This window comes from Notothenia rossii (assembly GCF_949606895.1).
Source record: "Notothenia rossii genome assembly, chromosome: 7".
In the NCBI taxonomy this organism is placed as follows: domain Eukaryota; kingdom Metazoa; phylum Chordata; class Actinopteri; order Perciformes; family Nototheniidae; genus Notothenia; species Notothenia rossii.
Window position 1 is genome coordinate 44,381,235 of NC_136905.1, and position 72,089 is coordinate 44,453,323.

The 72,089-nt window shown below is 40.6% G+C and overlaps 2 protein-coding genes and 4 long non-coding RNA genes across 10 annotated transcripts in view; 3 read left to right on the forward strand and 3 right to left on the reverse strand.

The window, feature by feature from the left end:
- Window positions 1-868: 868 nt before the first annotated feature.
- Window positions 869-9,685, reverse strand: LOC307046691. The gene is made up of 3 exons (XR_013810178.1): window positions 6,609-9,685; window positions 3,186-3,585; window positions 869-1,250 (listed from the first exon to the last, which is right to left on the reverse strand). It is a non-coding gene; the product is annotated as an uncharacterized lncRNA (long non-coding RNA).
- LOC307046690 lies at window positions 3,608-5,055 on the forward strand. The gene is made up of 2 exons (XR_013810177.1): window positions 3,608-4,696; window positions 4,917-5,055. It is a non-coding gene; the product is annotated as an uncharacterized lncRNA (long non-coding RNA).
- Window positions 9,686-18,897: 9,212 nt separating the features above from the next.
- Window positions 18,898-27,291, reverse strand: LOC307013040. Its single transcript, XR_013800830.1, has 3 exons — window positions 27,231-27,291; window positions 26,115-26,207; window positions 18,898-19,759 (listed from the first exon to the last, which is right to left on the reverse strand). It is a non-coding gene; the product is annotated as an uncharacterized lncRNA (long non-coding RNA).
- A 2,179-nt stretch (window positions 27,292-29,470) lies between these two features.
- Window positions 29,471-34,213, forward strand: LOC307046053. Its single transcript, XR_013810060.1, has 3 exons — window positions 29,471-31,497; window positions 32,458-32,537; window positions 33,089-34,213. It is a non-coding gene; the product is annotated as an uncharacterized lncRNA (long non-coding RNA).
- A 10,657-nt stretch (window positions 34,214-44,870) lies between these two features.
- LOC307046391 (zinc finger BED domain-containing protein 5-like) lies at window positions 44,871-46,448 on the forward strand (the record flags this gene model as incomplete). The annotated part of the gene is made up of 1 exon (XM_079692785.1): window positions 44,871-46,448. One exon carries the CDS (start codon window positions 44,871-44,873, stop codon window positions 46,446-46,448), a length of 1,578 nt encoding a protein of 525 aa, XP_079548911.1.
- A 6,968-nt stretch (window positions 46,449-53,416) lies between these two features.
- Window positions 53,417-72,089, reverse strand: part of cep192 (centrosomal protein 192) — a 56,445-nt gene continuing 37,772 nt past the window's right edge. For 2 of the 5 annotated variants that reach the window (XM_079694030.1, XM_079694027.1), the window contains 14 exons: window positions 71,418-71,527; window positions 64,062-64,197; window positions 61,233-61,323; window positions 60,996-61,089; window positions 60,684-60,807; window positions 60,327-60,432; window positions 60,000-60,228; window positions 59,689-59,765; window positions 59,328-59,423; window positions 58,890-59,009; window positions 57,729-57,832; window positions 57,466-57,592; window positions 55,923-55,981; window positions 53,418-54,819 (listed from right to left, as the gene is read on the reverse strand). In XM_079694030.1, the coding sequence (XP_079550156.1) occupies window positions 54,687-54,819; window positions 55,923-55,981; window positions 57,466-57,592; window positions 57,729-57,832; window positions 58,890-59,009; window positions 59,328-59,423; window positions 59,689-59,765; window positions 60,000-60,228; window positions 60,327-60,432; window positions 60,684-60,807; window positions 60,996-61,089; window positions 61,233-61,323; window positions 64,062-64,197; window positions 71,418-71,527 (1,606 nt within the window). In that variant the 3' untranslated portion in view covers window positions 53,418-54,686. Of the gene's footprint in view, window positions 54,820-55,922; window positions 55,982-57,465; window positions 57,593-57,728; window positions 57,833-58,889; window positions 59,010-59,327; window positions 59,424-59,688; window positions 59,766-59,999; window positions 60,229-60,326; window positions 60,433-60,683; window positions 60,808-60,995; window positions 61,090-61,232; window positions 61,324-64,061; window positions 64,198-68,690; window positions 69,936-71,417; window positions 71,528-72,089 lie in introns of those variants that run through there. The other 3 variants (XM_079694028.1, XM_079694029.1, XM_079694031.1) reach the window with 3 other exon arrangements.

Below are 72,089 nucleotides of genomic sequence, written 5' to 3' on the forward strand. Positions count from 1 at the left end.
TCTTTACCTCACCTGTAACTGCTGAGACCCTGAGGAACATGCACACTGGACTGACCTGCCCTGGCAACCTGATTTTCACTGTACGTAATAGTATATGGTTATGGTATATTATTTATATACATCAAAGGCACAATGCACCCCCCAGAGACACACATGTATCGAGTGTGATATTTTGCATTGGTCATGTGAAATCCTCTTTCCATACTAGAAAACTGTAGGAGCGGCAACTTGTTTTGAAATTGAATTTTTCATATCCGATAAAGTTGATCTGTTTTTCTTTATTCTTCTCTCTTCCCAGCTCCATCCATCACCATTCTCTGTTCCTGCAGGTCCTGCTTGCTAATCAATATTCATATTTTTTTACACAATTACAAATAAAGTCAATGTATTGTATGACACGAAGTTGTGCTTCATTCTGAGTCAATAATAAATTCATTCTGCCTTCAACTGCAAAATTATTGTGGACTGCACCGACATCCATGTAGCTGCCCCCCAGTAAGATGAACCAAGCAAAGCTGACACACTCAACATACAGCTGTGCTCTTAAGTTTACATGAAGAATTTGTGAAATATTGGTAATAACAGGTTTAAATGATTATTAGTAATTAATTATATAATTGTCTCATTGTAGATGAGCAGATAGGGAGCCAGACGAGAAAAGCAGAATATGCAGCTGCCATTTTCCACATGGAAAAGAGAAAGGGCCAAGTGTATTTGAGTGGACAAAAGAGAAATCCCAAATACGAAAAATAAAATTATACAATTTACAGATATGTATACAAATATATATATATATATCTATATATATCCTATATACACCATGTATAATGATGGTGTATGATATAGAAGGAAGTGTGGTAGTTAACAAGTAAATATAGAGTTACATACAGATCCATGTTACAGCAAAAGATGGAATAACTAAGAAGCAAGCAGTATAATAATAATTACACGCAACAATTAAATAACTGCTCAGCATCTCCACCACAATCCCAATCTGCTGTGTCCTGTTTTCCTCCCCTCTGCATAACACCCCATCACACATACGAAACACAACGCAGAGTCCGAGGGCGTTAAGAGTATGTTTATTTAAATGTCCTCCTCTCTACTGGCCAACACAGGGAGCATATGCTGGGTGTAGAATTGTTCCAGGAGGAGGAGATTTCCATGCCATGCAGGGTCTTTGGGGATGGGGATGATGATCGCCTCCTTCGTGGTCCACAGTAGCAGAGACTCCGGTCTGTGATGTGCAGCTGTTATATAATACACAATACATTTTTGAAAAACATTTGATCAACAAAAAAGGATTTGGTCAGGATCTAGAGTCAGTGTGTAGTTTATTCATTAATCAATGCTCTCTACATTAGGAAAACACATACAAGTGTACCAGAGGGAGTCACACACAGCTGTACCTAGATAACCAAACAAATTGACAACAGGGATGCAAACTCATCAGGTATGAAAAAGGTGACAAGGATCCGAGCCCCCCGACCCCACAGAATATCGGCTTTAAAATTAGGAATAACAGAGGATTTTAGCAGTCAGAACAACTAAATCAGCAGTGTTAATAATAACAGAAACGCCATAGAGTCACATCTAATAGAAATATATAAAAAGCATTTATTTTAATTGTGTAGCAGTCAGTTTATAATTTTGGCAGCACTGTTGAGCATTTTGAAAATGTACTTTCATGCCTGTGCAAGGCTTAGTCTTTCTATCTTTATAGCCACTGGTGTAAAGTAACTAAGTTCATAAACTCAACAAGTACTATAATTGGGCACAATTTTGAGATATTTGTACTTTACTTAAGTACTTCAATGTTTTGCTACTTTGTACTTCTACTCCACTACAGTTCAGAGGTAAATGGTGTACTTTTACTCCACTACATGTATTTAATCCCTTTAGTTACTTTACAGATGTGGATGAATGATGTGAAATATAATCAAGTGTTAAATCAGACTTTAGTTCCACCTGGAGTAAATCGTCAAGCTACCCTGCAGTATACAAAGTCATTCAAACTAGCTGCACCTTTACCAGCTTTGATAACACTTTAATGATCAATCATTATAAAACATATCATATTATTCTGAAATGGACCAATCTGCAAAATGACTACTTTTACTGTCGCTACTTTCACTATATTTTGATCATCATACTTTTCTACTTTTACTTGAGGAACATTTGGAATGCAGGACTTTTACTGTAACAGAGTATTCCTACACTCTGGTACTTCTACTTTTACTCAAGTAGTCTACACGATATGAGTAGGCTACTTCTACTTTTACTCAAGTACAAGAACTGAGTACTTCTACTTTTAATCAAGTACAAGATATATACTTATACCACCTCGGTTTATAGCCTATGAAAAAAACGATTAGAAAGCGAAGGCTAAAGCTAACGTTAGCAGATAGTGACAATGTATGCTAGTTAGCTAGCTCAACGATAATATTGCGACGGGAAAAAAAACCTTTTCAGTGCACATCACGCTCTGCCGCTCCGACAGGGAGCTCTGCTCTGAACACCTGAACGGCCCGTTCTAACAGCTGTTCACCAGCGTACCAGTCTGTGCCACAGTGACTCCGGACGCACAGTTAATATTAACGAACGTAGGTAATGTAGCTGCTGAAGCTAGACCATCATCGCCGAGCAGCAGAGGCTTATTATACATCATGAGCAGAGCTGACAGGCAGGAAGACTCGAGCACACAGCTCACGCTTCATTATAATATATAAAAAAAGCTCCCGGCCGCACATTAATCCGGGTCCCAGACCCCCTCCCATACCCCAAAATATTTGTATTGCAGATCTACATGAATCACACCAACGACCTATTTTGGATTCAAAACTGAGAATTTCGTCGAAAAGTGACAAGTTTGCATCCCTGGACAAGATAACCAAAATCCTTGAATCTACACACAGCAAATAAACTCAAATGACACAACGAGATGTAAAAAGGAGATCACACATATAGTCGATATAAAACTGGCCGCTTCAATCTGAAGAGCAACTAAAACAAAACACGGGAGTGTATCTTGTTCTTGTGAACACTAATGTTATCCACAGCATACACAGACACCACGAAGTTCTTAAGGAGAAAACTAGTTGCTAAAACAAAACACGTTAGTGTACCTTGTTAGCTAATGTTAGCTAGCTGACATTAACCTGAAACATTGCACTCATATTACTCACTGAAACCTTGTAAAGCCGGTCCCGCATGCTGGCTCTTACAGAACCGCTCCCTTTCGTGTATGTACAGCTCTCAACATGCCCAGACTTGTAGTGATGTTCACCTCATTTTATACTTTTTCGCCTCATTCTGAAAGAAAAAGGTGAAATTTGCTAACGTGACAGCCATCTTTGTGATGGTGACGCGTATTGTGCGAGACTAGACACCTGTAGTTCACTGAGCGGTTTCACTTTTTTTGACTTGCAAAATGTTCTTTTAATTTGACAAACATCATATGTGTCATTCGTGGCACAATTCAAACGGGATCGAAAGATGACTTTTCTCTCTGCATTGACGTCAATGTATAATTTTCCGCTTCCGGGGTCCCATGGGTCGGAAGTAGATGGGCGGGACTTCGCCTCTCTATAGAGAGGCGAAGTCCCTCCCCTTCCGGGAGCCTCCATGGGACCCCGGAAGCGGAAAATTATACATTGAAGTCAATGGAGAGAGAAAAGTTATCTTTTGATTCCGTTTGAATTGTGCCACGAATGACACATATGATGTTTGTCAATCTTAAACAATCATTTCCATGCAAAAAAAGTCACAGTTTGTCGTAAAAATGCTGAAATATAAGACTATGAATAATACGCAACTAGAAAGACTACAAATCCCAAATGCATTCTGGGTCGCGTAAGTGATGTCATAGGCGATAATGCTCCAAGACTGGTTGTGACTCTCAAAGCAAAGAGGAAGAAGAAGACTGATTTATTCCCTCCAATAAATATAAGAGATTGCTCCAATAAATTCACTTTTACAAGAGGCCTGTGTGCTTTGTACGAGGTTGTAATCACAAAAGAGATCATACCACTTGCTCGTTCTATCGCTTCCCGTCTGATGAAAGGACCAGGAGTCGTCGGACCAAACATATCAGGTAATATACATGTTTTGCATGGAACATAGTCAAGTTAGCTACCTAGCTAGTAGCGAGCATGTTAGTTAGCATTATATTACATTACTTAGCCTTGTCATTTGTATTAGCCTTAACATGAAGTAAACCAAAATGTTAAACAGTAAGAGTAGTCATGATGGTAAGTATTTTGTGAAACATTTGAAGAGTAGCCTATCGCCCCTTCCACCAGGTGCTAAGGGGGCGGGAGGTAGGCTAACGCCACATTAGTATCAGCGATCTTTTCTACTTAATGCTATCTGCACAAATGGTTAACATTGACCATTAAAAGATCAGGCAGTTCAGGGAGAGTCGAAGGAAGGAAGGCAGGCAGCTTTGCATGACATTCTTCTGGACGTGTTTCATTGTGATGATAGTGAGAGTGAGTCAATCTGTTTGTTGGAAAGACAGTAGTTGAGTGATTACTGAGAGAAAATTATTAAAAGAGATAATTATTCAGTGTTGTTACTTTAAAAAGTGTTGTTACTGAACTTTTTCTCTTTTATTTTCTTTACCTCACCTGTAACTGCTGAGACCCTGAGGAACATGCACACTGGACTGACCTGCTCTAGCAACCTGATTTCCACTGTACGTAATAGTATTTGGTTATGGTATATTATTTATATACATCAAAGGCACAATGCACCCCTCAGAGACACACATGTATTGAGTGGGATATTTTGCATTGGTCATGTGAAATCATCTTTACATACTAGAAAACTGTAGGAGCGGCAACTTGTTTTGAAATTGAATTTTTAATATCCGATAATAAAGTTGATCTGTTTTCTTTATTCTTCTCTCTCCCCAGCTCCATCCATCACCATTCTCTGTTCCTGCTTGCTAATCAATATTCATATTTTTTTACACAATTACAAATAAAGTCAATGTATTGTATGACATGAAGTTGTGCTTCATTCTGAGTCAATAATAAATTCATTCTGCCTTCAGCTGCAAAATTATTGTGGACTGCACCGACATCCATGTAGCTGCCCCCCCCCCCCCAGTAAGATGAACCAAGCAAAGTTGACATACTCAACATACAGCTGTACTCTTAAGTTTACATGAAGAATTTGTGAAATATTGGTAATAACAGGTTTAAATGATTATTAGTAATTAATTATATAATTTTCTCATCGTAGATGAGCAGACAGGGAGCAGATGAGAAAAGCAGAATATGCAGCTGCCATTTTCCACATGGAAAAGAGAACGGGCCAAGTGTATTTGAGTGGACAAAAGAGCAATCCCAAATACGAAAAATAAAATTATACAATTTACAGATATGTATACAAATAAATATATATCCTATATACACCATCATGTATAATGATGGTGTATGATGTATAAGGAAGTGTGGTAGATAACAAGTAAATATAGAGTTACATACAGATCCATGTTACAGCAAGAGATGGAATAACTAAGAAGCACACAGTATAATAATAATTACACGCAACAATTAAATAACTGCTCAGCATCTCCACCACAATCCGAATCTGCTGTGTCCTGTTTTCCTTCCCTCTGCATAACACCCCATCACACATACGAAACACAACGCAGAGTCCGAGGGTGTTAAGAGTATGTTTATTTAAATGTCCTCCTCTCTACTGGCCAACACAGGGAGCATATGCTGGGTGTAGAATTGTTCCAGGAGGAGGAGATTTCCATGCCATGCAGGGTCTTTGGGGATGGGGATGATGATCCCCTCCTTCGTGGTCCACAGTAGCAGAGACTCCGGTCTGTGATGTGCAGCTGTTATATAATATACAATACATTTTTTTGAAAAACATTTGATCAAAAAATAAGGATTTGGTCAGGATCTAGAGTCAGTGTGTAGTTTATTAATTAATCAATCAATGCTCTCTACATTAGGAAAACACATACCAGGGTACCAGAGGGAGTCACACACAGCTGTGCCTAGATAACCAAACAAATTGACAACAGGGATGCAAACTCATCAGGTATGAAAAAGGTGACAAGGATCCGAGCCCCCTGACCCCACAGAATATCGGCTTTAAAATGAGGAATAACAGAGGATTTTAGCAGTCAGAACAACTAAAGCAGCAGTGTTAATATTAACAGAAACGCCATAGAGTCACATCTAATAGAAATATATAAAAAGCATTTATTTTAATTGTGTAGCAGTCAGTTTATAATTTTGGCAGCACTGTTGATCATTTTGAAAATGTATTTTCATGCCTCTGTGCAAGGCTTAGTCTTTCTATCTTTATAGCCACTGGTGTAAAGTAACTAAGTTCATAAACTCAACAAGTACTATACTTGGGCACAATTTTGAGATACTTGTAATTACTTAAGTATTTCAATGTTTTGCTACTTTGTACTTCTACTCCACTACAGTTCAGAGGTAAATGGTGTACTTTTACTCCACTAAATGTATGTAATACCTTTAGTTACTTTACAGATGTGGATGAATGATGTGAAATATAATCAAGTGTTAAATCAGACTTTAGTTCCACCTGGAGTAAATCCACAAGCTACCCTGCACGTATACAAAGTCATTCAAACTAGCTGCACCTTTAACAGCTTTGATAACACTTTAATGATCAATCATTATAAAACATATCATATTATTCTGAAATGGACCAATCTGCAAAATGACTACTTTTACTGTCGCTACTTTCACTATATTTTGATAATAATACTTTTCTACTTTTACTTGAGGAACATTTGGAATGCAGGACTTTTACTGTAACAGAGTATTCCTACACTCTGGTACTTCTACTTTTACTCAAGTACAAGAACTGAGTACTTCTACTTTTAATCAATTACAAGATATATACTTATACCACCTCTGTTTATAGCCTATGAAAAAAACGATTAGAAAACGAAGGCTAAAGCTAACGTTAGCAGATAGTGACAATGTATGCTAGTTGGCTAGCTCAACGATAATATTGCGACGGGAAAAAAAAACTTTTCAGTGCACATCACGCTCTGCCGCTCCGACAGGGAGCTCTACTGTGAACACCTGAACGGCCCGTTCTAACAGCTGTTCACCAGCGGTCCAGTCTGTGCCACAGTGACTCCGGACGCACAGTTAATATTAACGAACGCACCGTAGGTAATGTAGCTGCTGAAGCTAGACCATCATCGCCGAGCAGCAGAGGCTTATTATACATCATGAGCAGAGCCGACAGGCAGGAAGACTCGAGCACACAGCTCGCGTTTCATTATAATATATATTAAAAAAAGCTCGCGGCCGCACATTAATCCGGGTCCCAGACCCCCTCCCATACCCCAAAAATATTTTTATTGCAGATCTACAGGAATCACAAAAACGACCTATTTTGGATTCAAAACGGAGCATTTCGCCGAAAGGTGACAAGTTTGCATCCCTGGACAAGATAACCAAAATCCTTGAATCTACACACAGCAAATAAACTCAAATGACACAACGAGATGTAAAAAGGAGATCACACATATCGTCGATATAGAACTGGCCGCTTCAATCTGAAGAGCAACTAAAACAAAACACGGGAGTGTATCTTGTTCTTGTGAACACTAATGTTATCCACAGACACCACAAAGTTCTTAAGGAGAAAACTAGTTGCTAAAACAAAACACGTTAGTGTACCTTGTTAGCTAGCTGACATTAACCTTAAACATTGCACTCATATTACTCACTGAAACCTTGTAAAGCCGGTCCCGCATGCTGGCTCTTACAGAACCGCTCCCTTTCGTGTATGTACAGCTCTCAACATGCCCAGACTTGTAGTGATTTTCACCTCGTTTTATACTTTTTCGCCTCATTCTGAAAGAAACAGGTGAAATTTACTGACGTGACAGCCATCTTTGTGATGGTGACGCGTATTGTGCGAGACCAGAGACCTGTAGTTCACTGAGCGGTTTCACACAAAAAAAATTGTAACTTCACAGTTTTACGACACATTTTTATTTTTTTGACTTGCAAAATGTTCTTTTAATTTGACAAACATCATATGTGTCATTCGTGGCACAATTCAAACGGGATCGAAAGATGATTTTTCTCTCTCCATTGACGTCAATGTATAATTTTCCGCTTCCGGGGTCCCATGGGTCGGAAGTAGATGGGCGGGACTTCGCCTCTCTATAGAGCTCCTGCGGATGATGTCACATATGCTGGTCACGTGACGAGAAACGAAGGGGGCAGCCATTTTGGCAGTAATCGCGTCAGTAAATTCATTGGCAGGCACTGGCAGACTGTCGAGGATGGTGGATAACTGCTGTGCACCAGGTTGCACAAATAGGCGTGGGAAGAAGAAAGGTGTATCTTATTATCGCATTCCAAAAGACGCGGAGAGGAGGGAAAAGTGGATCGCAGCGATTAAAAGAGCCAGGAGCCGTCTGAACAAGACTGAAAGATGGGAACCCCCGGCCGTTTGCTTTCGCTTATGCAGTGATCACTTCATATCAGGTGGGTGAAGGAATACAGTACAATGCTACAAAAAGTTTCTGGTCAGTTTAATTTTTACCGAAGTAGAATCTAGCACCCAGTTATTATAGCTAACGGACTCTGTGATGTCCCTTTTTAACTCAACAAGTGTGGCTCTGGTGCAGCCTAGCCAGTTAGCTTGTAGCAAGCTAGTGGTAAACAAACCCGTGTTGAAAATATTCCTCGGGACTCGGGGAGAGCAGCTCTCCCCGAGTCCCGCTGTGCAGTTGCAGTGGGCTCCCAGCACAACACCGTCGTTCCTGACCACCACCCATGGCTTTAGTTGACTTTCATTAAGCCTTTGGGAGTGATTAACCTATATATGAAATTCAAAAATAGATAAATAAAGGTTAAAAACGCCAGCCACTTTGGTTGAGTACGTTCAAAAATACAAACTAGTTTCAGACGCACTGCAGTAGCTATCCAAGCTAATAAACAAACATGCTAACGTGACACTGCCGTAGCTAGACAAGCTAATAAACAAACAATGCTAACGTGACACTGCCTATCAAACTGGAATAATTTAATACTTACCCTTGCAGTGATGATGCCGAAGTTTTTGGATGTAAGACTCCACAGTTGAATGTTGTTTACGAAGCCGGACTGACACCATTTGTAAGCCTCCAAGCTTTTGTAAGCTCTGAGGGAGTCTCCTGAGTACACTGATGGAAAGCTTACAAGATAGCTGTGGATGTCCGCGTAGCGCAAGTCGGGTACATCGTCTTCAGAGCAGGAGGTTATGCTCTTGAAAAGCACACCGGGTGCATTATATGGGTTGCTTATATTTAATCTTTCTAATTTTGTACTATAAAGCCGAATTTCACTTGAATTAAAATGAGATGTATACTCGCACGGTAGGAAAACGCTGGCGCCGGTCGTCATGTTTACTGCCAAAATGGTGGCTGATAACCAAAAGTCACGTGACCGCAGGAGCTCTATAGAGGAGGAGCGAACAGCCAGCAAGCGGGAAAGACAAATGTGTGTGGAGTCTCTGCTGCTCGGCCGACACTGCTAGAGGGAGCTTCCCTCTCCCTCTCTCTGAACCATCTTCTGCTTGTAACATTACCGCGCCATTTTAATTAAAGTACCCATTTGAACCTTCTCAAAGACTCCATTGGTCTCCTTACTTTTAAAGCTTCTCTCCTGGACGCGAGAATAACAAACAAAGCTATCAATTGGTGACCCTTTAAGACGTGATCTCGTTACACGGGGAGAGACTACCACCCAGCTGTTCGCCGGAGACGCTGGCATCCGTTCGACACACAAAGAGCTCAAATCCACACGGTAAGGAGAAGCCTGTTATATCAAATTCTTCAATAGATTATGTAGGAAATATTAGATTTGTGTGTTTGATGGCCAGCGGATCCTGAAAATAGCTGTGCATTTAATGTTAAAACAACCTAAATTTATAAACATAAGCATCCTATAACTCGTGTGTTACAGCCGCTGCCTTCCTGGGGCTGTTAAGGCTGTTAAACCTGTTTGTGTGTGTGTGTGTACTCATGAGCGGCGCAGTTCCTCCGACGTCCCGCCCTCGCTGCATCCGAAGAGGTGATTGGATGAGACTTAATCCAATCCCCGCCCCTTCCGGCACATCTCCCGGGGAAGGAGTACAAAGGCTGGGAACAGAGATCATTCTGGAGGCTCTGTGTTGGGAGACAGACGCCTCTAGCCTTGTGATACCTTACTCGTGGTGTTCATGCAATTAGCTCCCTTGCAACTAGTAGACTGCGTAGCAGAGTGCTAGGTAGTGTGTTGTGTTTCGTATTTGTGTAACTGTGCTTACAATTGTTAGCTTAGAGCCAGGTGACTAGCACCTGTTGATCAGCTGCTAGTATTTGTGTAACATGTTAGCTTAGACCCAGGTGATTAACACCTGTTGACCAGCTGCAGCTGTGTGTGTGCAGCCTTCCTCATTTCCATTTGTACCACGTGAGGTTTTGTTTCTTTGTAGCTCTCTTTTGGAGTCCTTTTTTGTTGATGGTTAGATCATCCGTTGGTTCATTCTAGGCTGTTTGCCTGTCTTTGTTAACACCTACTGTAATAAAGCCACTTATAATTATACCAATTCCACTCTGGTCGTGTTATTTCCCTTTGGTTCCCCTAGCCCAATAGGGAATGTAACACGTGGGGGCACGTCCGGGATATTTTTAACAGAATTCCTGGGGTTATAGGTGGGTTTGTTATAGCAACAAAACATTTTTTGTAATACGTGGGGACAGTACACCCGAGAATGGCGTCCTTCGCCTTAGAGTCGTTCTTAGTTTGGCCGTCCTATGAGGAGCTGGATCGGTGTAAGAAGGACGATTTGATAGAGCTAGCGCGGCACTTCAGTCTTGTGGTAAGTCGGCAAATGTTAAAAGAAGAGTTGAAGGCATTGGTAGGGGATGAGATGGTGAGAAGGGAATTACTAGTACTGGCTGTACCTGCTGAACTCCCAGTGTCCAATATTCTAACTGCAGACCCATTAAGTCAGAGGCAGGCGGCGGAGTTTGTCGTTAACCAGGAAAAGAGTGATGACAGCGAGGGGGGCGAGTCGTGTGACGCACCGCTCATGCCGCCTCGTAAATGTCCAGCCTCTCCTGTTGGTAGTACAGATTCCCGGGAAGGGAAAAACTTAAAGTCCGCCTCGCCCGACTTCAGTTGGAAGCTAAAGACAGGCAACTTCAGTTGGAAGCTAAAGACAGGGAGCAAGACAGGCACTTTCAGTTAGAAATAAAAAAATCGAAGCAGATAAGGAAGTCCGGATACGGCAGATGGAGCTAGACTCCGAACTGCGCATATCTGGTGTTGTTGGCAATCCTAGAGAAAGCTTTCCACTTCCTTCTCATCCACCTGCCTTCAATGTAGGGAAAAATGTAGCATTAGTGCCGGTTTTCCGCGAGACTGAAGTGGATGCATATTTTGGTGCATTTGAACGCATTGCAGCGGCACTACAGTGGCCGGCTGAAGCCTGGGCGCTGTTAGTACAGTGTAAGCTTCACGGGAGAGCTCAAGAGGCAGTTTCTGCTCTTTCGTTAGACGACAGTCTAAGTTACGACCTGGTGAAGCGTGCCATACTTAGGGTGTACGAGTTAGTTCCCGAAGCCTACCGGCAGAAGTTCAGGAACCATAGAAAGGGTTCTAATTAGGCTTGGGCGGTATCATTTTTTTCATACCGTCATACCTTGCTGACATCATACCGTGGTATACGGTATATGACGGTATGACTTGGGTCGACTTGAGTGAGGTGGCGTTCGGCGGCAGATAGATGTTTCGAACGGTATATTATATGTTCGGTGTAAAATGCAGCCCGAGCCGGTAGACGATCGCAAAGTGCCGCGACATGCGCGCAAGTGCAAAACAAGGGCTGCATACATGACACATTGTGCAAATGGCACATTTTGAGATCGGATACAGGACGCGTTTGTAGATGTCCGACGTTGTTTCCATTGTGAGCTAAGTTAACAATATATCATCATACATAAACATTTTCCGGGAGTAAATACTTGACTTATTGAATAAAGTTTGCTATATTCACTAACTAGTTTGGCAATATTATTCCGTGCATGTGTTAAAAACCTTATTTCCATTTGATTCATTGGATTACTCGCGTGAAAGCACGTAAATGCTTTCGTTTTTAAAACCGTCCGACCTCCACTACAAAACCATCAACCAGTTGCATAGGATTAAAAAATGTCAACACTCACTCACCCCGTCTTAAACATTCCCAAAGAAGTGCCTCTGTCTCTCGTTGTGCTGGATGAAGTCACTGGCGACGAGTAAACCCAAAATAGTCCCAAACAGGCGCAGAGGCATTTTTCTTTTTTACTAGTTGTCCGAGTTCGGGGCCGGCAAATGCTGACGCCATCTTGCTCAGCTCAGCTCTGTGCTGAGCTCTGAGAGCGGGAAAGACGGACTGCCCTCTGCTGGCGCGTGCTGTGCATTACAACCAATGTCGTCCCTGTCAAAACTCCGTGTCAGTGTAATAGAATGAAACACATCTGTGATTTGGCGCACAGTCTGTGACGTCACGGTATTGAAAATCATACCGACGGGATTTCGAAATACCCTGGTATACCGTAATACCGTCATACCGCCCAAGCCTAGTTCTAATCAAACCCATGTCGAGTTTGCCAGGGAGAAGGGGATGTTATTTATCAAGTGGATTGACTCGTGTAACGCTGCAGAGTACTCTGCTTTGAAATAATTCATTCTCATGGAAGAATTTAAAAGGGGGTTGCCTGACCGCATTGTGGGATACCTAAACGAACAGAAAGTACAGTCTCTCTCCGCAGCTGCTGTACTAGCTGACGAATATGTGTTGATGCATAAACCTGTGTTTTCCCCTGTCGCTACTGAGCGATCACACAGTGTGTCTGCGGCATCATCTGAGCCGTGGAATGTGTATAGGGTAACAAGAGAGGAGAGAGAGTGCTTTTACTGTCATCAACCTGGACATGCTATCGCCAACTGTGCAGCGCTGAAGCGTAAAGAACAGCGGAAGAAAAAATCCCCGCCAAACAGTATTGGCCTGATCACCCATACCAGGGGTCGGCAACCCGCGGCCCATGGGCCGCATGCGGCCCTTTAAGCCCTCTGCTCTGGCTCCCTTGAGTTTAGACAAAAATAAGAAGGAAATAAAATAAAAGTATTTGTAGGACTATTTATATTTTGTTGCATGGTTGAAAATGTTTCGTATCTTGTATTTTGAGGTGATGCTGTGACACATAAATAAAAAACAAAACGGTTTTAATTAGGTCAATTAAAAATATGCGTCACATCCTGCTACAGTCCCGCGCGAGCGCCTTTTCTTGGAGGCGCTCGCGCGGGGACCCCCGGCTCGCTGAGCGAACTATGGATAAATCAAAGAAAAGTACCGGAGGAACACAGGATTTAATTCTGTGTGGACAGAGTTATATGCTTTCACAGCAAACAATGCTGGTTTACCGGTATGTTTGATATGTAGAGAGAAGTTGTCAACGGTGCTGCAGCCTTTACGTATCGAGGAACAACAAGGGAGAGGAAGACAGCTGACAATCTTCAGTCATAATTTAATGGGGTATGTAATTTATTTCAGAAAACACTTTTTGTTATATTCCATGGAATGCTCTTAACGTCCCGATAGCAATGAATATATTAAATGCTTTGACAATAAATACATACAAAAATTAATTTCTGGAAGCCGTAGCGCTGTAAAAAGCACGACCAATCATTTTAGCCGACCCCGCTAAAATAACTGGATGGCCTACCTGCCTGTCAGCCTTCCATCTGTGCACAAACTTATCTCGTGGCCTCATTGATGATGCGCGTTCGTGTGTGTTGGAGGAGGGAATCTGTAAGAAAGTCTGAAGGAAGAGGCCTATTTTTTCCGGTTGTGTATTTTCAAATTCTAGCGCACACGAGCTGGTTTCTTCATTCTTACCTACCCTACCTTTAACTCGTTTTAGGGTGCAGCTATATGTTTTATTTATTTCAAAGTGGGCCCATTTTAATAATATTTGTTTTCCCTTCAAATGTGCAGAGGACTCCCCAAGTGCTGTGTTTAATTTATTTTAAAGTAGGCCTGTGTATTATTTGTAATTCTCCTTATAGGAGTTCTTTGTTTCTTATTAGAGATTAACAGTTTTATAAAATGTAATAAATAGCCTTATAAATGCAAAAAACTGTAGTTTTTGTCTGATATAACAATAAATACAACTTAGCTATCAAGCTATGAAATATGTTTTGCGGTTCCAGACAAAATATGTTTGGGGAAAAAGGAGCAAAATGGCTCTTTTGGTCAAAAAGGTTGCAGACCCCTGACCCATACCCACGCACAGGCGAGTAAAAGTGTTCCTGATGTTCCATTGTCTGACCCTGTATTTGTGCCAGTGCGTTCACCTAAAGCTGTGTTTGAGGGGAAGCCAGAAATTGTGGCTTCTCCTCGTGAGGATGTCGTGAGACCAGCGCAACACGCCGGCTCAGACAAGCCTCTTGATTTTTCGACTCTCCCGGTAACCCGAGACTGTCAGCTCGTTTACCGGATATTACTGTTGGTGTTAGCTCTGCAACACTTTAAAATTCATGTTGGACCCGGCCTTTGGCCGGTTGTGGTGTTCGCCTGTTATGACCCCTCCATATTCTGCTCTAGCGTGTCCCAGCACAGTCAGCGTCTCTTGCAATGAGCTCTGATTGTGCGGGATTACAACGATAGACACCCATCATTGAAGGGATCAGAGAATGGGTTGGCTTATGCTTTGTCCAGGTTGAGTTAGTGTAGTGATGTGTTCTGTGTTCGTTATGGTATAATGTGTTATGGTTCACAAAAACCCTGTGGGGTGTTGTCTTAAGGGAGGGGGTGTTACAGCCGCTGCCTTCCTGGGGCTGTTAAGGCTGTTAAACCTGTTTGTGTGTGTGTGTGTGTGTGTGTGTGTGTGTGTGTGTGTGTGTGTGTGTGTGTGTGTGTGTGTGTGTGTACACTAGGGATGTGCATCTCCATCACTGAGGCCGATGCGATGCGCACCTCGATACGTTGCCACGATACGATACATTAACGATACCTTTGAAACACCAGGCGATGCGATAGGATACGATTCACCCCTGTTGCGATACAGTTCGATACGATTTGATTCAACATTATGCGATTCGGGGCGATACGATGCGATTCAACACGATGCAAAAATAATGATACTTCAATATGGTACGACAGAGGATTTTTGTTTTATTCCTTATATGCAGCAAATCATACATTAACAAAAAAGTGCTTTACATATTTGGTACTGCACATCCCATCATGCCGTTTATTTTTTTACCTTTAAAAGCTCTCCAGAGTACAATTGTATAACACCTCACCGTTAAACAATGTAAGGATGCATTGCTCATGATTAACAATGTGCAAATAACAGCTACCATAGAGCAATGCCCATACAGCTGCCAGCCTGATGTGCTTAACACTCAGAGGCTAACTCACCAGTGAGCAGAAAGCAGTGGTTTCTATCTGAACAATAAAGAAAACAAATAACCTTTCACAAATAGGTATTTCATAACTGCTTACAGTAAGGAAGACATTTAAATTATTATTGGCCCGCACAGGCTGCTTTAAGCTAAACACCTCTCTCTGACAGAACACCTCACTGAGTGATTTAACTCATGTGTCTCACTTTCAGGTTTCTCTTTTCAGCCGCAGACCCCATGTCGCCTCTTTATGTGCGTCGCTAAGTTCCTCGTACTACTTGTGTACTTTAAAGCGGCTCGGCATCGTTAACAATTTGCGAGTGATTTTTCAAGTTGACCATCTGTAGTAATAGTGCCGCGCACATATGCCATCAGGACGTTACTGATGGGGTGCGGCTGCGGAGTGATACTGTGTGTATGCAAGTCCGCATCTAGGACGGATCTATGTATCATAGCTGTAGACCTGTTAAGTAATAAAGATACCTCATACAAAGGTCTACGGATACCTTATTACTCTCCATGACCTGCGGTCAACTATATAGCATAAATGACTATGGTGCACCGGCATAAACGTTCAAGATGCGAGTGCACCGGTTGAAAGAGTGCACATCGGCTACAGTTTGGGTTGAACCGGGTTGAACTCGCGATGCATCGATTGCGTAGCGTCTTTGCATCGGTAAAAAAAACGATTCATTCATATAAAATCCCCTCATCTTGTCAACGCTCAGCAGAGACGATCTTTGATATTTGCTTCGCCACTACGGAGGCCGAGAGTCTCAGTTATCAACACACACGGAAGTTGAGGAGAAAGAGAAACACAGCGCACCGAACAATACCTACAAATCAAACGTTTGGCAACACTTCGGATTGTTCAAGAAAGACGGTGTAAAAGTCCTTTATGCTATATAGTTGACCGCAGGTCATGGAGAGTAATAAGGTATCCGTAGACCTTTGTATGAGGTATCTTTATTACTTAACAGGTCTACAGCCATGATACATAGATCCGTCCTAGATGCGGACTTGCATACACACAGTATCACTCCGCAGCCGCACCCCATCATTAACGTCCTGATGGCATATGTGCGCGGCACTATTACTACAGATGGTCAACTTGAAAAATCACTCGCAAATTGTTAACGATGCCGAGCCGCTTTAAAGTACACAAGTAGTACGAGGAACTTAGCGACGCACATAAAGAGGCGACATGGGGTCTGCGGCTGAAAAGAGAAACCTGAAAGTGAGACACATGAGTTAAATCACTCAGTGAGGTGTTCTGTCAGAGAGAGGTGTTTAGCTTACAGCAGCCTGTGCGGGCCAATAATAATTTAAATGTCTTCCTTACTGTAAGCAGTTATGAAATACCTGTTTGTGAAAGGTTATTTGTTTTCTTTATTGTTCAGATAGAAACCACTGCTTTCTGCTCACTGGTGAGTTAGCCTCTGAGTGTTAAGCACATCAGGCTGGCAGCTGTATGGGCATTGCTCTATGGTAGCTGTTATTTGCACATTGTTAATCATGAGCAATGCATCCTTACATTGTTTAACGGTGAGGTGTTATACAATTGTACTCTGGAGAGCTTATAAAGGTAAAAAAATAAACGGCATGATGGGATGTGCAGTACCAAATATGTAAAGCACTTTTTTGTTAATGTATGATTTGCTGCATATAAGGAATAAAACAAAAATCCTCTGTCGTACCATATTGAAGTATCATTATTTTTGCATCGTGTTGAATCGCATCGTATCGCCCCGAATCGCATAATGTTGAATCAAATCGTATCGAACTGTATCGCAACAGGGGTGAATCGTATCCTATCGCATCGCCTGGTGTTTCAAAGGTATCGTTAATGTATCGTATCGTGGCGACGTATCGAGGTGCGCATTGCATCGGCCTCAGTGATGGAGATGCACATCCCTAGTGTGCAGCCTTCCTCATTTCCATTTGTACCACGTGAGGTTTTGTTTCTTTGTAACTCTCTTTTGGAGTCCTTTTTTGTTGATGGTTAGATCATCCGTTGGTTCATTCTAGGCTGTTTGCCTGTCTTTGTTAACACCTACTGTAATAAAGCCACTTATAATTATACCAATTCCACTCTGGTCGTGTTATTTCCCTTTGGTTCCCCTAGCCCAATAGGGAACGTAACATCGTGGCATTGCTTTGTCGCAAGCAGAGTGAGTTCACATTTTATTTTATTCTTCTGTTAACCCTGCATGCAATTAATTTGTGTGTGTGTTGTATTTTAAATATTAATGTGTGTAGTCATTTTACTTCATGTAGGTGTCTTGTTGCATTTTCATGTAGGTGTCTCTTGTAGTTTAGTAGTTTTGCCTATAAACGGTTTGAAGCTGTTAAGATCTATGAGACAAATGAAGACCAACAAGGCATAGTGAGTCAACACAGGGTTGAGTAAGTGGAGTGAGTGCTAGTCTAACAACAGTTTGGAACTCTTTTAAAAAAGTCCTTTTCGGGGAATAGGCTTGATTAAGGTGTAAGGCTTTATCAGTGGTTATACTGTTCTGTTTTCAACCAAGATATTGCGGATGGATTACGGTAATCGGAGTTACAGATAGCAAAACAACATGCTCTGAAGATGCCGTATGCGGCCCGCGGGCCGTAGTCTGGGGAACCCTGCTATAGAAGATTCGAACACCAATTTATTGAAGCTACCACAAGTTATGACATTTGCATAATTTCATACACTTGAGTATGCACTGTAGATTTAGATTTTCACCAGATTTCTATTTTCATATTTCAAAGTGAAGTTATTGTGTGATTTTGGAATTAAAAGTTTCATATTCTGAAAGCCAAGACTTTGTTTAGTTAAAATCCAACAAAACACCCGAACCCCGAAAAACTATTTTTTTACGCAAATCAACGTTTATTTTGAAATGAGCCGTTGCGACTTCCGACTGATTTCGATAGAGCGGGTCACATATGGCAAATGTGTGGTTGTGGGGAACCAGGTCAATTAAAGTACTTATTTAACTATTAAATACATTGAGTTTGAGTAAAATACTTGGTTACTGATTAATTTAGGTTATAATATATTAAATAAATTGCAAAGCAAAACATGCTGTAATTTATTTATTTTGTACTTTTTAAAGGTTTTCAACCTGAAAGAATCCTAATCACTCAAAAAAATAACTCATTGGATGAACTCAATTCAATTGTGGGCAGGATTTCCATCCAATGAATATTCGTAGCCCCAACTGAAACTAAAAACATCCATTTAATAAAATTGAATTGAGTTAGTCCAACTCATTTTTATCAAATAATAAATTAAATGAATTTACATTTGTCCAACTCAAACTAATATAATTAATTGGTAAATAAATAATGTAAAAATAAAATTATTTTTCACTTTCTCCCCCATTAAGACACTCATGAGACAAAACCTAGTTGAGAGATTTTTATTGAAAATTCTCAGATAACAATTACACCTTAAGGTGGATAGCCAATCCTCACTTTACTTGTGTAAACAGTGTCAAAGTTCTCTGTCAGAGTTATTTGTCTGTCTGCATTTCTTTTTTTATAAAACATATCAATAAACAGACTGAGCAGGAGATAAAAGCAACTCAGAAAAATAATAATAATGCCAATTATGGATGAGGAAGGTGACAGTAATCCTCAATTCAACATCAATATTTATATACACATCTCAATATTAGCTCTACTTGAAAACACAGAGCAAGATGTAAAAATAATTTTTTTAAAGAACATTTTTAAAGTGGTGCAAATAGCACTGGTGAACAATGAACACCCAGCTATTCTAGATCTCCAAGTGCCACAAACAACAAAGACACTATAAAAAGGTGGATGCTTTGCACTGCTCTCCAAACAGGGAATATCATTGGGTGGTTTTGATATATAAAAGAGCGCACTGCACAAACCCTACAGTATATTTGGTAATTTAATAAGTGTATTGTAGCCATTTGCTTTGAACCTACAATTACAAAAAAGCTAAATATTTGTTAAGGAAACTTGACAATACACTTGTTCACCTCTTATGCAAACAGCTTGATTTTCAGCTGCTGTATTTTTGCATTCAGCTTGTGCCCATCCAAGTTCATTACGACCTTCTGTAGAAACTCAAAGGTGTACTTCAGGTTGTCCGGGTAGCTGAGATCAAGGGCATAAATGATCCCCAAGAGCATGATGAGTCCCACAATGACGCTGCCTACGTTTTCCATGACTTTAATGTCTTCGATAACAATTCCCACGTCCTCTGGCCCCCCATCCCCGTTTCTTCGGATCGTGTAAATCCCCATGACTGTGTTGGAAATGTCCCTCTCTGCATCGTCAGCGGCGGAGGCCTGAAAACAACACAAACACGTATGTTAAGTAAAAAGCTGAACCCCACAAACAGAAAACTGTGTATGAAATATAAATAAGCATTCTTAAACCATCAACTGCAGTTTAGAGAAGCAGATTTGCTTCTGTTTGGCTCGCCTAATTGACCAATACTGCTTTAAACTGAGATAAGGACCTCCAACCTTATCAACATACAGAGCCTGAAATACAGAAATAAATAGTTGTACAGATGGAGCACTGAATTTCGGACTCCAGCTTACAGCTTCCTGCCTACCACCAGCCAAAGACCAGTATAGAGGAATGTTAAGCCCTCCCATTATTTTCCAAGAGGGCGTTGCCAGATTTTCAATTTCAGGTTTTAACCAGGAGATGGCGCTTCATTCACAAATACAGAAAGACAAGTTTCATGGACTTTCAGTTGTGTTTTGAAGAGCATTTTAACACATCAATATTTTAGATCAACTAAAGTATATCTAATCTTGTAATTCAATAATATATAGTCTTTATATATTAAATAATCATAATTATAATGTAAATGTTTACATTACACTTCTTTATTTGTTATGCTCATACTTTAACCTTTACAATCGTTTGCTTTAATATGCAGTATATTTTTGTGTTTGCTTCCTCCTGCTCCCTTTCGGACACATACTGTATGATTTATTATTATTATTAATATGAAGATATTATTAAGATAAGATAAGATGTTACTTTATTGATTGAACATTTTAGTTTAGAATGTGCTGTCCCACGGTAATTCAGAAGGCTCACAGGTCACATTCCGACCATTATTTAAAACAATAGGTGCTTTCACACCTTCTACAGTTTGATTTGTATAGAGGGAGCTCTGTCAGTTTTCGAAATTTTCCATTTGCTTTCGGGGAGCCCTATTTTTCAGAGCACATCCTGCTTCTAAATATGTCACACGCACGCTCTGTCGACTGGCGCAGCAGCGCGGATGCGATCAATTGCTATAAAAACACTCTTCTACTAATACAGACGGTGTCCCTATGCCGGCGGATGTGGCCGTTGTTGAAGCCTCTTCAGGCTCCGCATCGGCAGGCCTCTCCCTCGGTGTGGAGCTGTCAAACTCGAACCTAACGCCGCTTACAGCCGGCCAACTAAAAGTTGTTTTCCGTTCACGTTGTCATTTTTAGACTCCTTCGCTTCTTTGCTTGTGAATCCAAAAGCTGTGACGCTTGTCTGTTTTCATTTTGCCATATTTTTTTATTACACAGCCAGAGTTAAAAAAATATCAATATGAACATTTCAAATACCGCGCCGGCATCACCGCCATAATCATAGCAACGTAAGTAAGAATGGAGCGCCGCCACATACAGATGGCAACACCCAGATATATTCACAAATATAAAACAAATATTCAGAAACTGTAATGAACAATAACTATTATTTATTTCAAGAACTGTTATTTACAGAAACTCAACATTTCTAATCTGTGTGACGCAAATATGCACAACTGTTTTGGGCTCCCCCTATTTATCTCAAAGTCAGCCTTCAGGGGAGCTCCCTCCCTCTTCGGGGGAGCCAAGCTCCTCCTAGCTCCCCCCATTTCGAACAGTGTCAGTGGCTGAATGGCCAGCGATTAGGTGCGGCGCATTTGTCATAGGTGATCAGAGCTAACTGCCTGCCGTCAGATTTCATTTAAAAAACAGATCTGATTTTAAGACTATTTCTGCGCTCATAAAGAATGATAAGAATAAGAATAATGCGTATTGAACTGGTTTCATTAATTAGTGAGTTTATTTAATACTAGAACCGCCAATCGGGTCAATTTGTGTGATGTGTTGTTGTGTGTGTGCAATGTAACTTCTTTTCAATAAAATATTAAAGTCTCCCAGTCCCTGACTTTTCCTGAAAGTGTGTTATGTACCACCCTATGTTGTTAAAAATGGCATTCTAATAGCGGGATTTGACGGGTTTAGGTAGGCCTATACAAAAACCTCTGGCGGTTCTAGTGTTAAGGTAATTAGGTACAGTAGAAGCCCTTTTTTTTATCAGTAACGAATTTAGCAGTTGAACATAAAAGTCAACTAACTGAGGGTCACTTGCAATGACAGTGTTGTGTCTAACTGTAAGCTTGTCACTCAGAGTAACCTACCGTTAATTTAGCTGCTGGAGAAGAAAGATCAAGGGGGGAGGGGGGGAGAGAGCTGTGGTTGATGGGCCATTAGTTGTGTAAATACACAGCTGAGAGCTGCCGTTTCATTCAGACTGTTTAAAAAACTGTAACAACGGACTATTTTTCTTAGCGGATGCATGTCAACTTAAATCAATACATACAACTATTTTTTAAATCAATACATACAACTATTTTTTAAATCAATAAAAACAAATTCTAAATCCATAAAAGCATTTCAATTAATATTGGGAGTCATGTCGTTACTTTGTTGAGAATGTGGCCGTGTAATAAGCGGGATGATTTGCAGCGACTTGTTCCTTATGGGGAAAATAACACCTGTCATGTGTGTGTAGTAGAGGTGTGTGTGGTTAAAACACTTTCATGAAGTGAAGGAATTTCCTTCAATAAAACAGCTGTGGGCAGCAGTGAGTGTCACGGACATGAATTCATAGATCAAGGCAGACTGGTGCACACACTCTCCTGTCCTGCCAGGCGACACGCCCGTTCTAAGCCGTGTCCCTCACTCCTCACATCCCAAGCATCCCCACAAGTGTATTATGTTGTTACATCGTTTCAGATGTTATGTTTCAGTTGTGCTCTGTCTATGTTCAGTGATGCAAACTTGTCACCTTTCGGCGAAATTCGCCGTTTTGAATCCAAAATAAGTTGTTTGTGTAATTCATGTAGATCTGCAATACAAATATTTTTGGGGTATGGGGGGGGCTGGGATCCGGAGTAATCTGCGGCCGTGAGCTGTTATGTGCCATCATGACACGCATGGTGTTCTTTTTTTATATATTATAATGAAGTACGAGCTGTGTGCACGAGTCTTCCTGCCTGTCGGCTCTGCTCATGGATGTATAATAAGGCTCTGCTGCTCCGAGATGATGGTCTAGCTTCAGCAGCTACATTACCTACGGGTGCGTTCGTTAATATTAACTGTGCGTCCGGAGTCACTGTGGCACAGACTGGACCGCTGGTGAACAGCTGTTAGAACGGGCCGTTCAGGTGTTCAGAGCAGAGCTCCCTGTCGGAGCGGCAGAGCGTGATGTGAACTGAAAAGTTTTTCTGTGGCAATATTATTTAAGGAATCGTTGAGCTAGCTAGCTAGCATACATTGTCACTATCTGCTAACGTTAGCTTTAGCCTTCTATTTCTAATAGTTTTTTTCATAGGCTATAAACAGAGGTGGTATAAGTATATATATTGTACTTGAGTAAAAGTAGAAGTACTCAGATCTTGTACTTGAGTAAAAGTAATAGTCCCAGAGTGTAGGAATACTCTGTTACAGTAAAAGTCCTGCATTCAAAATGTTCCTCAAGTAAAAGTAGAAAAGTATTATCATCAAAATATAGTGAAAGTAGCGACAGTAAAAGTAGTCATTGTGCAGATTGGTCCATTTCAGAACAATAGATATGATATGTTTTATAATGATTGATCATGAAAGTGTTCTCAAAGCTGCTAAAGGTGCAGCTAGTTTGAATGACTTTGTATACTGCAGGGTAGCTTGTGGATTTACTCCAGGTGGAACTAAAGTCTGATTTAACACTTGATTATATTTCACTTAATTAATACAGATCTGTGAAGTAACTAAAGGTATTAAATACATGTAGTGGAGTCAAAGTACACCATGTACCTCTGAACTGTAGTGGAGTAGAAGAACAAAGTAGCAAAACATTGAAATACTTAAATAAAGTACAAGTATCTCAAAATTGTGCCCAAGTATAGTACTTGTTGAGTTTATGAACTTAGTTACTTTACACCATGTGGCTATAAAGATAGAAAGACTTAAGCCTTGCACAGAGGCCTGAAAATACATTTTCAAAATGCTCAACAGTGCTGCCAAAATTATAAACTGACTGCTACACAATTTAAAATAAATGCTTTTATATATTTCTATTAGATGTGACTCTTTGGCGTTACTGTTATTATTAACACTGCTGCTTTAGTTGTTCTGACTGCTAAAATCCTCTGTTATTCCGTGGGGTGGGGGAGCCGGGGGCTCGGATCCTTGTCACCTTTTTCATACCTGATGAGTTTGCATCCCTGTATGTAAAAAAACATAATTCACCTTAATTCATGTAATAAAAACATCTCAGGTCAATAACACTCAAAGCTAAATGTGCAATACCATGTTCAGCTATGTTACTATTTATAATGTTATTGTTGTTACATCAGAAGATGTACATATTGAAATGATTTCTTAACTTACAGTAGGCTATTTTTTACAATGTGTGTTGGAAGGATTTATTAAATTACAATGAATATTGTCATTGTTGAAGGCTTTTAGAGAAGGGTGAACTATAAGCCTGAATGACATAAAATGTTATACCTAAAAACATAAAAGCCACAATAAATGAATCACAATTATTCTAGTTATTTTTACCTCCCGTATTGCTTTCAACCCACCAGCTTTTATGGTGTTGTTACGTCACTAACTGTAAGCTTGTCACATACAGTCTATGGTCACTCAGAGTAACCTACTGTTAATTTAGCTGCTGGAGAAGAAAGATCAAGGGGGGAGGGGGGGAGAGAGCTGTGGTTGATGGGCCATTAGTTGTGTAAATACACAGCTGAGAGCTGCCGTTTCATTCAGACTGTTTAAAAAACTGTAACAACGGACTATTTTTCTTAGCGGATGCATGTGAATTTAAATCAATACATACAACTATTTTTTAAATCAATAAAAACATTTTCTAAATCCATAAAAGCATTTCAATTAATATTGGGAGTCATGTCGTTACTTTGTTGAGAATGTGGCCATGTAATAAGCGGGATAATTTGCAGCGACTTGTTCTTTATGGGGAAAATAACACCCTTCATCCAGATGAGGATCCCTCCGCTACACTTTGGGATCCTGATCGACCGACGAAACTCCATTAAAATATACATATTTTTGGTGAATTACTGAGTTTAGGCACGTTAATAACGTTTTAATGAAGTTGAATACAGTATATTCATATGTGTCAGTGATTTCATGTCAATTCGGCGAACATAAACATAAATGATCGTGGTGAAGATGATGATTAAATTAGGATTAAAAATCGAGAGCCGGGCTGCATTTCCTCCCGTTCGTTTTTTTCGAATAACAAAATTATTTTGTTAAATAACAACATGTTGATGTTTTGTAAATGATTACATGTCTCTTATTTAGCACAGAGTATGATATCCGTGACATATGGATCTTAACAAAGTTCCGCTGTACATCCAGCGTACTGTATCTGACTTTATTTCACATGAGCTCCAGTGTGGAACCCCACTGCACCTCCTGGTGGATCAATGATCCATTGCAGCTGGCTTCATTATAAATACATTTATCTATCACGGGGGCGGTCTCAAGTCAAGCTGGAGGTTTTCCCTTGAGCGAGGGCAGATCACGTACCAATCACGGCCCTCGCGTTTCAAACTGTCCGAAATGAATCGCTCCATCTGTACAAAAATGTAGAAATAAATTAAATCTAATAAAGATAGTTATCCATGTATGTCCTGTTTGCTTATCAACTTTTACTTATTTATTCATACATTTACCTATTTATTTCTATATTTATTATTTTATTCATGTATTTATTTTAGGATCTATTTATTATTTTATTTATTTACTCCTGTAATAATTTAAACATGTATTTCTGTATTTATTAATCCATTCACCTACTTATTTCTATATGTATTTCAATATTTATTTATTCGAGAATTTATTTATTTCAGCATGTATTTATTCATTTCTGTATTAATTGATAAGTTTATTTATTGCCATATTTATTTATCTATGCATTTACCTACTTATTTCTACATTTATTTATTCTTAAATGTATTTATTTCAGCATTTATTTATTATTTATCCCTAAATTAATGTATACATTTATTTATTCATTAATATCCATATTTATTTATTTATTTCCTTATTTATTCCTGTATTTATTTTTTCATTTATTTATTGATAATAATAATAATAATTTTTATTTTTATAGCGCCTTTCAAGAGACCCAAGGACCTTTACAATGGGAAACAAAACAACAAAATAATAATAGTCACAGGGATACACAGGTTAGATACCTAAGTAATACACACAAGCGAGAAGTTGACATTATAGACATCTAGCCTTGGGTATGAATGGTGGTGTGCCATAGGATGTTCTCATTATAAATACATGCCATGGTATTAATAAATTAGGGTAACACTGTTCAACGCTACATGGGAAAAATATTGTATAAACTTACCAGATACTCCTTGAAGAACGAGTCTGGATCTTCAGTTAGGTATATTACAAGGCTTCTCAGGATGCACTCCCTCCTGGTGTTGATGTTGTCACACTAAAGCAGGGTCGACAAATCAGGACAGAATTTAGTTAATGTGGGTGAGCGGTTTTCTGAAGACCAGAAAGGTCAAATCAGTCGAAATGTCCCTAAGCAGGACATGGTATCTGACGGAAAAAAAATTGTGTGCGACCGTTATTAACATTTTCACAGAACAGAAGACATACTTACTGGAGCCCGCTGCACTGTAGGCCAACGCTGTAAATACTTCTGTATAAATTAGCTCCTGTCCCTTTAGCTTTATATTACAAGTTGACGGGAGTTCTGCATTAGCTTTAGCATTAGCCATTGTGTTGAGTGTGGAGACGACATAAGGGGACTGCGGGAGAATAACCCAAATCTAACAAATTCAAAGTGATGACTCTTTTTCTAAAGGTTTACCTCAAGTACGAGCAAAAAGTATGCAGCATTAAAACTACTCTGAGAAGTCAAATGGAATCAAATAAGTAACTTAGGCCTACGTTTCTGCACAATTGTGGGTGCCTGCTTGTGAGTGAGGTTACCCATAAAAGACTCAGCACATATATTATCTCATTATTTAGATTAAATATTTGACAGTAAAAAAAAGACCAGTGCCTAAACTCAACTGAACTCCTACAGTCCTCCTCTGCCTGCCTGCACTAAGGCCAGAAGAGATGGACAGACCTGAGCATTATGATAGAAAATGGCGGCGCTTACCTCATGCACTTTAATTACTCTTTGCATTTTTTGGGTTGGATATAAACTCAATTTTGGTGTACTGTGTTCAATGAAAATAACATTAAATCTAATATAACACAATCCACTGATCTCCATTATCCAGCAGGTATTCAATGCTACCCACATGTAGCAAGCTAGCTTCTAGCTACCAGTTATCTGGCTAGCCATAGCTAGCTTGCCGTTTACAACTAAAAACGGAGCAAAATATAACACGGTGGTTTCAAATATTCTTGTCGATATTACTGTATGAAAAGGCATTACTTGGAAACATGGTACGTTCTAAACTACTAGAGACTACTAAAAAACTACTAAAATACTTACCAAAGAATAGACTTTCCCCAGTCAGTTTCCACAGTCAGTGTCAGAGAAAAGGAGGCAAAAGACAGAACGGATGTGCGCATGCGCAAAGGGGATGTGCAAAGGGGCGGTCCCCAGATGAAAACAATTCATTTTGAGTTGATCTGTCCTAAATACATTTAATAAGTTAATTGATTAAACTAATTTGTGTTACACTAATGAACTATACTTAGGTTTATTTCTTAATTAAAAATATTTAATAAAGCGAACATTTGTATATTGTGTCAAGTCTAAGAAGGGCTTGAATCGTTTTTATGAGTGTGTCCTTGAAAAGTTGAAATAAAGAAAAGGAAAAAGGATTCCAGTTTTCCATGCGTCCTCTGTTGCCCCTCAAGCCTCTCAAATGTGGGCAAACACTCAAATAAATGCCAAAAACCCAGAGAACTTGACAATACTTATCAGAATAAAATGATGTTAAATAACACTGCTACCTAGTTAATAACTCACTCAGTGGAGGCTCGTCCATTGAGGAAAGGGAGGACCATCCTCCCTAACATTTCAGAGAAAAATAAACTTTGAAGAGAACAATAGGGGACTTCCGGCGACGAGGAATGGAGTAGATGCGTGTTTCTCCAGCTCCCACTACTTTTAACATACAACTCACTTTTAAACCTCTTACCTGTAAACAACGCAGGGATTTTTGTTTAATTGTTTTATTTATTTTACGCATAACTATCTACTTTCCGTTGAAACGGCTAAATGGCTTCGAAAACAAGCAAAAAGGAGAAGAGATACAGGGCAGCTGCTACTGCCGTAGCTAGCATGTCGTTCTTCGTTAAGCTACTGGAGGATCACAGAGATGCCCTTTCCAAGGAATTTAAGTCGGCTATGACTTCTCTGGAAGCGAAATTAGACTTTGTCCAGGAGACAGTCACAGACCACGGTAACCGCCTGACCTGACCTGAACGCGAAACAGCTCAGCGGCAAAATGGAAGAGTTGGAGGCTAAGTGCGCAGCAAATGAGGGAAGCTACAACAAGCTAAAGGCTAATAACATATAACATAAGGATAACTGGCCTACCGGAGTCGATTGAGGGTGCACGTCCCACAGACTTTTTTTCGAGACTGCTGATGGAGCTTCTGGGTGACCAAGTCCTCACGGCTGGATCGAGCACACAGAGCCCTGACTGCCGAGCCAAGTCCCGGGTCAAGACCAAGAGCGGCAATAGCCCGCATCCATCATTTCAGGACAAAAGAGCTGATCATTTAGGAGGCCCAGAAGCGGCGGGGAAAACTGTTTTTCCAGGGAAAGCCCGTGGCTATCTTTGAAGACTACTGCCCAGAGATCGTGGAGCAACGCGCGGTGTACCGGGAGGTGATGTCCGCACTTTATCAACGCGGCTTGAGACCGTCACTCCTATATCCAGCGAGTTTACGGATCACAACCAAGGACTGGGGCATTTCACATCGGTGGAGGACGCTGCATCTTTCCTGGAAACACTGCAGGGTAACACGTCGGAGTCTTCGACTAGAGAGGAGTAATGATGGCCAACTTTAATAGCCAACACACTCCAACAACACACTCTCACTCCATAATCGTCCAGGAGAGACGTTTGGTCAGGGTCCCGTGGCGTGCAGTTGTGACGCTCCTAGGCTCCTTCAGCTTCATAAAGGGACGCAAATAGCTTTCAACTGATTGCAATGTATTCCCATCTGCGGCGGGATTTGGCGCTCATGGAAGCACGGCATTCGTTTGTGTCGGCTGCCCTTAAAGGCAATGTGAGCGTCCATTCCCATTGGATAACGGAGAATTGTACACCCGGAAGTAATTATTCCCCTTACTGTCGATTGATTTTACAGTAATATCTGCACTACTCATCGACTAAAAAACACCAGATTATCCTTGTTAATTACACAACATTGATTGGTTTAAATTGTGTACAATGCTTTTGTATTTTTCCCCTTCGATTCGGAGAAACAAATATTTTTTCGGAGTAAAGGATGGCAGAAGACACTACACTACCCAGAATCCCCAGCTATCGTTTAGGACTACACCATGTGCTCTGTTTGACAAACCCCGTTTTTGTTCACCATTCATTCCAATGGCTGGCGTCTATGTCACGTGATCTTCAAATTTGTCCCTGTAGAAAAAAAAAACATGGCCAAACTTCGTTTCATTCTCGGTGGAAAATGCCTATTTTAAAGTTAGTTTGGCCATTAAAATGCGTTTTGATGTCAATTGGTGCGAGAAATATGAGTTGTTATTTCAGATTATGTGTGCAGTGGATGTACATGATCTTTAATTTGCTAGTTATTACGAAGATTACTTCAGGAAATTGCGTCCATAGAACGTTTTCATTGTTAACGCTGCTATCGATATTATTTCTGTTATGTTGTGTAACTGTTTAATGGTGTTACCTTTATTGTGTTAACTGTGTTCGTTATTCTCCCGTCCAGGAGAGAAGCTTTAAAATAGGAGACTAAATGGAGTCTCTGTGAAAGTTCAATTGGGTACTTTAATTAAAAAAGGCGCGGTAGTGTTACAGACAGAATATTGTTCAGTCAGACAAACAGCTGTGATCCGCTCCTCGATAGGGAAGAGAAGAGACTGGATCTCTCCTCCGGTGCTGTTTATATATCGTCTGCTGGCTCCTCCCCGCCAGCCGGCTCGCCTCGTCTCCAATGTCCGTTATTGCATTTAAACAGAGGATAGGTTCTTTTCACATTCAATATATGCTCAACACGCCGTTTCTCCTCATATTCTCTTTCATCACTTTTCATTTAACACATTCTAAACGCTGTAATCAATACTCTAAACAATACTTCTCGGCTCGTTTGGTTTCCGGTCATTCCGGATGTTGTCACATGCTACTCTCGTCTGTAAATAATGTATGTCAAATAAACTGTACCTTCATTTAATATTCAGCATGGTAGTATCTCGACATCTATAGTTGTAGTGTTAAGTCAGTAGGCTTCGGTTTGCACCACTCTCTCATTTCGCTACTAAATTCACCTCTTCAGGAAATCGTATATTAGCCACATGCTAAATGCTAACCGGAGATGAAGGATTTTCAGAATAAAAGCTTAACTGCTTGTGCACAAGAATTTCTGGTTTTTCAGTATAAAAGAGCATTAAAACTGATGGCATGTTTAAACTACATTTCCCCATTAAAACATTGATTTTAATTTCTAACACTCCCACAGTTGATTTCTTCACACCAAGCTCCTAACCTATTGGAGATTTAGTCTTCCCAGCCTGGTGCAGGTCTACAATTTTGTTTCTGGTGTCCTTTGACAGCTCTTTGGTCTTAGCCATAGTGGAGTTTGGAGTGTGACTGTTTGAGGTTGTGGACAGGTGTCTTTTATACTGATAATGAGTTAAAACAGGTGCCATTAATACAGTTAACAAGTGGAGGACAGAGGAGGCTCTTAAAGAAGAAGTTACAGGTCTGTGAGAGCCAGAAATCTTGTTTGTTTGTAGGTGACCAAATACTTATTTTCCACCATAATTTGCAAATAAATTCTTTAAAAATCAACAATGGGATTTTCTTGATTTTTTTTTCTCATTTTGTCTCTCATAGTTGAGGATGAAAATTACAGGCCTCTCTCATCTTTTTAACTGGGAGAACTTGCACAATTGGTGGCTGACTAAATACTTTTTTCCCCCACTGTATATAACAATGTACAGAAATAAGTGTGGCAGGCTCCTACCTGTTAATGCAGCCGCTAACGTGCTAAGGCTTCGGGTCTGGTGGTTTACAGTCTGTGATGGTGTGTTCAGACAAAGCGGCAAACTCTGGGCCACTTCCGGGATGCGAATCAGGAAGTGCCTCAAACTGCAGTTCATCTAGTGGCCAGTAGGAGCAGTCTGCAGAAGGGAGCAATTTCCATAGACCCCAATGTTAAAATGCCCAACTTTACAGCAGAAATAAACATGTTTTCATCGTGGTTTCAAAACATTTTATTCTCAGTATAGTTAGATTCCCCCTTCCTATCTATGGATCCTGGAGTGCATTTTTTCTCAACTCATCTGTTTAATTAATATTCAGTCTTAAAGTTATGCATAACTTAGGGCGTGGTCGCATTGAGTGACAGCTCTGTCAAGTGACTGCTATTGCTAGCTTCTTGTCGCTCTGCTTGCTGCCCCGTGAAGCTACAGGGACTCAGCCTGCTCAGTTCATCCAGGGAACACAACTTGAAGCCGGCCGTGGTTGTTTGTTCTTCATGCTTATATCGGATTATTGTGACTCGCTCTGCGGTTAAAACAGACGGTGCATTAATGCGGTTTTGCGGTAAGTGAAATTAGAGTACTTTATTTATGTGTTAATGATTTTAATCAGCTACGTAATGAATGTTAAGGCTTGGGTTAGCGTGTAAGCGAGTGGTAGCTACATCGGTGCTACGATGCTAATTGTAGCCTCAAAGTTAAAATCATAGACTGTATATATAAAGGTTAAAACGAAATAGACAAGTGTTAAGTGTTAACTGGGATAATACTGTACAACAAATGGCTTCTGTTTGAGGTTGATAAAATAAGGTCATCCTTGTAACTTTGGGAGGTATTTTATTATGTAGGTAGGAACTGTATGCATCGCAAAGGTTAATTTAAAAATGTGGCTATGCTCAAGTATGTAGACAAGCTAATGTAAAAGTAGTGTATGTGAAATCAACCTCACAATAAGATGTGTATATTACGAATAATAATGTCATATTTCAAGATGATTAGTTAGATATTACAATATGGTTGGTTGAGCTGGAGTTCATTATTGAGCTTATACGTTAACGTCACAGTCATCTGAAGAACGAACCCAAACCTTGTTTTTTTAATTAATTGCATTACCAAATGGGTATCAAATAAACAGTAAGCATTGGTAACACAACTTCCAAAGTTACAGTAACATAAAAAGGACTCTGACTCAGACAATACACAATCCAACATGTTCAACAGAAGGTAATCAGTTATATCAGTCATCAGTCATCAGATCAAGGGGCGTTGGTGAACTCCAGTTCGAATCCCGCCTCGGCTGCCACTGCTTCAGGCCGTTGTGTCCTTGGGCAAGACACTTTACCCGCATTTGCTCCTGTGGGTAATGTCCACAGTAATGACTCTTACATGTCTAATATGTGTAATGTGTATTTGTAAAGCGCTTTGAGCACCTGTAAAAGCGCTCTAATAAAAAATGTAATCCATTATTATTATTATTATATTGTTTGTGCACATGCTACTTTACATATATATATGTTTGTTTAAGGTGTCCAGGTGATGCAGACAGGCTGAACCAGAGAGTGAGAGACAGAACTGGACTCCTCACAGCAGTGAACTTCAGCACAGGTACAAAGACTCTATTTTTCATACTGTACAAAGAATCAAGAAAGATATTGGTTTAAATGAATGAAGTATTGGCTTTAATACACTGATTTACATTCCATTCAACAATACTAAATACTAGATCAACTACACATCAGTTAAGTTGAGGGGTTTTTCCATGCAAAAGGTTACATTTAGATATTTAGCAATATGACTTTGTCAGCTTTCTAATTTAATGTATTGAAGGCAAAGATATTTAACACATAGTGAGAACTGTTACTATTTATCTCTCAATATTGTCTGAAAAAACATGGTAAAAGTTATTCTTTCAGTGAGACAAGAGAGCAAGCTTCTACAGTTGCACTACGTTTTGATAACAGTTAAACCTTATTTTGATAATATATTTCAATGTGCATTCATAATCTGATTGTCTTTGTAGCTCTGTTTGAATAAAAATAAAAACATTACAATTACAAAATAATTATATCTACAGCCCCTAAAAACACAAACACACTGCTTTCATAAATAACACACTTGTTCTGCAATAATATGTTTTATGTTTCCTGTAATTTTAGTTTGGAAAGGACATGCCTGAAAGACACGACATTTTCTCCTTCTCTGAGGGTCAAGAAGAACATCAAAGAGGAAAATTAAAAGCTGATGCTATGAGATATTAAGACCAGTACACTAAGAAACTACTTTTATTGTGAAAACACAGTCAGCTGATCGAATGAACCTATTTCCACATCTACACTCCATCAGCTGATTATTTCTATTTGCCTCACTTTAAGAGCTTACAAATAAATGGGGCCAATTTTCAATCAGATGTGAATGTGTAATTTAACATTTTCAGTAAGAATAATGGACAAAAGGAGTGCAAATACAAATACAATTTATTGAAATGTGACCCAAAAGTTAATCAAATGTTTTAAATAAAAAGCACATATGGACTGAAGGTGTAAACTTATTAAATGTATAAGTAAACACATTTAGTCAAATAAAGTGACAGACTAGGCCTGTGCAGTTGGTATCAGCTTTGCCCAGCATGGGCTCCTCCATCAGGCCTGGTCCTCCTCGCTGAGGAAAGACCCTCAGTCCTCTCCAAACCAACAGACAGGACGTCCATCATAAGGAGGTTTCTCCCTGAAGTCTCTGCAGCTCTCTGGACACCACGCTGTCTCAATCTGTCCACACCGAATATGAGAGGGGGAAAATGAAAATAATAGATGCTTTAGACAATAAGAAACATAAAGTTGACTGTTGAATTGCTCAATTTTTTTAGATTGTCAATACCATTACTGTATAACTAATATATCAGGTTAAGAGGCACATTAAAATAAAGATTGGTCTTTAAATACATGTTGTTTTTTGAATTGTTTGTCTAAAGTCAAGGATCTAGAACTGGTACTTAGTTTTAATGATAGTCTGGTTATTATGCTGTTTGGAGGAGGCCTCACAGGTAAGAGCACTAACTAGCTCCCATCACATGTACCTTAGATTGACTTAAATGTATTAAACGTATAGTTAAGTGATATAAAAAATATAAATAACTAATGTCATGCAAACATATTAATATTTTCTTGATCCCAGTTTTGAATTTAGCACAATTGCATACAAACATTAAGGGATTTTAAGATTCTGAAGTATTATGCTAAAAACTCATTAACTTAGATTATTATTTATAGTTTTGCTGAATAGTTTCATGTCCGCTTACCTTAGAAACGTAAAATGCCACGGCAGTGTGCAGATGGGTAGCATGTTAGCTTAGCTTGGGAGCTTCAGCTAGCTCTGGAACTTTCAGCTCGGTGGCAGCAGGTCCCGCCTCGGCTCCGCCTCTTTGCCCTTATTTGGAGCAGGCTGGACTAGGCGGGAGTTGAACTCTGACGTCACTGTCGAGCCGTTAGTGGCCGACTCCGCCTACTCAGGGCTTCTCGGCAACTCTGCAGGATCGTATGGGTGACGTCACGGACCCTACGTCCATTTATATATACGGAAGTATTTATCACTGATACCTAGGCACTCGAGTGAGGCAGTCGCAATTTCTCCAGGCTCGCACCACCTGTAAGCATCTGGCATCTGTTAGCATCTAGCTCTCCTGCTTAAAAACATTTAGCCATCCCTGCTTATACAAGTAGTAGTTTTAGTTGTCTGCGATCTGCGGAGGCCTACTCCCACCTGTAGAATACGGCTGTACTGAGGTGTTTTTCCCCCGGAGACGTCGCAAAGAGACGGAGGGGCTCCACCTGTTGCTGCCTGCGATCTACGGAGGCCTGCTCGTCGCGAAGAGACGGAGCGGCTCCACCTGTTGCTGCCTGCGATCTGCGATCTAGGGAGGCTTGCTCCCACCTGTAGAGTACGGCTGTACTGGTGAGGTTTTTACCCCGGAGTCGTCGCGGAGAGACGGAGTGGATCCACGCTTCGGGCTTGGCCTGCTTCCACCGGGCGTGTGCTGCTGTGCGGAGGAGGATTTTACCATGGCTGGGGCCTGCTTTCCACCTGTCCTGGTTCTGCTGTTGCAGAGGCCCGCTTTCACCCCGGGGATACCACGGAGGGACCGGAGCGCTTCCACGCTGCTGCTTTGGCCTGTCCTTTGCTGCTGTGCTGATTTGCTCCAGGAACATCGCGGATAATGTGTGCTGGTCTGGGAAAATGGGCTAAATAAATCTATTTTGGCCTCTGTTAAATATGTTCTTTATTCTCGCGTCCAGGAGAGAAGCTTTAAAATGAGACTAAATGGAGTCTCTGAAAAGATTCAAATGGGATACTTTAATTAAAAAAGGCGCGGTAGTGTTACAGACAGAATATTGTTCCGGCAGAAAACAGCTGTGATCTGGCTCTCCTGAGCAAGAAGAGAAGAGACCGGATCTCTCCTCCGGTGCTGTTATATATCCTCTGCTGGCTCCTCCCCGCCAGCCGGCTCACCTCGTCTCCAATGTCCGTTATTGCATTTAAACAGAGGATAGGTTCTTTTCACATTCAATATATGCTTAACACGCCGTTTCTCCTCATATTCTCTTTCATCACTTTTCATTTAACACATTCTAAACGCTGTAATCAATACTCTAAACAATACTTCTCGGCTCGTTTGGTTTCCGGTCATTCCGGAAGTTGTCACATGCTACTCTCGTCTGTAAACAATAATGTATTCAAATAAACTGTACTTTCATTTAATATTCAACATGGTAGTACCTCGACATCTATAGTTGTAGTGTTAAATCAGTAGGTTTCGGTTTGCACCACTCTATATCATTTCGCTACTCAATTCACCTCTTTAGGAAATCGTATATTAGCCACATGCTAAATGCTAACCGTAGATGAAGGATTTTCAGAATAAAAGCTTAACTGCTTGTGCACAAGAATTTCTGGTTTTTCAGTATAAAAGAGCGTTTAAACTGACGGTATGTTTAAGCTACATTATACCATCAAAACATTGATTTTAATTTCTAACAGTCCCTCCTTGCACACCTAAAAGGTGTGTATAATACTGAAATCAATGAGTTCTTCATCTGAACTTCGCATAGTACATATCTCATATTACAAACATACAATCTAAATGGAATGGTTCAATAGGCTTAACTTTACAAAAATACAAAATAAATTATTTGCCTGGTTCAAACTTAAAAGTTGTCCCTTGTGTATAACTTCTAGTGTTTGCATTCAATATCATTCTTCAAAATAGCAGCAATGGCTTGGTATCAGAACATTTCTTCCTCCCTCCTTTCACAGAAACCGTTCTCATACCACGCTCAGTGTTAAGGCACTTGTTTTTACAAAGTGAAAAGAAACAAACCATTTTAGAATAGCAATGATTTATACAACATGAAATCTACCATATTAGAATAGTATAAAATAATAAAGTCAAATAAAATGGACTATCTTAGAATAGTGTAAAATTAATTGGAATAATACAAATATTAAAAAATATACTATCTTGGAATAGTATGAAGTAAATTGAAATGGATTCACTCCATTTTAATTTTGCTCACTTCTTCACATGATTTCATCATTTAAAGAATCACATCAGCTGGACATTCATTGATCAATCTCATCTCCGAACATCCATATCATTTAAGCTAACTCATCATTGTCATCCACATCTGTATACGGGGTGGGTCGTCTTGTTCTGCTAGCATTTGTAACTGTCTCCTCCTGAGAAATTTACCCTCCCTCCTTTCATACCATTTAAGGTATGAAAGTAATATGTTCTCTAGAGGGGGCCGTTGTACGTTTTACTCTGGGGTACGGCATTCTAGACAGTCATTTCTGGGAGAAGATTTTGGTCAGTTACAACAGTTGTAGAGTTTCATCACTTAAAAGTTCCTACTCAGTACCTTTGGGTGGTCTGTTCTAATGCAGTGATAAAGTCCCTGAAATGGTGTGAAAACCGGTGGAATATCAATAACTCATTATACTAATTTATTTTCAATTCTGTTCTACTTAAATAGCTATGCTAACCCCTTTTACAGTGTGTGGAACCTTGGGTGCCCGAGCATGTGATAATTACTCCCTCCTTTAACAAGGATTTTAAAAACAGAAGTCATTTCATTAATGGTTTGTAGTTTAATTCAGGAATTTACATTAATGGCAGATATGTTTCTCCTTTAAATAACATCTCTAAATGTCAGGTCATCTGGTGAATGGATGACCATTAGGAGCTGGTGGCGCTTGTCTTTTAAAACTCATACTCTGGTGCCGTGCGCTCCCTCTGAAGCTGCAAGTAAGAGTTAAAACATCTGCAGGGTGGGTTGAGCGACCCCTTCTCCCTAAACGATGTTTGTTGTAACAAATATGCACCATCACAATGAGTGCTCCAAGGCCCTGCATGTATTGCTCCCAACTACATTAGTTTTTAAAAAAAATTAAACTTTGCTTTCGCTCTTTGCCCAGTGTCATTTTAAAACTCTACATCTTGGACGAAAAACAAATGTTATTTCCACCTTAATCTTCCCTCTTGAGGTAATAACCATGCTACAATGGAGAAATCAATACTCTAGATTGGAATACCATCTTTGGCTTGGTACTAGCTCTACCTTTAACATTTTCCATACAAATAAAGATTTGTCTGCTTTTATAGAGTGGTTACTAAAACCATCCCTTTAAACTGTAGGTCTATACTGTAACAAATTAAATCTTACCCAAATTCACACATGAATAAAAAACTCTTAAAGAATAATTTGTTCATATGATGAAAAGATTGAATAATATGTTCTACCCTCAGTGTGTTTGTAGGGTTATTTAATAGTTTCCTCTTTATAAATTCACCAATTGATTAATTCATGGCTAATAAATCTTTTTCTTTACGTATTTCTCGTTGGTGAATAAGTGTGTTTATGTGTAAACTCACAAACTCCCGTTTTCCCTCTCTCCCCCTTTGGTTGTCAAGCCACGACCCCCTCACGTTCTGCCGGACCATGCCAACTCCTCCTTTCTTTCCTCTCCTCCGTCCACCTTCTCCTCAGTCCATCTGCTCTTGGATCCTTCCGCTGTAACTCTTTTCAGTGTCCCATCTGCTTTGCTTTTCATCTCCTCCTTTACAGTCTCTACTGGTTGCTTGGAGGGCGTATTCCACTCTCATGTCCCACACTCTGCTCTTGTGCCCAAATCTTGTGGCTCAGCTTGGAACTTCATGTCCTGTGGGGGACCGATGAGTGTGCCTTTTTATATCACCTGGTTTTGGTTCTGGATGCCTCAGGTGGAGATAGTTCTGGATGCAGCGTTGGAGTTGTTGGTTCAGCTCTGGTTCTCTGTCTGTTCTATGGAGGAGGAGGAGTCTTCCGTGGTGAGGTCTTTTGTCTGCTTGGACGATGGGGTCGTAGCGTTCTGACAGGTGGAGAGAGAGAGAGAGAGATCTCGGGACGCATTATCTATAGTTAATTCTAACACACTTGAGGTAAAATAAATCCAACCTTTTCCACTCTATTTTCCTAACCATACTATCCATCTTAGTTGTTAAATGTCATCTAAACACAATTCATGTCTACTAATAATTTTACCATATCCCTAAACATTGCCTTCACCCACTGTAACATGTTTATTCCAATTAACTCTTTCAGGAAACCATTTTCTTCTATAAATTTAAATACCTACATGTTTCAAGCACCACATATTTCACACAGTATAAAAGAACGTCTCCATATTTTCTCCATCACTTTAAATCTCACTGTTATTTAGAACCGTAGTAACTTTTGTGACTGGACATATCTGCAATGTCGCCACTATCTGCTGGGGAATCTTGTTCATAGAGTTTGTACGTACAAAGCTGTACTTGTGGGTTAGTAGCCTGTGTCTAACAATCATTTTCAATAATTGTGCTCAGGTCACCGATCGGTTGTTCATAGCTTAACAGGGGGTGTTTCTGGTACGGACTAAAACATGGATCCAGTGTATTTAGAGATTCCCCTAATCTGTAAATCCCCATCACTTACATATCCCAATCACTTAAACCCATCTCATCATTTGATACAAGAACTGCATATAAGGGGGTGAATCATCTTGATTATAACCACCTCTTGTTTGGGACCGAGTATTTCTAACTCCTCCTCTTGTTGCTCAGCTGATCTTTTGGCTCTGGGGATAAGTGAAAGTCTCTGAAACCCAGCTGGAGTCTTGTTAGTGATGTGGGCATTCTATGAGTGAACTAATGGATCCATGTCTTACATAATATTGTACTCCCCTTCCAACCAGAAAGGTGCCAAGTGTAATGAGCACAATCAACAATGCTATTCTGACTCTTATCCCTAGGGGACCCCACAATTGGTTTGGCTTTGTTCTTGTCATCATCTCTATTTTATCCCTGGTTGTGTCCGTTACAGAATTTAAATAATGAGTACAAAAATAACATAACAAATTGGACTCTTTTTACAGATGTAAAACAAAAAATAGGTTTTCACATTAATGTACAATCTATAAAAATCTATAGACAATTTGTCTTTTGAGCTGTTTCTATCTTTATCTTATTTCTATTTATTGTTTTGTTCCAGCTCTGCCAAATCAGTCCTAACTCCCAATAATGTTCTGGAAGTTGCCAGTGAAGGGTGACAATGTGTGAGGTGGTGTCAATTTGCTCCTTTTTCTTTACCTTTAAACCGGAGCGCGTTTGAAGTTCGTTACAACTTTTCACGCTTCCGTCCACCGGGGATCAGCCCACTGTCTTTTGTGAACTTTCACCCTCACCCAATCACCTGGCCGAACAGGAGTCTCTTCTGGTGTCTCGTCTGGTATCTCTGTAGTTTTCCTAGCCTGCTGTGTAGACAAAACTTGCATAATATTACTCAGAGTTCTGACATATTCATCCACTTCTATTTGTCTAATATCTAAAACTGGACCACTCCCTCCTTGGAGAAGGCCCGAGCTTCGGCATACCTCTTGTTGTTATGAGACCTATTGTTGACTACATGTTATGAGACCTATTGTTGACTACATGTTATTATTTATTAACTACAACGTCACTGAAATCAACATATCTGTATAATCATGACACTCCCTCCTTTGAGCATAAAATGCTCAATTAATATTGCAATGATTACCCTATTCTGAACAGGACATGTAAAACCCATAACGTTGCATTAAATAAATATAACTTCTCCGTGTACCCACAAGGGGTACAAAAATATCGTATGATTTATGGTTTTCTGATGGTATAAATGCATATTCACTAAAAAAAAAAATCAGCAATTAGCACTTCTAATAGTTTACTTGTTTCAATAATGGCTTTTGTAATGGTATTATGCATCATCGTTGCTGCGAAAAACAATACCCCTGGTGTCGCTAATGCGTCTCAATAATTCTAGGATTAGTGGATTGGTTGACACTGCTGAACTAACATATGATAAAATAATATTTCTCCGAACTGGAGGGAAAATATGAACTATTCTCTCAGAGAGTGACCTGCATGAAGGGCTGGTGCCCCTCACTCAAATGAGATATTGCCTTACGCACAACACTATAAATCAGTAAAGTTACTCAAGAATAAATAAATAAAGACTGATTCTTGAAACTGTTGTAAAAACCCTACAACTTCTTCATCCAAGCTCTCAATCAGTGTTATGTTATTTAATCTGCAGCTCACGCCTTAAAACAGATACTTCAGACCGATTATAAAATTGTGTTTATGAGAAAAATGTAATCTGACTCCATAAATCAAATAATTGTTTGATTAAAAACTGCACTTCTGGCTAACAATAAATGAAGTTCCCCTTTAAACACAGCCCCGGTCTTCTGACGGGGTCCATCTATGTACTGGCTGGAAAATGTTGGGCCAGTCTCCGTCGCTCCGTCACTGTTCTCCCGCTAACAGTCACTCTCTAGTTCAGCTGGGTTCTTGTTGACTTCTTCACTGGTTTGAGACAAGCGACCCTATCGGACACCTCCCTTTGTAGCCAGACTTCACCACCACAGAATCGAGTTTCTGTTTTCAGGTCTGGACAGCTTCACGTCAGGTGTATCGCCGACCCTTGCATATTTTGGGTGGAAGCCCGTCTTCTTGACCTTACTAGTTGTGTGGACACAATAGTTTTCTGTGTGGGGGAACAACATCACTCGTAATGTATTTTCCTTCTCATAATTACAAAAATAGTCTGCTAAATGTTCTACTCTGCTACTTCTAATCTGTGGATGCTCTGTGTAAATGCAATATTCTACTCACCATCTTTTAAATAACATTCAACCTCTCCCTCCTGTGGTGACATATGTGGCTCTATGTAGCTGGATTTCCAAATACTCTAGTGCTGAAGATGCATAACCTGATGGTCTGGTCCTCTAAGCTTCCTCATTGTTGTGGTTGATACCAGGCTGTCTGCGGCATTTGGTTCATGTTTGGAAATTCTGTACGTCTTTGACATCTCTGGGTTGCTTGGTATTTCATATCATGGTAAATGAGATGTTGTCTCCATTCTTCAATGGGTATAGCATCTAATGCCACCACATCTCCCAGGCTTGCCTGCACTGATTGGGGAAGGGCGTTAATGACCGCGTTCTTCCACAGCATTACGACAGACGGTGAAACGTCATGTCGTTCTCCAGTGGAGTCCTCCCACACTCCTTCACATCTCTTCAGGAAGGCATACATGTCTTCCCCCGGTTCTTTTCTCAGGCTGTTGAGGGCATGTAAACTCCGTGTTGTTGGGTAGATGTGACGAATAGCAGCCCAATAATTCGACCTGATGTAGTTGAATGGAGTGTCATCTGGGTCATTTGTGCAATTGGCCTCGGAATCTATTGCTCTCACTTCAAGTCGTCTTTCAATCCGTCCGAGCAGGGCCCTCATGTCTCCCAAGCACAGGTGGTCCTGGGCTGTGTATCTCTTCAGATCATTCACCCACTTCTGACCTCCTTTCATGAGTGGAGGTAGCTTTGACACTAATGCTTCCATGTCCCTGTGAGTCCATGATTTGTATCGAAATCCTCCTCTTCCAGCCGCTATCAATGGCATGGAGGTATATGCACCGGTTCTTCGTTCTTCTTGTTCTCTCCGTTGTCTATCTGCAACAATGTCATTATGGGCTTCAACTGACTTTCGTCTCTCTTCAATAATGTCATTATGGGCTTCAACTGCCTTTCGTCTCTCTTCCATTCCTCTGTTGAGTTACTTTTTCATTATTCTGCCGAGTTCTTCCACATGTAAGCTGTTTGTCAATCCTTGGCTGGCATCTTCCAGATGGAATACCAGACTTGCAACCATAGCTTTTCTTTTTTCAGCTCTGTTCATAGCAATGTTTACAGGTCCATACCAAGAGGGTTGTCCGGCTTTGATCCATGCGTTTTCCTGTTGTAGATATTCAGCATTCTCATGTTCAACTACAGCTTTTCTATGGGCTTCCGTTGGTCCAGGTTGATCATCTGCTGGAATCAATCCTCTCGTTTGCCACTGTTCCAACAGTTTCTCCATTTGGTTCCATGTCCTCTGTCTTTTACTTGAAACTGTTAAAGCATCGGATCTGATTTTTACCCTTTCCTTGATATCTGCAGTTGAGCCTGGCCCTGCGTCTAGTCTCAACTTAGTTTGTTTTGGTGACATGTTCTCTAATTATTTATGAACTTATCAAAGATGAAGCACTAATCTTCTGACTAGCACCTTCGTTGCTGTTCGTCCGAACTTTAACTTTTTTTTTCTTGCTCAAGGTTTTATTATTTTTATAGATTTTTTTTTTTTTTAAGTTTAAGGTAAAATATTAATAAAGTTAATTAATATATAAAAAATATGCAAAATTAAAATATGAAATGTTAAAATAAAGTTGTACCGTGTATGGTTTTGACTTTGAAATATGAATTTGGTTCAAATTCACAATGTTATGGTGTTTCCGCTATTTGGGTAATAATTATGTACTACCACCAGAGTGCGCTATTTTAAATTCCAGCTTAATCCACTAGGGAATAGCTGTTTCAAAACTGACTCGTTTTTAACAAGGAGAAACTTAGTTTCCTCAAAAATATCTTTAAAATAGGAATTTACACTATGGTTAAACAACACAGCACATAACCGCCAAAACACATTTGCAAAGAAGAATATTCACAAAACCGCCAATACACATACCAGCAGAAGTACTTCCAATAGTTCTAACTCTAACAAGAAGTATGATGTTCTTTAGAAGATGGAATGCCTAGCCTCAGTGTGTTAAAGCAAACAGAGTACTTCAATTAGCATTTCATGAAATGGTGACTGCCGTGTGGCTCACCGTGAACATGAGGTCAAGACAAGATGGCAACTGGTTTTCCAACCTTTGACCTGAAGAACAAAGGGATTTGAGAAAACACCTGGAGTTGAAATTGGTGAGGTGATATTTTGTCTAGTAAATTCAACACACAACACTGTAGTTTAAAATAACATTTCTATTTAGTTTACAATGATAAATGGGCCTCATACCCTTACGTCATGGCCCTCTACCCATGTACGTAAATGTTTTGACTTTAAGAGCCAGTATGGTCATCTCTTCTGTTTAAACACGCTATTTATGGGACAAATAGGACGCTAAGCAAACACAATCAGAAGAATATCGTCTATCTAACGCACGAATGTCGCACTTCCTGCCGTAATCCGCAACGCAATGTCTTGAAAAACAGAAATAGAGTAACCACTGAAAGCTTCAAACTCCTCAGGCCTTTTCCTTGAAAAAGGACTTTTTTAAAAACAGCCTCACACTGTTGTTACACAAAACACTCACTCCAATAACCTTAGCTTCAAACTTTGGCTGTGTCTTTGCCTCAAGCAGTCCCGACTGCTTAATGGCCTAAAACCATTCACGTAAAACGTAAAACGCAACAAAAGACACATATAGTGATTGGCCTCTAGCCGACATGTAATAACAGACAAACGAATAGCATGCAGGGTTAAATAGAAAAAAAGAAATTGAACTCACCCTGCCTGTAACAAAGCAACGCCACGTGGTGTGATACCAATATTTATCAATTTAGGCTTGTTTTAACTTAAATTGCACAGCTATTTTCAGGATCCGCTGGCCGCCGTCAAACACACAGAACTAACATTGTCCTACATTAACTATTGAAGAATTCGATATAACAGGTTTCTCCTTACCTAGTTGATTTGAGCTCTCTGTGTGTTGAACGGATGCCAGCGGGTCCAGCAAGCAGCCTGCTGTAGTCTCTCCCGGTTTTGCGAGATCCTGGCTAGCTCGCCAATTGTTAAATATGTTCTTTATTCTCGCGTCCAGGAGAGAAGCTTTAAAATGAGACTAAATGGAGTCTCTGAAAAGATTCAAATGGGATACTTTAATTAAAAAAGGCACGGTAGTATTACAGACAGAATATTGTTCCGGCAGAAAACAGCTGTGATCTGGCTCTCATGAGCAAGAAGAGAAGAGACCGGATCTCTCCTCCGGCGCTGTTATATATCCTCTGCTGGCTCCTCCCCGCCAGCCGGCTCACCTCGTCTCCAATGTCCGTTATTGCATTTAAACAGAGGATAGGTTCTTTTCACATTCAATATATGCTTAACACGCCGTTTCTCCTCATATTCTCTTTCATCACTTTTCATTTAACACATTCTAAACGCTGTAATCAATACTCTAAACCAGTGGTTCCCAAACGGTGTGCCGCGGCACACTGGTGTGCCGTGAGGCAAGTCCAGGTGTGCCGTGGGATTTTGTGACAAACATACGTTATTATTGCAATATCCAACTACACAAAAATAATTATTTTTTTATTTACTATATCAGTACTTTGTATGCACACATTTCATAATACAGAGGCAAACTCTATACCTAAAAACGATTATTTAAAAAATAATCCTCACAGAACCCCGTATTCCGCTGTTAACGCAATTGCGCAGGTGGGATTTATAAGACTGTGACACATCAAAGGCTGAAGGACAATATTAAAACTGAGAAACAAGCAAGCGGGAAAATGGAGCGCTTTCTTGTGCGGAGCAAACCAGCAACCACCAGTGTAGAGACTGCCGACAACCCACCACCGAAAGAGAAGAGGAAAAAAACTGTCAGCAGACAGTACCATGACAGTTATCTGTCTTATGGCTTCATTTGGACCGGGGATGTGAACAATCCTCAGCCCGAGTGCGTCGTCTGTCGGGAGAAGTTAGCTAATGCTAACATGGTTCCAAGCAAGCTGAAGAGGCACTTGGAAACCAAACATCCCGCCCATGTTCACAGTAACTTGGACTACTTCAGAAGAGCGCGGGATCTGAACCAGAGGCAGCAAGGACGTTTGTTGGATTCTGTGAAAGTGTCTGATAAGGCAATGGAGGCGAGTTACATGCTAGCGGAGCTCATTGCAAAGCAGAAGAAGCCTCACACAATAGCGGAGACACTCATCCTCCCTGCTTGCAAAATACTTGCAAGTGTCATGCTGGGTCCAGATGCCGCAAATGAGCTATCGAAAGTGCCGTCGTCTGATAATACGATCAAAAGAAGAATCGACGACATGTCCGAAGACATTGAGGAACATTTGGCAGAGAAACTGCAGGCGAGCGGCAGATTTTCCCTCCAAATAGATGAATCTACGGACATCAGTGGGGCTGCCCAACTTCTGGCAAACGTCAGATATGTTGATGCTGACTCCATCAAAGAGACATTTTTATTCTGCAAAGAAATGGAAAGCCACACCACGGGAGAGGAAATATTCAGGGTAACTAATGACTATTTTAAAGAGAACAGTCTGACCTGGAATATGTGCGTCGGTCTTTGCACAGATGGTGCGGCGAGCATGACGGGGAGAGTGAAAGGATTCATTGCTAAGGTGAGGGCACAAAACCCACATATCGTGACAAACCACTGCATTCTGCACCGAGAGGCATTGGTTGCCAAAACCATGCCCCCGGAGTTGACTGAGGTGCTGAATCAGGCCGTGCAGATGGTGAATTACATAAAATCAAGGCCCCTGAAATCTCGCCTCTTCTCCCAGCTGTGCGCCGAGATGGGAGCCGACCACCAAAGCCTGATCCTGCACACAGAGGTACGTTGGCTGTCACGGGGGAAAGTCCTATCCCGTCTTTATGAGCTTCGGGAACAGCTTTTGGAGTTTTCAGGTGAAAACGCTGTCCCACATAAAGACAAGCTCGCGGATGAGAGGTGGTGCGCCAGGCTGGCTTACCTCGCAGACATATTTGGGCATCTGAACGAGTTAAACGCCAAGCTTCAGGGAAGGAATGAAAACATTTTATCGTCCACAGATAAGATTCGGGGGTTTATGGGCAAACTTCTCCTGTGGCAGGAGGCTTTGGAGCAGGGCTCCATGGACATGTTCCCGCTGACATCAGCTGCGCCGCAGGCAGCTAAGGAGCGCGCTGTGTATGCGGAACACCTTCAGACCTTAAAAGAGAGGTTTGAGCAGTATTTTCCACGTGTGGCTGACATCGAGGACTATGACTGGATCCAAGACCCATTCCACCAGGAATCCTCCACAGAGAAGCTCTCCATGAAAGAGAGAGAGAGGAGTGCGCAGAGCTCCGTGTGGACCGCACACTGAAACTCAAATTCAGTTAGCTCCCACTGGATCAGTTTTGGTTGGCTTCTGCATCGGAGTACCCAAGCATCTCCCACCACGCGATTGAGCAACTACTTCATTTTCCCACTACCTACCTGTGTGAGCTGGCGTTCTCTACTCTGACTTATATGAAGAACAACAGCAGGTCACGGCTGTCTGTTGAACAGGACTTGCGAGTTGCCCTCTCTTCAGTGCCACCGAGGATTAAAAAAATCTGCGCGCCCCGACAGGCACATGTATCCCATTAATCTGTAAATAGGCACATTTTAAAATAGCACATGTTTCAATGCTGATTGGTGAAATGTTATATTCATAATTTGTAGTTCAGGACCATGTTTCCTTGCATTGACAGTTCTCTGTGCTGAGTTTCTGCTGAGTTTCCGTTGCCTCATTTTTAATTTTGTGACCTGTCTGGTTTAAATGAGTGTGTTGCTGCTTTGATGAAGCCTAATTTGCTAAAGTTTAATAAATTATATTATATATATATATATAATATATATATATATATTTATATTTATAAATTAATTAAAAATTTTTTTCGTTAATAAATATTTCATGAGTAATATAGTTGTCTTTGTCACATTTTATTTGCCATTAGTAAATAAGTATGCACATTTACAGATATTTTACATGATATGAGTGATAACACGTGTTATGAGGGCTATTTTAGGGTAGGTGTGCCTTGAGATTTTTACTTGTCCTTTGGTGTGCCTTGGGCCCAAAAAGTTTGGGAACCACTGCTCTAAACAATACTTCTCGGCTCGTTTGGTTTCCGGTCATTCCGGATGTTGTCACATGCTACTCTCGTCTGTAAACAATAATGTATTCAAATAAACTGTACTTTCATTTAATATTCAACATGGTAGTATCTCGACATCTATAGTTGTAGTGTTAAATCCGTAGGTTTCGGTTTGCACCACTCTATATCATTTCGCTACTCAATTCACCTCTTTAGGAAATCGTATATTAGCCACATGCTAAATGCTAACCGTAGATGAAGGATTTTCAGAATAAAAGCTTAACTGCTTGTGCACAAGAATTTCTGGTTTTTCAGTATAAAAGAGCATTTAAACTGACGGTATGTTTAAGCTACATTATACCATCAAAACATTGATTTTAATTTCTAACACCTCTGACATTGCCTTAAATGGTTATATTGTGTATCGTTCCGACCGGCCTAATAAAGGTGGTGGCGTTGCCATTTATGTTAAGAATAAGTTCAGTGTAACCACATTAGTTTCCAAATCTATCAGTAAGCAATTTGAATGTTTAGCCTTAAATATAGAAGTGGCAAAGGGGCAACAGGTCATGGTGTTGGGCTGTTACAGACCCCCCTCAGCTGGCAAGGACTCCTTGTCTTCGCTAGCAAATCTTTTATCGCAACTAGACTACAAGGAAATAGTGCTACTTGGAGATTTTAACTGGGACTGGTTAACTGCAGTGTCAGAGGATTTTAAAAACCTTTGTATCTCTTTGAATGTTACTCAGATTGTTGACAGTCCTACTCGCCCTAACATTAAGTCCCCTAATAAATCCTCCCTAATTGATCTCATTTTAACTAATGCTCCCTATACATACTTATCTGTGGGAGTATTTGCGAATGATCTGAGTGATCACTGTGTTGTAGCCACAATTAGGGACACCAAGGTTCAAAAGGTTAAACCTCGTATTATTATTAAGAGAGACATAACACATTTTGTGGAGCAGGGTTTTGTTCATGATCTGTTTGGGTTTGATTGGGGAAAAATCGATCTGTGTGCTGATGTAGAAACTGCATGGTCTTATTTTTATCTTTGTTTTATGGAGATCATTGATAGACATGCGCCCCTGCGTATATTTAGAGTAAAGGGACGAGACAATCCTTGGTTTTCTGCTGAACTGTCCAGTCTCCTTCATGAGAGAAACAAGGCCTGGGCAAAGGCTAGGAAATCAGGCTCAGAGGTAGAACGGCTGCGTTTTAGGCAACTAAGGAATAGCTTCACTTAAAATGTCAAAAGTGCAAAGTCGAAGTACTATTTGTCAGTTACCACAGAAAACCTAAATAATCCTAGGAAATTTTGGAAAGCCATAAAATCGATATCCACCGGTGAGATCCGTAATGAGCTACCTCCGTGCCTTACCACAGCATCTGGCTCTATATCGGACAGGGCCACTATGTTAAATTGTTTTAATAAGCATTTTGTGTCCTGTGGTCCTCTGTTTGATTCTGTGACTAACTCTGCTGCTGTGAACACCCCAATCCGTGACTCTGAACAATGTGGTCTGGAAAACCCTTTCAGTTTTACTCCTTTTACTGTCAATGTTGTTCATGAAGCCTTATCTAAGCTAGATCCTAAGAAACCGGCTGGCCCGGACAACGTAGAACCTTTCTTTTTAAAGATAGCTGCAGATTTTATTGCTCTTCCTCTCACTACTCTTTTTAACCTCTCCCTCAGCACAAATACAATTCCTAAAGTATGGAAGTCTGCTTATGTCCTGCCTCTACTGAAAGGAGGGGAGGCAACTATTTTAAATAACTATAGGCCAATCTCAAAATGGTCAGTTCTGGCGAAGGTGCTCGAACGCCTAGTGAGTGAACAAGTAAAGGAGTTTTTATGTAAAAATGATATCCTGTCTAAACATCAGTCAGGCTTCAGAAAGCAACATAGCACCATCACTGCCACAATGAAAGTGGTGAATGACATTACGAGTATTTTAGATAATAAGCAGAGTTGTGCAGCTCTATTTATTGACCTTTCCAAAGTGTTTGACACCGTTGATCATCACATTTTGAAGCAGAGGCTACTCAGTATTGGCATATCCAGCCATGCAGTGGGGTGGTTTGTGAACTACCTCTCTGAAAGGTCCCAATGTGTTCATTTTGATGGGCTGTCTTCTGAGTGGTTAAACATTGCTAATGGTGTTCCTCAAGGTTCTGTTTTAGGTCCACTTTTATTCTCCATATATATCAACAGTTTAGGTGAAAATGTGGATGAAGCTATTTTCCATTTTTATGCGGATGATACCGTGAAGCACTGTGCAGGTCCCTCCATTAAGGAGGCTGGTGTTAAATTACAGGCTGTTTTTAACATTATTCAGACTCAGCTCACTGAGCTTAAGCTTCTTTTAAATGTTGATAAAACCAAGGTAATGCTCTTTTCTAAAGCTAAAAAGACTACAGACACTGCTTTGGATATTGTTACTATGCAAGGACAAGTACTCAAAGTGGTTACCTGTTATAAATACCTAGGTATCTGGCTTGATGATTGTCTTACTTTTAAACTTCAGGTCATTAATCTGCTTAAAAAGCTGAGGGTTAGACTAGGTTTCTTTTTCAGAAAAAAGTCCTGTTTCTCATTTGAAGCCAGGAAAAAGGCTAGTCACTGTGACCTTTTTACCTGTGCTGGACTATGGTGTTTTGATCTATATGAATGCACCTGCCCATTGCCTGGAAAAGTTAGATGCCGCCTATCACAGTGCCCTGAGATTTGTTACTAACTGTAAAGCACTTACTCATCACTGTACCCTGTATGCCAGGGCAGGTCTGCCTTCACTAACTGTACGGAGGCTCAGTCATTGGTACATGTTCATCTATAAAGTCATGTTGGGTAAACTACCTTTTTATATCTGCTCTCTGATCTCTCGATAAATTGAAAGTACTTATTGCCTGAGATCTCATGTTGTGGTTTTATTAAATATGACAAGTGCTAGGACTGTCTTAGGGAAGAAAGCTTTTAGTTGTGCAGCTCCACTAAATTGGAACAGTCTGCAAACATGTTTAAAACTGAGCACTTTGGTTCTCCTGCATCATTTTAAAACTCAGCTGGGTGACATGCTGTTTGATACTCATGGTACCTGTCACTGTAAATAGAGTTTGTAAACTGTACATTATGTTGTATGTCATCCTTATTGTTGTTCTGTTGCTTTTATGTTACTAATGTCCTGCAGGTCACCCTTGAAAAAGAGATCTTTTGATCTCAAGGGGCTTTCACCTGGTTAAATAAAGGCTACAAACAAACAATGTACAGTCTATGAATATTACACGCCCCAATGTTATATTTAACTAATATTTAACTCCCTCCACCCCGGATAAAAGCACGTTAAGAAGCCCCTTTTCTCTAATTCCACAATGTTGGGTTGAAATAACATTAGGAGAACGGATTAATAGGCTTACGTGGTTAATGTGTGTTGCTAACTTTATCCGGTATCCTAGCCTAATCTGTTATCTGTAAACGTTCCCTATATTGATTTAGGGATAATCCACTAACATCCTTTAATACACATGTTCAATTTGACTCAGATGTGCTGATAATTTCCGCAATATAAATCTTTAAACGTCTTCTTACTTTTAAAAGTCCAACACGAACGGTCTATTATGCTGCAACTCTGCTGCTCTGCTAGCCGCAGATAGCCTCAATAGTTCCCCGGAAGTCAGCGGCAAGCTAACTTCCGGGGAACTATTGAGGGCTCCACGATCCGCCATTGCTGTAAAAAAACTGGTCCATTGGAGTGAATGGAGATGTCGTAACTCTATTATATGGCTCTGGCCAAGTCCAACTGCACTACAGTGGTTTCCAGTGAGGGGGGCCACTGACAGCGCAGTGAGGAAGGGGCTCTAGCGACCCCTGCAGGCCGCTCACAGGTTAGCTGCAGATCACAGGATCAGATATAACAGCATTAAAGGGAGGCTGCAAGATCTGGAAGACTCAAGCAACTGCAATGATGTTGAATGCTTGCGATATGATTCACGAGATAACAGTGATTGACCATGTTTGCATAATGTTTCTCATTATCACTGAATATATTATTTACAATTTTGCTCTTGTCAATTGTGTGGTTTCATTTGAATTGTTTTAATTGTGCCGCCCTAACCCCTAGTGTTGGAAGTCTTGCTTCAGAATATTTTAAAAAAGGGGAATTTCCTGTTATTTCTTCAAAAGATCTTTTGCAAGTCAGATGTTAACACGAGTAAATAAACGATGTCTCTATGGTACTGTACAAAACAGATGCAAAGGGGGAAAAGAATCAAATCTTTCTTAAGTACTAGAGGGGACTCAGGGAGATGCTAAAATAGAGAAAATACAACAATATAGTAACTGATCATAAACCATTGGAGTAAAAATTCAACATGGTTAGTTAGTTCTTTGATATACTGAGGCGGAAGACTTTTCCAGTTAGCAGCAACAATAATGAAAGCAAGATCCCATTTTATCTGAAATTAGCATGGATCTCAGAACACTCAGTCCTGTGTGGTGCTGAGTTTGTTTCCAAACAAAATCAGAGTGGCAAAACACCTTGAATTGTGTACATGCTTTGATGTTGAACAGAATTAATGAAAGACAGGGCAGGTGCAAAGTTACTCACTTAATTATTTTTAATATTGACAGCAACTATGTGCTGCATGGTATCAAAACAGTTTTTCATGCTGTGCAAATCCTGTTTTAATCATTATCTTTTTGTTTAAAGTTGAGTATTAGGTTTTAAGACGTACTTGGTGTTTTTGCTTTTATTATCCTCTAAACCAGTGGTTCTCAAAGTGGGGTCCGTGAAAAGTTTTCAGATTCATTAATTTAAATTATCATGGTATCATTTTTTTTTACAAAAGGCTTCATAGTTCAATAAATAATATATATATATTTTTTAATCTAAAATAGTTCATAGATTACGTTCTAACAAATCTATACATTTAAAAATCAAGCGCGTCACCCGTTACCATGGAAACAACAATAACTGGTACATCAGTCAGAGAGCGCCGCTGCTAGCATCATAGAGATATAACACGGCTAGCATACTACGAAGATGGACAGATTTTTAAAACGACCGGTTACGGCTACAAATGAAGTAAATGAAAAACAAAAAATAAAAGTAAGGAAATACGATGAGGAGTATCTCCACTATGGATTTATTTATTTATTCTTTTCGCACCATGACATTATCAGTTATTAATTTGTTTTTCACTGCTTGAGAAAATGGACTTGTGGCTGAGAGCGTGTGAAAAATGTCAATTGTGTGAGAGTTGGCAGCCCTGTGAACTCGCTTGACATTATTATGTATGAAACTGCCTATCAGATTTATTTACTTATTAATCGAAGGTGCCGGAACGCTGTTCTGGATCGTTCCGGCCCACTTTTGTGTGTGTGTGTCTGTGTGTGTGTGTGTGTGTGTGTGTGTGTGTGTGTGTGTGTGGGTGTGTGTGTGTGCAACAGAAATGTCAGATACTGTATGTTGCATTTATTGATTTAGTTTGATATGTGTGTCTTCACTTGCAGAGAGAAGCAATCAGCTCCATGGACTGCCTTGCATCACTCCAATAGTGTACAGAGCTGGCTGCCATTACAAGTAGTGGTTTGGGATTGTAGCAATGCAGTTGCAGTTGTTTTGCAATGTACTTGATATATGTTGCAATACAGGCATGTGTTCAATTGTTTATAGCCTGCATTTATTTTGTGATTAGACTTTTATAAATCATTTAATTTTAACTAAGAGTGAAACACTTGATATGTTATCTTTATGTGTGTGTGTGTATGTTCTGAAATGCACTTCAAATGATCACTTTTCTCTTGATTTCCCTTTGATATTTTGTTTAGGTACAGTGTTACTTGCAGCTAATTGATTGATTGTTTTATGGGCATTCTGTGTTGAGATGGTGCAAATATTTTTTAATACATTCTAATGTCTTTCTAATACATTGCTCTTGTGTTGTTCTTTCACATAACCAAGACTATAGAAGTGTAAAAAATAGGCTACGTCAGATTATTCCAAGGGACATACATGTCAAGTCAAGTAAATTTGTATTTATATAGCCCAAAATCACAAATCAAAATGAGGGGGTCCTTGGTGTATTCTCTATCTTGTAAGGGGTCCTTGGCTGAAAAACAATTGAGAACCTCTGCTCTAAACAACACAAGCAGAGCCCAGTCAGAGAAACAGAAAGCTACCAGTCTTATTTTTACGCCCCCAATCTTTGCTACTTAAAAACAGACAACCTTTTTTAAGACAAAACTTTATTCAAAATATGAACATACAATATATTACATTATATTCTATTCTATTTAATGCATGTGCAAATTGTAAATCTAAATGTTTCAGGGTTGTTGTCAGGGGATGTTGAGAGCTGCCTTTGAAAATAAGACTAAGAAGACTTTAAATGTCTACTAGCAGGAACATAATGCTCATCTCTAGTGTTATTCTCTTCCTTAGGGTTGACAGTGCGAGGCATGTCAAAGGTTGACAACTCATCCCAATGAAGATGAAATGTCTAGCCATTCGAGCTCCAAAATCAACAATGGATGTGTATCCAATACCCCAGGCAATTTTTAACATTTGCCCCAGAGCCATAAGAGGAAATTGGGAGGTAATGTTCTGTGACTGGAACTGTGATTAACACTGTTTTGCCATGATAACCAACCTAAGCAGGCCTGGCAAGCAGCCGAACAAAACCCCCCGCGAGATGAAACTGTTAGCATGTAATAACAATCATTAACAATTCAAAAATTGCTGAGCGTCACTGATCAGGTCCAAATTAAATACATCTGGACTGTTTGGAAGGAGTCTTGGAAGATGCTGGGAAGTCAACACATGGGGCTGATGAAGGCCATTGTGCAGGTGGCCTCCACAGGATGAGAAGCCATCTCCATAGAAACCACACCATTATAGAAGAACAGGAACATTGAGTGCAATGTAGACAGACTTACATTTGACATTTTTGAAAAATAAGAATTCACAAATCCCAGCAGTCTTACAAGGTTACAAGAAATTAATTTAGCCTCTTTTTCACATTAATGCTGTGCAACATCGCAAATTAAAAGAATCAAATCAGAGACAAAGACATTCCTGTGTAAACAACTCCAAGTAGTGCCTAACATATCGAAACCAGTAATGTCTAACGGGGGGCTGACTTATGACTTGACTAGGTGATGAGGCAAATACCAGATCCACAGTGAAGGGACAACCATCATTCGCTCTGTGAAATGTCATAATTGTGTAGACTAATTGTGAGCCAGTCAAGCCAAATCAATCAGCTTCAGACCTCATCACTGTTCATGGGCCGAGGAGGACACCGAGATGAGGACACCTGTGCCACATTCTGAGGCAGGAGGCTCTGTGTTGGCAGCAGAGGCTCAGTCATCTCCAGTTCATCAGCAAATATTCCCAAATACATCAGAGGAGCCATATAGCTAACCTCAAAATATGATGATGGCATCCCTCCAGATCCAGCCAGAATGAGGAAGTGTCATAGGTTCAAGGCGATGCCTCACCGGTCAGCTGTATCACAAGCCTTCCACTTGTTTCTGACTGGATGAGCAGCACACCAGCCTCTGTGCCTGCAGTACTGGGCTTGAACTGGACAGGTAGCTTCAGATAGTGTTGTGATCTAATGGGTGGGAAAGGAGAAGAGCTGTTATTGGCCAGTTAAATTATGGACAGTAGACAATTATTTTGATATTAAATGTTGATACGTCACATGCACCAGCACAGATGTACACACAAATCACACATCACAAAACTAAAATCAAGTACTTAGGATTTCCCTGTATGAATCATGACTTGCTAGACTTAAATTCAACTTTAAAATACTGTATTCATAAAGGAACATGTGCCAGCATGGTCTACATACATGCACAGAAAATGGTACGGCATGATAAATACACAATAACTCAGGCTTCAAGGGCAAGGTGGTAATGAACACACACACACACACACACACACACACACACACACACACACACACACACACACACACACACACACACACACACACACACACACACACACACACACACACACACACACACACACACACACACACACACACACACACACACACACACACACACACACACACACACCACACTAAAGGGTTTTCATTTTTGGTGAAAATCAGGTTGGATTTGTTTGTTTCCCATTCCACTTTTGGATTGCTTTTCCTAATTCAGCAATACAAAACATGCATTGTGGCCATTCTAAAAACAGTCCCTCATCAGCAAAGCACACCAGGCAACCCCTCCTAACGGCTTAGGCATTACATCAGTACTCTCCCAGGTGTGTACTATGTTTAGAAACATTATCCTCTAGGTCCCAAGATCTCACAGAACCAGTCACAATGGGAAGATAACATTACAAACTAAGTTTACATCACATAGTATTTACTATTCCTATTTTGTTGCATGAAAAAAACTACATAACAAAAACCTATCTAACAGATTAACACAACAACCCTAACATGGAAGAACAGTAACAAGTAAAAACAGGAGAAGGTACTTATTATACAAATGGATTCCTAATGCTTCACCTGTCTACTATTGTTATGACCCTGGACACACATGTCGTCTTTGTACCAACTTTTTCTTGGGAGTGGGAAGAGTGAGGAGTGTGGGGTGAGTGTGCGATTTTATGCTACGCCTAGGTTCCCCTAGACCGGGGCGTAACACTATAAAAATGCAGAAAGGAGTCAGGGATAATGACCATTGGACTCACCTCAGAGAATATTTGGAATGCTTGATATGGAAGGGTTCCATAGGGTTTACAAATTTCAGCTGCAAGTCAATTAGAGAAGCCACACATCAAATATAAAATCCATGCAAAACATAATTACGATTATTTAGGGGTTTGACATTTATCATGTAGTACAAGTCAAGAGTCATGCAATTTGTATACGCATGTGGTCCACAATGCGAGTTAGTATAAAGCACTGTTCCTCTCACTTTCTTCTGATTTTTAATCCATTTAACCTGTTCGCATCTCGAGAAACTACTGAAACCAAAGACGGTCCAATTGACCTTTCGCAAAGCCACGCCCCCTCTTGGTTACTGTTGCTAGTCCGACAAGCTGAGAGCCAGATGCGTTAAACAAAGCCATAATGGAGGGTCTCCGTAACGTCGGAGTCGCCTTAACAGACTCATTTTGGAGCAATAACGCAGCAATATCCTCCAGGTCCCGACAAAAGGGGCTACAATACGCTATGGAGGGTTATATCCACAGTATAAACATTAGAAAACAGGGAGGCACAACATCAATAGAGGCACTTGCATACAGGTCGCAGTGCAAGAGTGAAAACCACATGAGCTGTATGTCAAATTCGACGGAATTATTATTATTATTATTATTATTATTATTTTTGGAATAAAACAATACAATCACAAGAGGCATTAAATGTTGTAGTTTGTCTAAAGTTAACTACCGTTTCCTTGGTGGCTTTCTGCATCCACCTTGTTGTTCCTTTGTGGGGGTCGGGGTGCCCACTTGTGCAGCAGGATTAGGGAAGTCGGCAGTAGGCTTTCCATTAACAAAATGCTACAAAGATTAAAGCAAAATATAAATGAATGATTGCCTGTTGGCTTTCTTGTTTGTACTTGGACCACAGGTAGACTAATAACGGAGCTCAGCTGTTCAGACATTATTATGCATCACGTGATATACATGGTCAAAACGACCTATAAGCACACAGCTTACAGCTGTAGTCTTGTGACTTTAGCTAACGTTAGTTAGTGAAATTAGTTAATTAAATTAGTTAGTTAATTTGTGAATGTAATCTTTGCTAGCTAGCTAGCTAGCTACGTTAGCACGTATTTACCTTGGAGCAAACATATTTGTGTTTGTTGATATTCGCCATATTTAGCTGGGCATGGGGCCTGCCGCATTTCTTTATCCACTGGCGGCATCTCTCCTCTCGGGTTTTGGGTTTAGGAAACGGGTAAAATATCACCCCCCCCCCCTCTAAGTTTATGGGATATCTGCTATCCGATTTGCAAAGACCATGAGCACAACGCTTCACCATTTTCGCAATGAATTTGAACGCTAAGCTTGTCGGACTTCCACAGGGAGCCGCGCACGTGATCGAATATGATTGGACAGCGGGCATTTAGGGGCGTGGCTTTGCGAAAGGTCAATTGCCTTCAAGCAAATATATATATATATATATATACACATACACGTACACAGCATTTCAATTTCTGCTGCAGTAAATGAGAAAGGAAAAAAATTTCCTTTCTTATGTCATCTACAAAACAGGCAACCTCACCTCATGTGTGTCGGATGAGTTGTTGCGGATGTTGACCTTCAGAGTGCTGGACTCACCCACCCGTGTCACTGGGAAGGTGTACAGATCCTGTTGAGAATACACACCCCTCCGCACGGCCTCCTCCTCACTGACAATTATACATTGTGGGATTAAGAAGAAAGCAGAACCATCACCTCAAGATGAGAAACCTACTCTAAAGCATGGCTGCTACTTCCTACAGTTACAGACCTTCCCAAGCAAAACGACTATTGGAGTGGACTCACCTGGTTTTGCCTGCAGAGGCATTGGCTCTCTTCCTGCTCTTCACTGTGGCCTCTGTCTTCACCAGAGAGCAGTCTCCTTCCTGTGGTCCTGCCACTGTTCCAGACTTTACACACACACACACACACACACACACACACACACACACACACACACACACACACACACACACACACACACACACACACACACACACACACACACACACACACACACACACACACACACACACACACACACACACACACACACACACACACACACACACACACACACACACACACACACACACACACACACACACACACACACACACACACACACACACACACACACACAGATTTTGGCCAGACAAAATAAACATGCTAGCTGCCATCTCCATATTAATTAAAAACCTGGTTACTACAGTCCAGTTGAGAAAATATCCGCTCTTCATGTTTTAAGTGTATCTTGCATTTGGACACATTAGACTTTGTTAAACTGACTGTAAGAAACATCATTGCTCAATCGTATGCAGTCATGATAAAAACCAAATGTGAAACATTTTACATATTCAGTTCCACATCCCACTGTGAGTTCCAGATTTAAATCAAAGTATTGCAGCCTGCAGTCACAGATTAGCATTTAACACTGCAGAATGTTGCACTCCACTTTAAGACTGCATGTAAGACATAAGGCAATAACAACAAAAGCCCTCACATCATAGCCACTTAACCTACTTATGTGGAGCCATCTATCTGACATTCCTCTAGCTGTGTATGTGTGCACTTTAAAGCGGTGCATATGCAAAGCCTGCAGGCTCATCTCAGCAGGGGGGCTCTGCTTACTATCTCACAAAACACTTTTCTCATTTGTTATTTCTGCCACCAACACTACTAAACCATATTCAAGGTACTACAGAAACAGATTAAGGTAATAGCACAAAATCTACAATGTTTTTCAGTAAATATTTACATATCTGTCTCCTAAGGTTTGCTAGCAATACATCAACATAAAAAAAGAAAGAATCAAAAAGGAAGATTGAAACTGAAGTAATTTTGAACAGTCATTTGGATAACCGTATTTCAAGCTAAATGAAACGTCCAACATAAAACAAGTTGTCCTTTACTACAGAAGCCCATTTTTCTCCATTTAGTATGGCATAACTTAAAATGAGTCCTCACAGTGCCACAGAGTTGGAAGCGGATTCTGGTTTTCTGCTGAGGCTCAGACACAGGGTGGCACTCCAAGTCCCAGAACTGGGCATAGTCCCCTCTGTCCCTGGGCAGAAAAGTAATAGGCATCTGGAAGAGCAAGAAAACAAGAACAGTCAGAATAGATTAAGCCATATCTATTATTGCTATACACATTAGCCAACAACATGCTTAAAATAAACCTAATCATAATTTGTTTAACTTGACATAACATAACCTAAGCTGGCCCCCATTAAATAAAAGTAGCTGTTGTAAATGGAGTATTGGTTATTGTTACCCAAGATTGGCCAGGATCACAATATATTTGTCTAGAAACCCACAACATAAGCAGTCAATGTTGTCCCATCCTTGTAAAATAAAGTACTCTATATCATTTACAGACAACTCTAATTGGTTGTGATTGCCTACCTGCATCTTCTCATGGGCCCCCAGAGTGCCTGAGGCCCCGGAGCATCTAAAGGCAGTGTAAGTGGCCCGGTAAACATCTCCTGTGTTGTCAACCCCCTATGGAGAGAAAAGAGACTACAGCCTGAGTCACTGCTTTCACTCAATGCCCGGTAAAAAGACACAGATGGATGTTTGAGCAAAAACATCGAGCGAAATGTACAAGATAAACACAATACCAAAGTGAATCATGAAACAAATGATGGATCTTTTGGATACACAGAGACTAACTAAATGAAAAAATAAAAATAAATAAACTAACAAGTTAAAGCCGCTGATTCTTGACGAGTTGACAGAAGAAAGAAATTGTAAAAAGAAAAATCACCTTGACATATGGAGGAGCAAATGATGACAGGTACCACCTCACTTCCACTTTCCCATTCTGCACCTCCAGTTGGGCCTCTGAAGTAGAAAGACAGAGTATAAGTCTCCGACAGATACACAAAACATAGTATGCTGCCTACAGAGTATTACTGAGAACCACATTAGTCTGAAGATTTGAAACCGTTTTCACATTATCAGGCTTCTAAATTATTGTTTTAAGGCTGCTCAGATTGCCAACAACATGCTGCTGTAACACTTAAACCCAGATGTAGAAGACAGAAAGGTTTGAGCTGCAGTCAGCCTCCTCCAAACCTGATGTTTCCCCTGAAGGAGTGCTGGGGAACATGATGGTCTTGTTGCTGATCTCCAGCAGGGCTAGAGGAGCCTGTGGGGTGTGCTGGGGTAGTGACGACTGGACAGTGAGTCTGGGCACAGTCAGCACTGGAGTGGCAGCCTGAGCAGGCAGGGCTGACAGAGTGGAGTCTGCTGGGGCTGCGGACACATCCAAAGCCAGGTCCGCCCGAATCTGGACCTTAATCAACTGTCACAACACACACATTCAGGTCTTAGGTTCTCACAGCGATGCATGCCTGAGTTGTCTTGAGGTTTATAAAGCGGTGTCCCCCAAGTGTTCAATACCTTCTGCTGACTGTCGCACTGGACATAAATCTGTCCACTCCATGGCAGCAGGGTAGATTTAGTTGCTAGTGAGGGGTTGGGGCTGATCAAAATCTGTAGGTGGCACCTTTTTTTTAAATGACAAAAATAGGACACAAATGGAATAATTCCAATCACATATACACACAGTGACAGTGGATAACATTAGCATTGGATTTTCTCTTTGTAATTAGTTGTTTATTGAAGCTATGTTGACATTGTGTGGTAAGTACAAACATAACAAATTCTCGCATTCAATACATGGGCTCTAATTCTAACCCAATAGCTTTGCTTTTACCATAACCAATATTTTGATCGAACAACAATGTGTATTCTTACTGAGACTCCATAACTCCATGCTGAGGGGTGATGGTGAGGCAGTGAGCGGGCCAGGACAAATCGAAGCTCAGCTCTCTGGAAGTATTGTTCCGGATCTGAACCTGACTAGTGGAGGCTGGACCATCTACAAACAACAACAGTAAAAAACAAATGTGTCCCGCTGTGTACCAATAACTCTCTGATGCAGAATCATAAACCTATGGTTTAGAGTAACTTGCTTCACCAATCATACTCAAAATCTGTAGTGCAATTTAAAACGAAGCTGTTAAAAGTTCACACAATATGCTTTTAACATATATATTTCCTACTTACTGATGGTGGGAGCTGCAAGGACAAGTTGTTCTGGGTGGAGGGTCCAGGACTCAGACCGCCTGTGTAATGGCTCTGAAGCCTGTGGAGGGACACTCTGCATTGAAAAATATATATTTTATCCCATATGCAGTTTTTTTTTTTTTTTTTTTAAATCATCTAATACAGTAGAAACGGCAGATAGATATTCAACACTCAGATCATCATTAAAGTGGTATCCTTAAAGAAGCCTTATGGTACCTTTAAGGTTGGCTCTGCCACTCTCAGTGCTGGACCTTGGGGACCTTTCACTGGCAGCACGTCCAGAGACACATTGCCATTTGTCAAAGCACTGGAAATCACAAAATAAACAATAAAAACAACTGTGGCCAAGGTGATATATTTCATTTCAATGCGTTCACCATAAAGAATGTACAGACCTATGAACAGACAGTATTTCTATTTCCAAATCTCCTCTCACACATCCCTGAAACTGGCCCTCCCACTGTACTTCTCGGAGACTTCAACCTCCTGACAGGGAAGATATCTGAACTAACATCTATTTTAACCGCCTTTTCTTTCTCACTGTCTCCATCCCCACCAACTGATAAAGCTGGCAATGTCCTTGATCTCATATTCTCAAGGAACTGCTCTACTTCTAACCTTTCTGTACCCGCTTCACACATCCAATCACTTCTTCATTTCATTCTCTCTACCCCTTTCCAAACATAAACTAATCTCTTCTAATTCTGCACCTGTCCGCCGCAACCTTCGTTCCCTCTCCCCCTCTACCTTTGCCTCATCGGTGCTCTCAGCCCTCCCTTCCTCTGATTCGTTCAAACTCCTGCCTCCAAACTCTGCTGCAGAAACTCTCCTCTCTACTCTCTCATCCTCTCTGGACTCTCTCTGTCCTCTCACATCTCGGCAGGCTCGTCAGTCCCCTCCTGCTCCCTGGCTAAATGACGCACTGCGTGCTAAAAGAACCATCCTTAGGGCAGCGGAGCGGAAATGGTGGAAATCCAAACACCATGACGACCTCCTAACCTATCAGGCTCTCCTCTCCTCTTTCTCTGCTTCCATCTCTCAGGCAAAAAGCACTTTCTTTCAAGATAAGATCCAATCTTTCTATTCCAATCCCAAAAAACTATTTTCCATCTTCTCCACCCTCTTGGACCCCCCCAAAGCCCCTTCCCCCTCCTCCCTTCTGTCAAGCGACTTTGTTAACCACTTTGAAAAAAAGGTTGATGATATTTGCTATTCTTTTTCTGACTCACCGATGGGTCACCAGACCCTCCCTTCACCCACACACTAACCTCCTTTTCCCTTCTCTCTCCAAGTGAGGTTCTTACCCTCGTTACCTCTACCACCTGTCCTCTGGACTCTATCCCCTCAAACCTCCTTCAGACTATCGCTCCTGATATTGTAACGTTTCTCACCCATTTCATCAACACTTCTCTAACTTCTGGTCACTTTCCAAACAGTCTCAAGGAGGCAAGAGTAAACCCTCTCCTAAAGAAACCCACTCTCAACCCGTCTGATGTTATAAACTACAGGCCTGTCTCTCTCCTCCCGTTCCTGTCTTTAAACAACTCTTCTGTTATCTCCACAGAACAACCTTCTGGATCCGCACCGCTGGTTTCAAGGAAGGTCACTCCACAGAAACTGTCCTCCTTGCAGTCTCTGAGGAACTGCACACGGCTAAAGCAGCCTCCCTCTCCTCTGTCATCATCCTTCTGGAACTGTCTGCTGCATTCGACACGGTGAACCATCAGATCCTCCTTCGCACTCTCCAAGAACTTGGAGTGTCAGGCTCTGCACTTTTCCTCCTCACCTTATACCTCAAAGACCGAACCTTGTCCATTAACTACAGGGGTCCCTCAGGGCTCTTTCCTCAGTCCCCTCCTCTTCTCTCTGTATACAAACTTGCTCGGAGCTGTCATTAGCCCGCATGGTTTTTCATACCACTGCTACGCTGACGACACTCGATTAATTTAGTCTTTTCCTCGCTCAGAGACCCAGGTCATCCCACGCATCTCTGCTTGTCTAGCAGACATCTCTCAGTGGATGTCTGCTCGCCACCACAAGCTCGACCTTGACAAGACTGAGCTGCTTTTTCTTCCGGGAAAAGATTGTCCCACTCTTGACCTAACAATCAACATCTGCCCCTCTGTTGTTTCCCCGACTCAGACTGCAAGGAATCTGGGTGTGACCCTAGATAACAAACTGTCCTTCACTGCAAACATCGCTGCCACAACCCGCTGCTGCAGATACACGCTTTACAACATCAGGAGGATACGTCCCCAGCTGTCCCAGAAAGCGACGCAGGTTCTGGTCTAGGCTCTCGTCATCTCACGCCTAGACTACTGCAACTCCCTCCTGGCTGGTCTACCTGCATGTGCATCCGACCTCTGCAGCTCATCCAGAATACACCGGCTCGTCTTCGACCTTCCTAAATTCTCCCTCACCATGCCGCTCCTCCGCTCACTTCACTGGCTTCCGGTAACTGCTAGAATCCACTTCAAGACAATGGTACTTGCGTACCATGCTGCGAATGGATCTGTCCCTTCCTACATCCAGGACATGGTTAAACCGTACACCCCAGCACCTGCACTCCGCTCTGCATCCGCCAAACGGCTCGCTGCACCCGCACTGCGAGGGGGACCCAAGTTCCCATCAGCAAAAACACGTGGGTTTGCTATCCTGGCTCCACAATGGTGGAATGAGCTCCCCATTGACATCAGGACAGGAGAAAGCTTGCACATCTTCCAGCGCAGACTAAAAACTCATCTCTTTCGACTCCACTTCACGCAATAGAATGAAAAAAAACAACAACAAAAAAACGTAGATACTAACTAAACACTTGCATACTAACAAAGGACTGGCTTATCTAAAGCCTGTTGAGTATCACTTGAAATGGTTTGGCTCTATGAAACCTAATGTACTTATATGTTTTCTTCAAGTTTGTATGTTTTTGGTCGAATGCACCCCTAAGTCGCTTTGGATAAAAGCATAAGCTAAATGCAATGTAATGATAAACTAAATCAGGTATCTATGTGTGTATCAGTATGTTAGAAATGAGTGTAGCAGTACCTGTCCGTCTCTGCTCTGTGTTTATCAGCGGGCAGCAGCAGCTCACTGTTCGTACTTCCAACCAACGACACCACTACCTTACTCATATTTCCATAGAAGATCTGAGCCTCATTGGGCCGCTGAGGAAGGTCGTAGACTTCAAAAAAAGTCAATACATTTAGAAACGTCAATATTTTAGACATTTTTACAAGTTCATTCTTAAATTAAATCTATTATTTTTCTGTACCTTTATAATAATAATAATCTATAAATACATATATATGTGAATACATATATTATAATAATAAATTAACGCCACACACACACACACACACACACACACACACACACACACACACACACACACACACACACACACACACACACACACACACACACACACACACACACACACACACACACACACACACACACACACACACACACACACACACACACACACACACACACACACACACACACACACACACACACACACACACACACACACACACACACACACACACACACACACACACACACACACACACACACACACACACACACACACACACACACACACACACACACACACACACACACACACACACACTCTTCCAGGTTGAATTGAGGCATATATTTGTAATGTTCAGAGGTTATGTTTAATATTCATGAGAATATTTGTCATTGATCAAATGATAATAAACAAACATTTGCATAAAGAATATTTTTCCACTGATGTTGATAAGAGTATTAAAAAGTTGAAAAATATCCCTCTAAGGAACATTTAGAACAGATAAAAAATGTGCGATTAACTATGGACAATCATGCAATTAAATATTTTCGACTCACAGCCCTAATACATACATTTATACAGTGCATCCGGAAAGTATTCATACCCCTTCACTTTTTCCACATTTGTGTATGTTACAGCCTTATTTCAATTTGGATTAAATTCATTAGTTTTCTCAACATGTTACACACAATACCCCATAATGACGAAGTTAAAACAGTTTTAAAATAATTTTTGCAAATGAATTAAAAATAAAGCACTAAAAGATCACATAAACATAAGTATTCACACCCTTTACTCAATACTTTGTTGAAGCACCTTTGGCAGCAATTACAGCCTCAAGTCTTCTTGAGCATGATGCTACCGGCTTGGTACACCTTTCTTTGGGCAGTTTCTCCCATTCTTCTTTGCAGATTGTCTCAAGCTCAGCTTGGATGGGAAGCGTCGGTGCAGAGCCATTTTCAGATCTCTCCAGAGATATTCAATCCGGTTCCAGTCTGGCTGAGGCACTCAAGGACATTCACAGACTTGTCCTGAAGCCACTCCTTTGTTATCGTGGCTGTGCGCTTAGGGTCGTTGTCCTGATGAAAGGTGAACCTTCTCCCCAGTCTGAGGTCCAGAGCGCTCTGGAGCAGGTTTTCATCAAGGATCTCTCTGTACATTGCTGCATTTATCTTTCCCTTGATCCTGACTGGTCTCCCAGTTCCTGCTGATGAAAAACATCCCCACAGCATGATGCTGCACCACCATGCCTCACTGTAGGGATGGTGTCTTGATACAATCCTGTCTCTGAGGTCTACAGACAATTCCCTGGACCTCATGACTTGGTTTGTGCTCTGATGTGCACTGTCAACTGTGGGACCTCATATAGACAGGTGTGTTCCTTTCCAAGTCATGTCCGATCTATTTAATTTACTACAGGTGGACTCCAGTCAAGTTATAGAAACATCTCAAGGATGATCAGTGGAAAAAGGATGTGCCGGAGCTCAAATATCAGTGTCATAGCAAAGGGTGTGAATACTTATGTACATGTGATATTTCATTTTATTATTTTTAACACATTTGCGAAAACTTCTTTAAAAACGTTTTCTATTTGTCATTATGGGGTATCGTGTGTGTAATGTTGAAAAAAAAAAAATGTAATCCATTTTGTGGCTGTGTGCTTCACATAACAAAATGTGAAAAAAAGTTAAGGGGTATGATGTGTGTGTGTGTGTGTGTGTGTGTGTGTGTATATATATAACAATTTTTTTTTATTAGGGCTGTCATGTTAACGCAATTTTTTTTTAACGGCACTAATTATTTTTATGTGCGATTAACGCATGTGTATTTGCCCCCGGCACATCCCGTAGTTTCAGAGCCCAAAGGCTTGACGTTGTTGTTAGTTGGATGGTGGCAGATTCTAGCGAGAGATATGGATACAGAAAAAGGTGTTTTAAACAGAAGCCAAGTGTGAGTTGTTTGGACTCGTATCCAAGGTGACGCTACAGTAGTTGTCTGCAGGTGTAGACTCAGGTGCTAGTGGATCGCCGGAGCTGTAGATTAACATTTACATGCTTATTGTAGTTGTAAGGGCAATGCCTGTGGCACCATGGAGCATATGTGGGGGCTGGACCTGTATTTTACAGGAAAGGAGTGATCAGAGGTTGAGTGGTCGATTCTTGTTCAGTTTTCATCTTCCTCACCCTCTCAGACTTTGAGTTGCGCGCGCTGCTAAAGAGACGCGCTACCATAGAAACCAAACAATGGTGTAGCTGTATTAAAGTCAGAGTGGAAACAGACGTGAGTAAATCAGATTTTGTCAGAAATCGGGAGAAATGCGGGAGTCTCCCGCGAAAATCGGGAGGGTTGGCAAGTATGACACACACACACACACACGCACATTAAACAGGCTTGTCTGTTTGAGCAACTGGCTCAGTGCAAAGAAGTACACAGGGTTGGGAGAGAGTGAGAGAGGTTCCAGGTTGTTGTGTTGAGAATATTCAGGAGAATATTTGTCGATTAAATATTTTATACACACACACACACACACACACACACACACACACACACACACACACACACACACACACACACACACACACACACACACACACACACACACACACACACACACACACACACACACACACACACACACACACACACACACACACACACACACACACACACACACACACACACCAGGGCAGGGCTTGAGCTTAAGGACGTCCCGTCGTCGAAAAAAATTGTGTCAGGGAGGATAAAAAATAATTTTGGGACGAATTTGGGACGGGAGTTAAAATAAAAATACCCTGCTAACTCTACTACCAGGGCCGTGGGAAGTAGGGGTGCTGAGGGTGCTGCAGCACCCCCTGGTGGAAGACAGGGGATCTGCACTTCCACAAGATATAATACAAATATAATACAAAAAAATACAAAAAAAACGAATTTTCCGCCTTGATGTAACAACATTCATAATTAAGTAAAGATAACACCCTTTTCACCGCGGTTACATTTTCCATTTGCCCCGTGCGATGGGCGCTGTAGTGATGAAAGTGGGGGATGTTGGCTTATCAGGCTCCCACAGCTCACAGCCAAAGTGAGTGAAATAGAGAGAGGGGGTGCACCGGTACCGGCGGGGATTGTTTTTAGCTTCTGTTGCGCTAACGGATATAAGAAGCTGTTTCTACAATAATGTGGAGGGAGAGTTCTGTCCTGTCAGACTGAGAGGCTCAGTGAGGTAAAAGACTCTGAGGGTTTAGATAGTTAACTTCAGTCTAAGTTATCTCAGTGAGTCTCAAACGTTTTGATCACAATTTATGTAAATAAATATTTCCAAGTTACACCTTTATAATTATTAGGATAAATAAAAACACGCTTGAAATCATTCCAATGTATACTATAGGACAGTAAACCAAAAATATTGTTTAAAACTGGAGAGATTTAAAAATATGCATAAATAAATAAGTGTTAACTGGTAAAATAAGATATGAATGAATAACACAAATAAAATAAATTACATTTATTTGTTATTGGCTATGGTAGGTTATTGGAAATGTTCACATACTTATTTGATTAATAAAATGCAAACCGATCTTTTTAATATGGGTGTTTAGAGTTGTACCCCCTAGATCAGTCTCTAGTAATTGGGCGCTCAAAGTGCACCAGATTTAAGCATTTTACTTTAAAATGTTTAAAAAATCTTCCCGGGGGAGCACCCCCGGACCCCCCTAGAGGATGTGAAGTCCACCCCCCAATTAAAACATGTTATAATACTAAATAAATGTGAAGCCTTTTTATATATAAGCTGTCCACCATGTCAATATGTTTCTCTTTTCATAGTGTATTGGTCTTTTGTAGAGGTTTTTCATTGCCAACTAAAATCTTGCCTATAGGGCAGCACATTGGTCAGAACCAGCCCTGGTGTCATCCCCACAGCACCCCCCATTTGAAACATGTTCCCACGGCTATGTTTATTAAACCTCCTTGTCAACATAAACACACAAAACATTTAGCCACACACACACACACACACACACACACACACACACACACACACACACACACACACACACACACACACACACACACACACACACACACACACACACACACACACACACACACACACACACACACACACACACACACACACACACACACACACACACACACACACACACACACACACACACACACACACACACACACACACACACACACACACACACACACACACACACACACACACACACACACACACACACACACACACACACACACACACACACACACACACACACACACACACACACACACACACACACACACACACACACACACACACACACACACACACACACACACACACACACACACACACGCTGTGCCCATGTGCTGTCAGCCAGCCGCACAGCTAGCTGTGCCCGCGAATTCCTGGCCCACAAATTCGCGGGTCTATCTACAGTAGGCTATGTACTGAGTGTGTGTATTTCGCGGGTTGAGTGATGTAAAATGACAATGGTATCCCGTGGAGGAATTCTGAAATGTTTTACCGTTACATCACAAAAACGCACAGCAGAACCAGACCCTGGAGTGCCGGCCTCTTTATTTACTTACTCCACTTCATCCCCTATGGGTATTAACAAGGCTGAGATGAGAACCCTCCATCATATTTAGTTCTTAGCAATATGCTGCGCCTCTCCCCATGTATGGATGGGTACCGAGCCCCGGTATTAAACGGGCTCCGCCCGGGCCGGAATTATTAAAGACAGTGGTAACGTTAAGCTTCGACGTTATCTGACTTTTTATCGGTACTGGAGACATTTAAAAAATATATGTCATAAGTAGTATTGCTACATAAACATTATATCGCAGTTTTAGTTTATCCAACTCCGTTTGTAATATGCAATAAGACTACAACATGCGTCTATGATGTATTTTCGAGCTTTCCAATCCAGACGAGATCTCTCTCTCCCGTCTGTGTGCGAGGGGGCGGGGCAGTTTGTAAAGGTCTCCTGAGTGTGTTACAGACTGTCCTCCTGGTTAGTGGTTACTCTGGGTTCTGTCTTCAGGACAGAGTGTTGGATTTTCTTTGTTAATTGGATGGGACTTGATTTGATTCAATATTAGTAATTTTCTCGTTTGTGTGTTTGTTTAAATATATTTGGCCTTTGTTCATGTGATTGACTGATTTACTCAAATAAAAAGGTTGATGAATTATCATCTAATGATTTGTATGATGTTTTATTTATGTTAAAGGTCACTTTGAATGATTTTAACTAATGATAAGTAGTAGAAAAACTAATATTTTAAATTTGGGACGGTCCACATTAATTTCGGGACGGCTTAGATTGTGTTCCGGGAGGATGGTGAAAAAATTTAGTCGAGAGCCCTGCATCAGGGTTTCTGCTAGGATATTTTCTTGCCGGGTCAAATGTCCGGAAATAATGTATTTTACCGGACAAATTCGAAACTTACCGGTCATGTTTCAATAATAAGAGCTGCGTGTCTCCGTCAGACTCAGCAGCTGATCTCTGATCTCTCTCTCTCTCTCTCGTCCGGTTACACTTCACTCGCGTTTATATCCATATCGATCAGATCCAGCTCTCCTGATCGGCCTTTATAGAGAGCATCGATCAAACTATTAAGAGTGAATATCGGCCGACAATGATCGGCGGCCAATCGATCGGAGCATCCCTAATTAACGTTTTTATATATATATATTAAAAAAAAATATATATATATATATATATATATATTAGGGCCGGGACTTTAACGCGTTAATTAAGATGAATTAATTCACAAAAATTAACGCATTTTAATCGCATTTATTTTTGCACCGCGGAACGTTTCTCACTGGATGAGTTTCAGGGGTACCGATTATACTGGAGCACCAACTAACGTTCATTACTTCAGACAACAACAAACCACAGTGAACAATAGTCAAACATGAACGAAGAAGCTGATGAGACCGCTTTGGTTGGCCCCGTGGATGGGACATTTTGTTTTAAAAAAACGGACGGATGGAAGCGTCAATAAGAGCACAGTTGTTTGCAAATTATGCAAAAAGGAATTCGCATATCACCGCAGCACATCAAGCCTCAAGTATCACCTCAATGCAAAACATATAGCAGCTAGCGTGGACGCTAGCGTGGACGTTAGCCCGACTCGGAGTACAAGGACCCACACCCAATTCGCGTTGATCAAACAGTGGCCTATGCAACAGAGAGATTTTATTTTTCATCAGGATATTGGAAGAATAGGAGGGATTGAGGTCAATCACTGGCACTTTTTTATTTTATTTTAAATGGTACACTTTATGTTGAACTATTTATTACGTTGTTGGTGCAACTGGCACTTTATGTTGAACTGTTTATTGTTTTGGCCAAGGTTATTGAGAGAGTTGGACTGAAATTGATTAGATTTTTTAAATCAACTTGGTAAATCAAAAAAGTCTGTTATGGCCTCTGAAGCATCAGAGAGATGTTTTCTAATAGTCAGGGTTTCCAATGTTCTGAATGTACTTGAAAGTATTGTGTTTTACTTAAAAAACAAAGTGTTATAGTTTACAGAAGGTCTACCTACCTATAGGCTACCTGAATCTCTGAAATGTAATATATTCCTAAATATGCTATTGCTACACTTTATGGCAAAAATTGCACTTTTCTGTTGGTCTTGGTTAAGTACCACCTTGAAAAAAATGAACAATGTTTTGTTGCTTAAGCTTATGTATTCAGTCATTATTCAATGGTATACTAAAATCCATGTGAAAATAATTGCTTCTTACTGTTCTCAGGTCAAATATTTATATGTGATTAAAAATGCGATTAATTTCGATTAATTAATTACAAAGCCTCTAATTAATTAGATACATTTTTTTAATCGAGTCCCGACCCTAATATATATGTTTTAAAGAACTACCACGGTGTATAGAGCATCAGTTATATAATTTATGATGAACTGACAACAGGGTATAAATAACTATTAATAAAATAATCAGAAATACATTAGCACTGTTTTTTTTCAAACATAATATCCGCCATTTTTTAAAGACTAGAATGAAAATATAATGTTTGAGTAGCACAATAAAGACATCTTACCCTCTGTAAGGTTTTCTTCTCCCAAAAACGTTTCATAGAAATTGATGTTTTTCAGCAGACTGTTTTCAGACAGAGCCTTCTTCACCGCCTCCGGTTTGCTCTGAAGCAATCTGAAAAGAGAAAACGGCTTTCTTACTAAAGCAGAACCATCTGGAATTGGATGTACAAACTATAAACGCTTTTAAAAATTTGCTAAACAATGTGTATTCATTCAAAGCTGTTGAAACCAGGCAGCTGCAAAGGGGTTCCAGAAACAGTCAGGGGCCCATAGCTGCCGACTTGTTATTAAAAGGGGAACCTCTAATGCATCGACTGTTTCACTCAGCCATCTGGGTAACCATTGACAACAATATTGAAATTCCTAACTAAAGCTACATCTATATATACCCTGCAGTTTTGTATTTTTTTGTACCTTGATAGTTTTTCCTTGATTTATTTGTTGGGAAATGTTCCTAAACTGCATGTTTTATTGAAAGAAAAACAGTATATCTACATACACTTACATTTAGTTGCTTTCCTCAAAAGTTATCAAGGAAATATTGTGTTAGAACATTGGTCCCTTGCCTTGTTCCCTGTCTTATGAGATAGTGAATGTTGATACTGAATTCAATACATGTGTTTTATGGATTTTCTTAATGGCTACTTGTTTTATTCTTAATGACATTCTGTATA